At 34.9% G+C, this 72,089-nt stretch overlaps 3 protein-coding genes and 1 pseudogene across 7 annotated transcripts; 3 read left to right on the top strand and 1 right to left on the bottom strand.

Moving 5' to 3' along the window:
• Window positions 1-2,305, top strand: part of LOC145935639 (uncharacterized) — an 8,048-nt pseudogene extending 5,743 nt beyond the window's left edge.
• An 8,205-nt stretch (window positions 2,306-10,510) lies between these two features.
• On the bottom strand, window positions 10,511-11,173 carry LOC145935638 (uncharacterized). The gene has a single exon (XM_083037122.1). It carries the CDS (start codon window positions 11,171-11,173, stop codon window positions 10,511-10,513), a length of 663 nt encoding a protein of 220 aa, XP_082893248.1.
• A 26,786-nt stretch (window positions 11,174-37,959) lies between these two features.
• Window positions 37,960-54,460, top strand: LOC145935150 (uncharacterized). 3 transcript variants are annotated; one of them, XR_014425170.1, is made up of 4 exons: window positions 37,960-38,104; window positions 51,320-51,682; window positions 51,837-53,299; window positions 53,386-54,460. XR_014425170.1 is itself a non-coding variant. In XM_083036261.1 (3 exons), exons 1-3 carry the CDS (start codon window positions 38,050-38,052, stop codon window positions 52,142-52,144), a joined length of 726 nt encoding a protein of 241 aa, XP_082892387.1. In that variant the 5' UTR covers window positions 37,960-38,049; the 3' UTR covers window positions 52,145-54,460. The 3 variants fall into 3 exon arrangements, 1 of the variants encoding a protein (XP_082892387.1); XR_014425171.1 differs by having other exon boundaries at window positions 51,837-53,686; window positions 53,784-54,460; XM_083036261.1 differs by having other exon boundaries at window positions 51,837-54,460.
• An 8,187-nt stretch (window positions 54,461-62,647) lies between these two features.
• LOC145934873 (uncharacterized) lies at window positions 62,648-66,157 on the top strand. 3 transcript variants are annotated; one of them, XM_083035692.1, is made up of 9 exons: window positions 62,648-62,835; window positions 62,948-63,101; window positions 63,178-63,384; window positions 63,587-63,836; window positions 63,911-64,073; window positions 64,219-64,281; window positions 64,365-64,685; window positions 64,784-65,175; window positions 66,035-66,157. In XM_083035692.1, the coding sequence occupies exons 3-8, from the start codon at window positions 63,319-63,321 to the stop codon at window positions 64,848-64,850; spliced, it is 930 nt and encodes a 309-aa protein (XP_082891818.1). In that variant the 5' UTR covers window positions 62,648-62,835; window positions 62,948-63,101; window positions 63,178-63,318; the 3' UTR covers window positions 64,851-65,175; window positions 66,035-66,157. The 3 variants fall into 3 exon arrangements, with proteins under 3 accessions (XP_082891818.1, XP_082891820.1, XP_082891819.1); XM_083035694.1 differs by lacking the exons at window positions 62,648-62,835; window positions 62,948-63,101 and having other exon boundaries at window positions 63,306-63,384; window positions 63,581-63,836; XM_083035693.1 differs by lacking the exons at window positions 62,648-62,835; window positions 62,948-63,101; window positions 63,178-63,384 and adding an exon at window positions 63,436-63,475 and having other exon boundaries at window positions 63,581-63,836.
• Window positions 66,158-72,089: the final 5,932 nt, after the last annotated feature.

Genomic DNA, 72,089 nt, shown 5'->3' with positions numbered 1-72,089 from the left:
CCGCGTTTCCAACTTTTGTACATACGTTAATTATGTTGAATTATTGAAAGTGAAAATATCAATTTGTGGCCTAACGTTCGTTTCCAGGACATAAGCATATTATCGTAAATAATGTCATATTAAACACTAAAATGAACAACTAGTTTCAAAGTACATTTATCCTAAGCCCTTATCAAATAATTTCTGATTTTCTATTTAGGTGTCTCGTCTAGTTTTCCAGAAAGCAATCAAGGCGTTGCTCTAACCATTTCTATATATGTTATATATAAATTACGTCTTGTGCATTATTTGTTTTTACATTGTTATGAATTATGTATTCTTGCCGAAAGACTTGAGCTAATATCACATGATCGCGTTTCCAACTTTTGTACGTACGTTAATTGCGTTGAATTATTGAAAGTGAAAATATCGATTTGTGGCCTAACGTTCGTTTCCAGGACATAAGCATATTATCGTAAATAATGTTCTATTAAACGCTTAAATGAATACCTTGTTTCAAAGTACATTTATCCTAAGCTTCTTTCAAATAATTTCTGATTTTCTATTTAGATGTCTCGTCTAGTTTTCCAGAAAGCAATCAAGGCGTTGCTCTAACCATTTCTATATATGTTATACATATATAAATTACGTCTTGTGCGTTATTTGTTTTTACATGAATTATGTATCCTTGCCGAAAGACTTGAGCTAATATCACATGATCGCGTTTCCAACTTTTGTACGTACGTTAATTGCGTTAATTATTGAAAGTAAAAATACCGATTTGTGGCCCAACGTTTGTTTCCAGAACACAAGCACATTATCGTAAATAATGTCCTACATTAAACATTTAACAACTCACCTCGAAGTACATTTAAATCTTTTTCAAGTAATTTCTAATTTTCTATTTTGATGTCTCGTTTAGTTTTTTAGAAAACAATCAAGGCATTACTTTAACCATTTATATTAAGTTATATATGAATTACTTCTTTCACGTTGTTTTTAAATTGTTATGAATTATACGATTTTGAGGATAGATGTGAGCTGGCATTACTTGTCCGCGTTTCCAAATTTTGTACGTATGTTAATTGCGTTGAATTTTTGAAAGAAACAATTTGTGGTTTAACGTTTATTTCCAGGACATAAGCATATTTTCATAAATAATATTTTATTAAACACTTGATTGAACAACTATTTTCGAAGTACATTTTTATTAATTCTCTATAAAGTAATTTCTAATTTATTATTCAGATATCCTGTTTAATTTTCCAGTTAGCAATCAAGGTTATTTAGCTTTAAACATTTATATATATATATGTATTATATATGAGTTACGTCTTTTACATTATTGATTGTTGTTATAAATTACACACTTTTGCGGAAAGATGTGTGATGTGATTGCCTGACCGTTTCTAAATTTTGATGTGTACGTTAGGTGCATTAAAGAATTAAGAAAATGGAAATGGAATTTTGTAGCCTAATGTTCGTTTCCAGTACAATGTTTTTCTTACATAATGAAAATCATAGTGACTATCACTATTTTTACATTATATGCGGTATATTTTTAATCATGGTTTTTCAAGAATATTTGTACTTTAAATATATTAAATATTATTGTGTTTTTCAATTTCATATTTTTTGTATATGTTTATTATGTGTATTCTCTTATATACACGATTTTCTTAATTATATAAATATATTGACAGTTTTTGTGGTAGAAATACAATATTATATTGTTTATACTTCAATTTGCATTGACGAATAACATTTGTATACATCTTTTTTTTTATTTGGATTTCTTTTTATTTGGACATTTCTCATATGTATATACATTAATTTTCCAGGACTGTCTCGGAAACTGCCATTTGACATAAAATTTTTCCAGGTCAGTCCTCGAATCATACGAATGTCTCGGAATGCGTCAATAATTATCGGATAGTGTCTCGGAACAGACCATTTGACATATATATATATATATATACTTCACTATGCATTATTACAGATGTACTTCGCGATTCTCGTTCTCATTAACTCGATTCACGCTCTTATTGGATTCGATTGTGGCGGACAACATCTGAATATTACTTCGGTATCGTTGCTCGATGTTGGAGAATGCAATCTCGATATACGGAAACCCAATTCAACCGACGCCTACGTGCAACTCTTACAACTCTCGGACTACAATCATGCAGAAGTTATCCAGTGCAAGGTGGAAATATCACGGACAATCTATTACTGCGGAATGCACTCGCATGTCTCCGTAGTCCATAATGGAAAGATGATATATCCACGAAACCGGATATACAGTGTGCCGAAGAGCATTTCATGATGGAACATTCTCTCGGGGATGGCAACATCATTCATGGACTAAGGGCTAATCAGACTACTTATCATAGTCTCACCTTAGCCGGACGCACTAATAACGGAACCTGGGACAACGTTATCGTTCAAGCCGTCGTCAAGATCTCCTTGAGGACATCGCACGTTCCCGTACAATTAAATTCCGGAAAAATAATATTAAAATCCGGAACCATTTGTCCCTTGAGCGAAGGATTTTGCATCGATTCAGAAAACGGATACTCGTATTGGAAACCCGTGCCAACATCTGCTTGCAATTTCTATCAATATGACGTCCTTTACGAGGGTTTAGCAACTAAAATTACAGACGATACAACTAACCCTCCTTCTCCGATTATTTATAGCCTGACTACGCAGGACGTCACGTTCGCACTCACGAAGACAAAAGAACAACCCTTGTGCGGATATACCTTATTTCGCACAGAGCATCCTAAACTCTTTATCTTAGAAACAAAGAAGAGAGATACTTTCGCTAGCCGAGGCATCATCCCCGTGGACAACCTGCATATATTCGCGTATATGAATTCTAAATTCGTATACGTGAAAAAACACATCAGACAGCAAATGACTTCATTATATTATAATGTTATGCAACAAAAATGCGAATTAGAAAGACAGGTAATCACCAACGCTCTGTCTTTCGCTACTCTTCAACCAGATGAATTCGCATATCGCCTTATGAAAGGACCCGTCTATATGGCAGTTACCGGACCACACACATCGTCAAATGCATACCCGTAGATGTCGTAGTAAGAAAAACAAAGGAATGTTATACGGAATTACCTGTAACCGCCCGCAACACTTCCTTGTTTCTCACCCCGAAATCCCGAATAATTTCTAAATTCGGAAATCAAAGGAAATGCAGTTTTGAACTACCAACTATGTACCGTATCGAGGATACCTGGATTCAATTCGCACCTGAACATCAAATCAGACAGTTACCTCCGCAACAATTAAAACCAATGACAACATTAACCTGGGATTATTTGACGCCAGGACCCCTCGCTGTCAGCGGAATATACTCCGAAAAGGACAGAAAAGCTGAGGGATCACATTATGTTTCCCGCGGAGAAACCCGCTCTTCTAAATACAGTTGCAAGAGGAATTACGGGATACTCCATTAACTCGGATGCTGTCTCCATGTATAATTAATTGGACGAAGCCTCTCTTAATAAAATTGCCGAGAGTGCCGCCTCACGAGTATGGAGCGGATTTATTTCATTCGGATCCGCAACCGCTGGAAGCCTTGGCATTCTGATAATTATTAGCATCATAAAAATCTTCGTCGATACGGCTATTCACGGCTATGCCTTACATTCTGCCTATGGATGGAGCATGCATTTGCTTGGAGCCATTTGGAGCTCTCTCACTCATCTGCTACTTCATCTCGCACGATCCAGCAAACATACATATAACTGATACTTCCTGTTATATAACCAGAAAGTATCTAGAAAGTATCAATGATATGTAACTAATTTATGTATATGACACAAATGTGTTTCTGCTTAATACATTTCATATATGTAAAAATAGCATATAAAAGATACCCAGATAGCCAAATCTGTCAAGAGCATGTATTAAAACTGTGTGCTATATATTTTTGCCAGCAAAAAAACTGCAGATTTTATACAAAACTTGTTATATCAGATAATGATAGCAGAACGTTGGCAGAAATGTTATAAAATTTGCTGACATAATTTGGTAGCAAGTCAGTAGCAGAAATCAAGCAGGATTTGTATAGAATTATCATAGCAGATTGGTAGTAGAAACCGAGCAGGATTTGCGCAACGCAGTTTGGTGTCAGATTGACGGCAGAAATCGAGCAAGATTTGCGCGCGCACAATCTGATGGTAAATTGACAACAGGATCTGCATTTTGCAGTTATTTAATAGTTCCTTCACCTACCGCTATGTGATGTATTTTCTCGCAATCAAATTTCTGTTAAAAATAGATATAAAGTCTGCAAGTCGTGGCTATTAATAAAAGATCAAAAGTATATTTTTCTATCAGTTTAATTTTTGATATCTGACAAGTCTAACATGAGAATATTAAACTTATTAGAATCAATAGGATATACATGAAAAATTATCCATTTATTTTCTATTTAAAGCATAAAGCAGAATTTAATTCTCATATAAATTATATCTTAAATTTTATAAATTATAAATTTAATTATTTTTACAATTTATTTTATTAATTTAATTAATAGATTAAATTAAACATTTAATTGCTATGTGAGATATAACTACATACAATATAATACGTTATACATTAAATATCATAAAAATTATAAGTAGCGGATAACACGTCTTATGCATCTGTTATATTCATCGAAAAATATTGAATTTTATTATACTTATATGTTCAAATGGCAAGGAACTGCAGATCCTGCTCGATTTCTGCCGCCAATCTGCTATTAGATTGCGTTTGACAGATCTGCTCGGTTTCTGCCGCCAATCTGCCATCAAACTAAATGTGCAGATCTGCTCGGTTTCTGCCGCCAATCTGCTGTCAGATTTTACTTACTAACTATGCTAGCAGAATATCATCAATTGCGGACACAGTGGATAGGAATCTGCTGTAAAGTCATGATTAGATCTGCTGTCATACTGCCGACATGCTGCTAACATTTTGCTATCTGGGTACATATATGATATACGAGGGTTGTCTGAAAAGTTTCCGACCTCAACATGAAGATGGCAGCACTCGTAAACAAAAGTTGGGGAATGTGTTTGCGCATGCTTTGAAAGGTACTCACCAAAATTTCAGCCATTTTGGACGCGCAGTTGTTGTTTGACAATCATTTGAGTGAGTCGATGTGAGTGTTTTTGTGAAAATGGAAAAAATCGAGTATCGAGCTGTCATTAAATATTTGTTTTTGAAAGGCAATACGCCTACGCAAATCAAAGACGAGTTGGACGCTGTGTACGGGGACTCTGCACCATCATTTACCACCGTGAAATTTTGGGCTGCTGAATTTAAACGTGATCGTACCAGCTTGGGTGACGATGAACGTTTGGGACGTCCAAAAACTGCAACCACTGACAATAATATCGCTCAAGTTCACCAAATGGTGCTAGACAACCGTCGAATTAAAGTTAGAGAGATAGCAGAGGCTATGAACATGTCCAAAGAACGTGTCACATATTGAATCAAGATTTAGGCATGAGAAAGCTGTCCGCGCGTTGGGTGCCGCGTTGCTCACTTTGGACCAAAAACGTGTTCGAATGAACATTTCCAATGCTCTGTTGGCCCAGTTTAGGCGCAATAAATCAGAGTTTTGGCGCCGATTAATTACTGTAGATGAAACTTGGATACACCATTATACTCCAGAAACAAAAACACAGTCAAAACAGTGGACTGCGAAGGGGGAATCGGCTCCAAAAAAAGCAAAGGTTGTTCCTTCGGCTGGCAAAGTGATGGCAACTGTTTTTTGGGATAGTCATGGAGTTATCTTAATCGATTATCTTCAAAAAGGAAAAACCATTACAGGAGCATACTACGCATCAGTACTTGACAAGCTGAAGGCAGAAATGGCGGAAAAACGGCCACATTTGCAGAAAAAAAAAATTTTGTTTCACCAAGACAATGCGCCGTCTCACACCTCAGCGGTTGCCATGGCGAAAATCCACGAATTACGGTTTGAACTGCTTGACCACCCTCCTTACTCACCAGATCTAGCCCCAAGCGATTTTTTTTTGTTCCCTAAGCTAAAAGTTGCGTTCGGAGGACAGAGATTTTCGTCGAATGAGGAGGCCATCACCTTCGTAAACAACTATTTTGCAGAGAAAGACGCCGAGTACTATTTGGACGGGTTGAAGAGATGGGAGCATCGCTGGGAGAAGTGTATAGACTACAAGGAGACTATGTAGAAAAATAAAAATTAATTTGAAGAAAAAATGTCTTGTATCTTTGTTAGGTCGGAAACTTTTCAGACAACACTCGTAAGTGAACGATTACACGCGTTTTGAGAGAATTTACTCAGAGAATAACTTACAAATACGAGTGACTGGTCTTTTATAAGTAGTCGTCGCAGTTCTTACTGTCACTACGCGAACAAGACTATCGCTTCCTGGATGAGTTGCAACGATTCTCGCAAGTTCTCATTTCGATGGTGGCAAGTTTGGCTCTTTGATTAAAACTAAATCACCAATTTTAAGATTATCTTTTGGTATTCGCCATTTATTGAATTGCTGTAAAGAATTAATATAATCAGGAGACCAAATTCGCCAGAATCGTTCTTGTATTAGCTGTACGGTCTGCCATCGAGTAAGTCGGTTTTCGTTTATAAGCACGAACGGTTGTGGCAGAGCTTTTAAGTGGTCGTTTATTAAAAAATAACCGGGAGTCAATGCGTCACAAGAATCTAGATCATCGTGTAAAGGTACAATCAGTCTTGAATTAAGACAACATTCGATTTTGCAAAGCAATGTGTTTAATTCTTCGAAAGTCGGTTTAAAATCACCGATCACGCGCTTTAAATGGTATTTAATGCTCTTGACTCCAGCCTCCCAAATACCGCCGAACTGAGGTGCGTTGGGGGGAATGAATCGCCAACGAATTTCGTCGTTCGCGAAGAAATTTACTACCTCCGGGCATTCTAATATTTGAGTGAATCGTCGCGATAATTCTTTTTCCGCGCCTTAAAAGTTAGTGCCTCTGACTGAATAGATAGCTTGAAGTATGCCGCGTCTTGCTATAAAACGCTGGAAAGCTGCGATGAAGGTTTCAGTACGATAATCACTAACTAGCTTAATGTGAATCACACGCACGCACAGGCAAATAAAAACTGCAACATAACGTTTTTGTGTTGTATCGCTACGGCCTGGTTTGAGTTTTACTAACAAAGGACCAGCATAATCTACGCCTACGTGTGAAAAAATTTACGACTTTGTAAGTCTTTCACTCGGAAGATCGCCCATTAATTAGGTCAAAATTTTGGCGTTTTGACATATGCATTTCACGCATTTATGTATTACAGATTTGACAACCTTGCTCGCATTTAGAATCCAAAATTGTAAGCGAAGCACGCGCAGCGTAACCTGCGTCCCGCCGTGTAGCCTTTGTTTATGAGTTTGTTCTACAATAAGTCTCGCAAGTCTGCCTTTAAATAGAATGATAGGATGTTTTTTTACAAATGACAGGTTTTATTTTTCGATTCTGCCACCCCCTTTTTTTTCACGCAGGGGAAATACATTACGCATACCCTATCGCCTCGGGAAAGGCAAATATGTTTATGTGGAACTCTCTACCAGTGGCACCAGCCGTCTAGATTCCATCCCGACTCGCCGCCCCTCGCCGATCCTTTTCGGGGAGAGGGTCGCTTCCGTAGAGGCAGCCCCCTCACTCCACCATTGTGCGGGCTTCACAATTTTGGCGCGAGGGGAACACCTCCCCCACGCCACGCCCTCCCGATGTTATTCGGGGGGCAGGGTCGAGTTACCCGCTCGAGCTCCAGCCCCCCGGCCCCTCGACTGCGGCTCCCTCCGCCCCCCGTGGGGCAGCGGATTCCGCCTTCAGCCAAGGGGCCCTCCTCGAGGTTCAGGCGGCTTGTCCCGACTATTCGTTAGCGCAAACCGCCCTTGTCCCTCCTGCTAGGTTGTCGGGGGAGGAAACCAGGACTTAAGCGTCCCGGGTCCACCCCCGAAAACCTCATCCCGAGTCTATGTTGGTCACGGGAAGGCGGGTAAGTCTCCCTCTCCGGGGAGGAGGGGGCTCGTCTCCGCTGCTGCTCTCATCTTCTCCACCCTCTCGCTCCAAGGAGCGCCTCCTCTCTCCTGTTTGCTCCCTCTCTCTTTCCCTCTTCTCCTTCTGCGACATCACTATTTCGCAGGAGGAGATGGCTCTCCACCCCGTGTCACTCCCGACCGCTGCCGCAGTCACGACCGAGAGCGACAAGTCCGCTCCCACCGCGTCCACGAGATCCCTCCTTTCATTCTCCCATGTGACGCACAACTCCAACGTGTGTTGTGCGTCATCCTTCTCGTGGCCGCAGTGGGCGCAGCGAGTCGTGCGCTCTTTGCCTATTCGACACAGGTACTCCCCAAAGCACCCATGCCCGGTGAGCACCTGCGTCATCCTGTAGGAAACCCTCTTGGCCCCGTTTAGCCACTGCTGGAGGCAGGGCCGGATAGCTCCGACGGTCCTCTGGCCGGGCATCCTCGGATCTCCAAGGATGTCCGTCCATCTCTTGATCAAGGATCGCCGGGCGTGGACCTTCATTATACGCCGGTTCGCGAAGGCTATCCCCCCCGCCTGGAGTTCCCTGGTACGTCGATATACGTCGGCGTGCATTCTAGCCAGGAGCTCCATTTGGGGGACTCCCGCCAATACCCCCACGGCCGCCCAGCTCACCGTACAATACCCCCGGCATATACTGTTAGCCACCCGCCTTTGCACTTGGTGCATGCAGTTCTTAATGTTGCGGGTGGCTTCCATCTCGTTTACCAATACGGGGGCACCGTATAGAGCCATGGCGTGCACCGTACTGGCGTATAAGCGGCGAGCCCTCCCATCCGGTCCTCCGAGATTCGGCAGCAGCCTGCTCAAGGCCATAGCTGCCTTATCTACTCTCGGAGCCAGACGACGGAAGTGCTCGCCGAACTTCCACCTACCATCCAGGTAGAGGCTCAGATACTTTATCTGGGCTCCCACCAAGACGGGGGTTTCCTCCACCATTATCTCGGTTCTGGTAGGCGCCCTCTGAGAAGGCGTCGTGAAAGTACACGGCCTCGGTCTTTTGGGGCGCCACTTTTAACCCCATTCCTGAGATTGAGCGCACGACTTTTGCGATTGCGAGGTTTGCCCTCGCTTTCGCTTCCCCCTAATCATCCCCTGGCAAGCACGAGTGTATCGTCGGCGTAGCACACCGTGCTACAGCCAGGGGCGAGGGCAGTTCTAAGCACCATGTCATATGTGAGGTTCCACATTAAGGGGCCTAACACCGACCCCTGTGGAACCCCACAGGACATGTCCCTCTCGCACTTTCTGGCTTCTCTGTCCGTGTATGTTAGTTTCCTGTCCCAGAAATAATCCGTTATTATGGCGGCCAGATAGGGCGATACCCTGTGATAATTGAGGGCCTTCCCCACCTGACGCCAGGGCAGGGTGTTAAAAGCGTTTGAGATATCCAAGAATATCGCCAGCAACACCCCGCTCTCCTCCATCATGGCCTCCGCGATCAAGCGGACGCGAAAGATCGCGTCGATCGTCGACCGCCCGACGCGAAAGCCGTATTGATCCGGATGTAAATCCGGACCTTCCCGGGACAGGTGCCCGACGAGGCGATTAGCAATGATCTTCTCGAGGACCTTGCCCGCTTCGTCGAGCAGACAGATCGGCCTGTATGCGGAGGGCATTTCCTTAGGCTTGCCCTCTTTCGGAAGAAGGACGATGTTTGCCTTCTTCCAGACCGGGGGGAACGTTCCCTCCTTGAAGCAGTCATTGTATAGCTGCCTCATTTTCTCTCCTATTTCGCGATAGGCGAGGCCCCATACTCTCCCATGAGCCCCCCGGCCCTATCTGGCCATCCGGACCGGGTGCCTTTCCACTCTTAATCCGCTTGATGGCGTCCTTGAGCTCCCCTCCCGTGACCCCCATTTCGTATTCGTCCCACGCGAAAGTTCTATTCGGCATAGGATGTTGTTCGCCGTTGTCGTTCACCGTGGGAAAGAGAGTCCTGATAATCTCTGCTACGAAATGAGGGTCTAAAGACTCCGTCAGCGGGGACGCCTTATGTTTTAGCTTGTTTAACACTAGCTTATATAGACGTCCCCATGGGTCTTTATTTAAGGAAAGGAGCAGCTCCTCCCATGACCACGCCTTCGTTTTACCTATTTCGGCGTGAAGGGCGCCCCGTGCGGCTCGGTACGTCCTCCACGCCTTCTCATTTTCAGGGTCATCCCTGTTTCGTCGTTCTCGCCTTCTGGCCCGATCGGAGGACCGCCTTAATTCGGCTATGTCCTCCGACCACCAGTAGGCGCATTTGGGGGGGACGGGACTTGATCCTCGGCATGGCTGTGTCACAGGCCTGTTTGACGACTCCCATGACCCGGTCCAGTCTTTCTTGCAAGTCCCGTCCCTCCTTTTCATTCTCTAGGAGCATCGCCCCTATCACTGTGGCGGCCCATATGTCTACGTCCAGTTTCCTGAGGGCCTACCTCTGTTTTTGGGTTTCCTAGATTCGGTGGCGTTCCCGAACCTCCCGGGAGTAGGCGGCGACGGAGAAGACTATATGTATATCTGTGGTCAGATATCGTCTCTTTCTTCGTCTCCAGCTCCCAAAGAGCCTCTCCGCAGGAACATTGGCCCAGGTTAGATCGATGGACCTCCCCTGCGGTCTGACACAGGTGCTTCTCGCACCCGTGTTTATCACTGTTAATCCCAGTTCCGCCGCCCAATCCAGGACTTCCCTCCCTCTCTGATCTGTGTGCGGGAAACCCCAAACGCCAGCTTTGGCGTTGAAGTCCCTCGCCACGATTGTAGGTAGTGGTTGGTTTCTTCTGACACACCTCGCTATGATCTGGAGTTTTCTTCTGAATTCCTCGATCTGTAGGCTCGGTGGCAAATAGACCCCAACCACTAGTATTCTCCCCCAGGAGACTGCTATGAACCCTCTCCCCGCTTGTAGTGTTTCATACGGCGGGGAGTTCTTCGCGTTGCGCCAAATGATGGCCACAGTCCCATCAACGCTGGCCGTCCATTTCGGATTTCTATCCGGAATCCTATAGGGTTCCGACGCCACTCCAAACCCGCAATCCATCTCTGCCAAATGATGTACAAAGATGTCCTGTGCGGCCTTGGAATGGTTTAGATTAGCCTGTAGGACCGGACAGGCCATCTACAGGTCCTCATCGTCGTCCACCCCGTTTTCTCGAGCCACCTCCATGGCCGAGTCCTCCTCGGAGTCGCTGATTCTGGCTCTCAGCCTTCTCTTTTTGGTGTCTCCCTTTGCGGACTTTTCTCCCTCGTCGTCCGCCGTTTGTATCTTCTCCCTGCAAGTGTTGGGAGTTGGCTGGGAGTCGGTACTGCTTCCCGCTACGCTATAAGGGGTTTCCTCCGCAGTTTTTCCTTGTGTACTGGGGATTTCTTGCGTGGCCGTCTTATTTGGAGCTATTATTTTGCCTAGCCCAATTCCCCTTGTTCCCCTCTGCACCGGGATGCACGCCTTACTTCTCGCCCTATGGTTCGCGGGAAGTTTTCGGTCGCTGCACACCGGGCAGTTGACCTCCTCCTTGCAGACTCTGGTCGTATGCCCCTCCTTGCCGCATCTGTAACATTTTGTGCTACGGTCGGCTTGGTTGGGGCATCTCTGTCGTACATGGCCACCCTCCAGGCATTTATAGCACTGGAGGGGCCTGTTCTCCAACAGTTCGACTCTGGTTAGCGCCCATCCTATTCTGATCTTTGCTCTTTCCATTATCGTGTTGGCCGCGGTTAGTGGGCACCTAATCCATACGGCCCCCATGCCATTGGGAGTTGTTTTGATCTCCCCCACTTTTACTTTTTCCTTTTTGCATTTTCTCTCCTTAGCCACTGTTTCTGTGATTTCCCGAATCGTTATAGACTCGTCCAGTCCGCGTATCCTCATCTCGGCCATCTTAGATGGCCGATCTATCCACACTCCCTCTCTTCCAGAGAGAGCGTTCCTCAGCCTTGCTGCCAGTTTATCCGCCAGCTCGTTTCCTTTTTCTCCGGAAATCTCGAAAACCAAAGCCCCGGTTATGGCCCTTCTTATTCTGGTATCCGAGGTCCAAGAGGCTAACTTTATTACGTGCCTCCCTCATCACCTCCTCATATTTCCCAGGAAGACAAGTCACGGTGACGGCCGCGGATTTAGGTTCCTTCCTTCGGGTTGGTGCCTGTGCCTTACTCCTTGCCTGCTGATTTGGCTTACCATCCCCGGATCTTTGCTCCGGCTGCGACTTGGTCGCGGATTGCGGTTTAGCCGCAGGTTTCGGTTTGGCCGCGTGATCATCCTTGGCCTTTCCCCTCCTTACCACAGTCGCCCAGCCCTCCGCTTTTTTATTCACTGCGGGAGTTGCATTCTGTGGTATTCTTTCCTTTCCAGCCTTTTGTTTTGGTACGTCCGGTTTTCTAGATCCCTCCTGTTGGTTTTTTCCGCTTCCCGGGCCAATTTTCTGTGCGCCTTTCTTGGCGTTGCTGGCCGGTCTGGCCGGAGGGTTTAATGTTGTCGATTCTGCCCCCTACTCTAATAACGCCGCTGGGATCTATAAAGAAATTGAGTTGGTAAAATGGGCTTTGTCTTAACACGGTGTTTCCCTTCTGAAGAGCACGAATTTCCGTTGCGAATGCATTAGCTTGTTCCATCTTTATCAAACTAAATTTTGCATTTGTGATTTCGTCTGTTGATAAAACCGCTCCGACAATTCGTTTTCTTCTGGGCTTTTTACAATTGTTCATAAATCGAAAAATATAGGAAATTACTCGAGTGAGCCGAGAAGAAAATTGAGTGGGAATATTTGATTTGCTTGTTCGCGTATGGTTGCATGAATTGTTGAAGACCACGCTTCTAATTCAATGTCGGCAGAGATACTTGTTGGTTTTCGTAGAGGCCATGCACTGGGCGATTCGCGAAGCCACGCAGGGCCCTTTCACCAAAGTTTTTCTTCTTTTAGTTTGGTTACAGTGAGACTTCGCGAGGTGCAATCCGCCGAGTTTTGCGTACTTGGCATATACCGCCATTGCGCTTCAGGAAGTTCCGTCTCAATTTCTAAAATTCTATTTGCAATAAATGGTTTCCAACAAACTGGTTGTTTTTGAAGCCAATCTAACTTTACATAAGAGTGACCAGCAAACTGGTTTTACTGAAACGAAATTCATTGCTTTTTTAACAAATTGAATACATCGCGTTAACAACACCGCCACGCAAAGTTCAAGCCGCGGGATGCTTTGAACTTTGAGCGGTGCGACCTTGGCCTTTTCCATTATTAGAGAAGGTTCAACGTGATTTGACATTGATCCGTAAGTAAACTACAGCCGCGTATACTTTTGTAGAAGCATCACAAAACGCATGAATTTCTACCGATTTCGCATTTTTAGTGTAGCCCGTCCATCTCGGAAGACTTATAGATGTCAGTTTCTCTAGCTGTTCATAATGTTCTAGACATTAAGTAACAATGTAGGCTCCCTGCATTGATAAATTACAAATTCAAAAGGAGGCTATATGGAGCCACGCGTAGGGTGTAGGTACGCAAATATTAAAAACAAACTTGTTGGAACAACAAATTTATTGAATCTAAACGTTTCGGTCCTTTCTTTGGACCTTCTTCAGTAAATTTAATACAATAAATAATAATGGGGAATCTACATACTACCGCACGTAGCGCAAAAGCCGTGAGCCCCCCCTATCGATATCCCATTAGATAGACAAAGTGACATAATATGTCAGGTACTCAAAAGTGGACTCTAATGACGGGTATAGTGAGGAATTTCCGAAAGGGGGCTCACTCTTATTCACACACTCATCCATCGCACGTTCACACGACCGTACGCGGACGCGCCCGACGCACGAGTGAAGAAGATATTCGTTTTGATGCTATTTATAAGGCGCCCTACCACGGCTCATAGCCTGTTATCGAAGTCAATGTCAAACAATGTGTGGAATTTATTTCTCCTTCTCTCTCTCTCCCTCTCCTCCTCCCTCTCTCTCTCTCCACTCTCTCCCTCTCCACTCTCTCCCTCTCCCCCTCTTCCCCACCCCCCTCCGTCTCTCTCCCTCTATCCCTGTCCCCCCTTCCTCTCGCTTCCCCCCCTTTCTCTATCTCCCTCTCTCAAACATACGATGTATGGAGATTAATGTTACAAATGATTTATGGCTCTCTAAAGGAATTCGATAACAACTAAACGAAGACCGTCTTTCAAGAAATTTGAGGCATATTTGTCACAACAGATATATATGCTTGACTTAGACACTCTGTGTCTTCTTGTCGGTTTAGGCCATTTATCTGGCGCCTGATAAACAGCATCTCTGAAACAAGTCTCTTCCTTAGAAACGGTTCCTCATCCAAGATCTCAACGTTATCCCAATCAAATTCGTGGTTATTCAGCCTGTGATCCGTGATCACGGATTTTTGCGCGGTGTTTCTTTTTATGTGATTTCTGTGCTCCCTAATGCGTGTTCTCAACTGCCTGCTAGTCTGACCGACATAAGAGGCATTACAATTTTGACATGAAATTTTGTATACAACGTTATTATGCCAGTCTTTCTGCAGTGTGTCTTTATGCACGCGGATAAACGAGCGTAACTTATTCAAACCTGTGTAGAACATTTTTACATCTAGATCACGGACCACATGGCTAAACCGCTCGGACCATTTGGGTATGTATGGGACATTAAAATAGGCAACGCGAGCCGAATTAGTATCAGGTGTTCTGTTAGCGTCATCTGAATTATTATTTTTATTTCTCGCAAACAAAGTCCTAAGCCTTTCGTGAAATGTTTCAAAAATCAGTTGTAATGGATACCCATTATCACGTAACACCCCAATGACCAATTCGAGGTTCTTTTGGTGATATCTTGGATGTGATAACCAGAAAGCCCTATCTATTAGGCCAAATATTGTGCCTCTCTTGTGGCAGAGAGGGTGACAGGAGTAATAATTCAGATATCTTCCCGAAAATGTTGGTTTATGATACCAATCGAATTCAACGTGTCCCCGGTTTAGAATGAATGTAACATCCAAAAAATCGAGTCTATTGCCCCCCTTTTCCAACGTAAACTGTAATCTATTATGACACGCGTTAAACTGTCTTAGTATCTCCTGGCTCGTCCCGGGAGGGACGGCCAACGCGATATCATCAACATAGCGTACGTAGATCGGGAGTTCAAAAGGAAGGTCTCCTATCACCCTGCTCTCCAAATCGCGCATGGTTAAATCGGCTACTATGGGAGACAGCGGAGAACCCATGGGCGCTCCGAAGGTTTGTTGATAGATTATGCCATCAAAGGTGAAAAAAGTTGAGTGAAGAACAAACCGGATTGCCCCCAAAAATTCCACGCGCGGTATCGTACAGTTATTTTCTATGAAATTCCACCTCGCGGCTATGCCGTCGACTGCCAAATCCAATGGAACGTTAGTGAATAGAGAGACCACATCCAGTGAAATAAGTTCACAATTGTCACCAACGTAAGTTCCATCGAGTTTGTTGACCAGTCGAAAGCTATTCTCCACATGACTGTCCGCCGCCGGGACCGACTTGTATATGATTTTGTGGAGAAACGTCGCAAGACGGTGCAGCGGCGTGTTCAGTGAGGAGACGATGATTCGCAGGGGGCAGCCCGATTTGTGAATCTTAGGGAGTTCTAGACATTGTTTTGCAAGATTTTTTGGCAATGATTCGTCCCAGTCAATTTTTTGTAGCCATAAGCAGGGTGGCCAGGTTATTTGACAGCAATGTCGCCAATATGCGGCGCTGAGGTAGCCAATATAGCCTAAAGTATAGACTTATACAGATAAAGATAGAATATATTTACTAGATTTATTACGCGCACGAAATTTGAATATTGCAAACTAGTTATAATTATAATTATATATTATATATTAAATTTAAATCACTTTTATTTATTTTTTTTCATAATTAACAATGTTTGTTATTGAAAAATTTTATTTTACATACAAAATAAAATTATTAAAAATTTTAGTAGATAAATCATATTTATTTTTGTCGAATACAAATAATACATAAAGCAGTCTTACACTAACATAACACTAACATAAAAGTCTTATATAAACAATATATGAAGGTATGAACAAGATATAATAGTTTTAATTATTTTCTATGAGATCCATTGCTTCTGTTAAGTTGAGATCATCAAGTTCTTCAGTTAAGTAAGGAGACTTTTCATAAGGCCGGGTCTACAATAGGTAATTAAAGCCCTAACCTTAAGAAATTGACCAATCACAGTCAAGTATGAGGAAAAAATTCGACTGTGATTTGTCAATTTCTTAAGGCTTAGGGCTTAAATCACCTATTGTGGACCTAGCCTAAATGTTACTGTTTATTAATGCTAACATTTGTTCAGTAATCTCATATTTTGTGCAACATACATTAAATACACGCATATGAATGCGAATGCGCATTATAGCCACAAGCATTGGTAATAACATTCTGTTACGTGTTTTAGTTTTTACTATAGACATGGTACTAAAAACTCTTTCCACGTCAGCATTACTAATAGGCAGAGATAACGCACGAAATGGCAAACAAAGCTAAATCACCAAATCTTCTATTTCCATTTGCATTTCAAATATTCCAAACAGCAATCCAAAATTTTAATATATCAACGTTTTCATCAAAATCTGGAGAAATATCATGTAATCTAAGTGTTCCTAATTTTCGCCATTGCTCTTCAATTGCGTCCATATTTACAGTCGTAGCTATAAATTGAAAGTATATACAATATTTATTAAAAACAATTTAAAATCATATATATAATAAAAAATATGTACCTGCTAAATCCCATGGTAGTTTTTTAATAGAGATAGTAGAAAATTGAGATAAACACTTTTCCGGTGAAAAATAACGTAGTTTATTAGTAACAGCCAGATTAAGCGGCAATCTTTGGATTAATTCTTTACAGAGTCGGATAATAAAAGCTAGTATTCTTTCCATAACAACATTTAAGTCATTTCGAGAAATAGTTTTCTTAGCAGCAAATGATAAAAATTTTGTACCAAAATCTATAGAATCCAAAGGAAGTAGAGAATTTCCAAAATCTGAGCCAGCTTTTTCTAAAGCATTTTTTACAGCTTCTATATCAATCTGATGAAGCATTGTAGGTATTTGAAAATTGTAAGTATTTGAAAATTCAAGAGGTCTTAAGCAATTTGGTTTAAAAATGCGTTTCGCTATAGATAATAAAAATATTCGTAAATCAGAATACAATTTTGTTATGTCCGCATTAGTCTTTTGAAATGCTAGATTAATATTAGTGATTTCTTTAAGAATCCCATCAAGAAAAAGAAGATATAATAAATTTGAATCATCGGCATACATTTCTGCCAAAGTTCTTGCAATATAACATTTATCTGTTGATGATTTTGCAACTAATTGGAAAAATTCTTTTAGTTCATTCTATTGCTTCACATTTACTGACACGGCATCTGACCATGCTAACCAGCGAGTGGTAAGATAATTGAATTAGCTTTAGTAGTTGTTTGCCATTGTTTATTTCTGCATACATTTTTGAATATTTAAGCTAACGAAGAGGACTGTTAGCAAACCAATTTCTTGTTTCTCTTAATAAAAATTCTAGATTTGATGGTAACTCTGTGCAAGCCTTCGCAGCACATAAATTCAATGAATGACAAGAACATCTAATAAGCTGTAAATTTGGAATTTTCTCTTTTAATAATGTATATAAACTGTGATTAACTCCACAGAGATTACTTGCACCATCAGTTCCAATAGCTATAAGATGTTCTAAATTAAGTCCAACTTGAGCAATAAATGTTATGAAATTATTATAGAAGTCATTTGCTGTCGCTGTAGCAACTTCATTAAATCCAAGAAAATTAGTGACTATATTATTCAGTCTTTTACTGAAATATCTAACACAATAAGCCATATATTTAACTGTAGATATATCTGTAGATTCATCTAATATTATAGAAAAATCTTCAGAACCTATATCATCAATGAGTTCTTTTAACATTCCTGGTGCAATAACATGTAATATTATTTTCGAACATTTCGTTCTGTGTATTCGAAGTTTTTCCAATTTTGTACCTTTACCGATCAATTGCAACATTTCACTTAAGTGATCAATATTTCGTATACAACTATGAGATGCAACATGTAAAGCTAGTTTTATATCAATTTATTACTTTCCTTTGATTTGATTGAAATACCTGTAAAAATATAGTTACATAAATAATAAATAATAACATACAATCAATAATATACAAGAATCACATTGTTCACAAGTGTATATAATAATTATATAATAATTTCAAATTGCTTACCTGAATCCATTAAGCATTTTAGCTTTGTTAAATTGAAAGCTGATGCTTTCTCTTTATGAGTTTTTGTGGCACAATGTTTTTTAAGGTCATGTTTCTGTGCTCTTAAAGCAACCCGACATAATTTACAATACGCTTCTCCATGGCCAAATAAATCCTTTGATGTTCGACAAAGCCATCCTATCAATACATATTTAATATATGATGTAAATAAATCAAAGGTAATTATTTAGAATACGGGCCTCACCTCAACAATCAATAAAATTATCTATAGGTTAAGAAACCTGTCAACTTTAACAATTAATATTTCGCTTCGCGAGGCAGACTACCACTTTTTTCTGCCAGATTCTTCTTTTTTGTGCAAAAACACGTCGAATAAGCATAATTTTATTGATTGTGACGCCCGTATTCTAAATAATTACCGAATAATATAATTATTAAAAATAATTTTTTTTCATAACGAAATATTTGTAAATTTTATTTACCTTTAAAAATGTTTTCTTCTTCCCATTCTTGACGATAACGTTTCTCATATTTTGCATATTTACCCATTGCACTTGTTTATAATACTTATAATTAAAAATATTTCCTTTTTTCGCACTATGACCGGTATTCATATATTTAAGAACGAGTCGGTTCTTATATTTAAGACTGTCTTAAGTACAATCTTAAGATGTGATTAACCAATCACAGAGCTGTATTTGCATCTTAAGACATTACTTAAGACGGTCTTGAAATAAGAACGGACTATGAATACCGGCCTATGACTCTGATGACTGAATATGGACGGATAAACGGATAAACTAAGATAAACGGGAAGTGTATGTTATAGGTTCTTGTTCTTTAGCGCATGTTTTCATTGCCCAATGGCCTTCTACAATTTGGCCCGTTCTACTGTTCGAAAATTGATTTTGTTGGTGTTGGGAAAAAAGATAAAGTTGGTATAGTAATTTTCAATACTGCCAACTTTATCTTTTTTCCCAACACCAACAAAATCAATTTTCGAATACACCCAATATGTCGTTTGTCGAAACGCAGCTGATGGTCCAATGAGAGAATTTCTTTTTCGAAAACGAGATCTCATTGGACCATCACCTGCGTAGTAGAGTAGCCCAATGGCTCTCGTAGATATAAGTAAAATAGCCCAATCGACTATCAGTCGCCACAAGTTAAAATTCAGTCGCCAAGTCCGTACGTAAATAGCCCATTTGGCGACATGTAGCCCAATCTGGCCACCCTGTCTTGATGCGCTAGAGTACGATGCTTCTTGTTGCACACATGATAAGAATGATTTAAATTACAATTTTGTGCTTGAGGCCCCTTATTCATACAATTGAAACAAAGTTTATTACTTGCTAAAAAGCCTCGACGCTCCGAGATTGAAAGTGCGCGAAATTTTTTACATTGATAAATAAAATGTGCTTTTTTACAATAATTACATAGAATTTTAGTCGCGACTGCTTGACAAGATTTTACTCTCTGGAAAACTTCTCGCTTTTATTAGATTTATTCTTTTCTTTTGATTTATTGTGGGGCCACGATAATTCAACGGCCTCGAGAGCTCTAATGCGTGTTGAGAAAAATTCGTTCAATTGTTTGAACGTCGTCATATCAGTTTGCCCGCCGAGTTTTAATTCCCATTCGCGAATCGTTACTTTGTCAAGTTTCGAGATTATTATAAAAACGTATAAATCCTCCCATTCCTCAATGCGTCTCTCAAGATTCATCAAAGCCACTCGAGCTTGTTTTGTCGCATAGTAACTTTAAATCTTTGGCGCAATTTGCAGTTACGCTCAGGATGTGCATAAAGTCATGTAAATATGAATTCACGATTGCGCGTTTATTATCTTAGCGATCTCTTAAAAATTTCCACGCTTTATCATAATTTGCTTCCGATACAATTATGTTTTTTACAATAAGAGCTGCGTCGCCATCTAAATTCTCGCGTAAGTATTGCAGTTTTAAGACTTTTAGTACATTACTATTCTTATTAACTAACGAAGAAAAGAGATCGCGAAAATGCTCCAAGTCGCGAAAATAACCCGAGAATTTCGGAAGTTTAATTTCCGGTAATTTTATTGGTAAATGACAACTTGAGCCGAAGTGTATAATATCCGTGTACTGTTGTGTCAAGCCTTGCTTATTGGTTGTCAACTTTGCTAGATGTTTGTGTAGACGATCGCTGGCTGCTTCGAAGGCGTCAAGAGTCGCAGTGAATGGATCGGCAGTGAAGTATTCATCCTCTTTGTCTCCTTCAGTCGCCAGGAATATTATCTTCTGGTGTTGTTATTGATATTTCAGCCAATTGCCTTGAAGAACCTCCAATCGAGATTTCGTCCATGGTATAAATACAAGGGTATGCTCTTGCGCACGCTACCAATCAGAATTGTCAAAGTGTGACGTCACAGATAAGCGGTAAATTTAAAACTGCTGTTTCCAAATAGCTTATGTTAGCAGCATTCTCGTCAGATATATTATTTTGATTTCAAGTTTGCAGGGAAAAATTTGTTGTGAAGTAATAGTTTATGAATTAATAAATATAAATAAATAACATTAAAAACTCAATAAATATAGAAAAGTATAAAAAACGAATATATAAAAATGTTAATATCAATCGTAAAATTTTTTGGAAACGAAAAATATTTTATACTGTTCCCATCAAGCAATTTTGTCTTTCGATAATAATTGCCACAACCTTTCACACACAGAACAGGACATTGTAATATTCACAATCACGTTTCTCCGGATATAAACAGCACCGGGGGGCCGCCATGTTTAATTATAGTGCAATCAGAGTTACCCGAGTGTGACGTCACACTTTGACTGCGCAGTGGGTGAACACGGAATGAGCATACCCTTGTACTTATACCATGATTTCGTCACGGCCGCAATCTGATTCATCTTTCCCAATTTATCAAAATTGATAATAGTTCGTTGAATCAAGCCTTGTTGCGTTTTTTAGCCGATTACCAACTCCTTGAAGGACACCATTTTTTTTGTTATCTCGAGCTCACTGAGAAAGTTTCTGGATTTCGATCTCAATTTAGCTGTCGTTTTTCATGCGATCGCTCGCTGTAAGCGCAACTCCTCGTCACAATTATTGACCGTTTCACTTGACACTTGCACGATTAAAGTCTTGCCCAAATCTTCTCTCAATCTCTGCTCTTATCATCCGGGTTGAAGGACCAGTTTTCTTGTGTTTAAGAATGGAATATATGTAGTTGTTCTTTATACGCTGGGTTGATCGCAGAAAAGAAATTATGTACAAGGATGAAAGAGTTCAATTTAATATATATTTGACTTAGTAATTCACAAAGCTTTTATATATGATTCGCTGATTGTTCTGATAAACGGCTGTTTCTCTTGATGGTGATTTCAAGATTTCGTTAGGCGTTTGTTTGAGTGTTAAGTAGTTACGTCCTCCCTCTGACTCTTCCTTACCTCAGTCCGGACGTAACACCTTTTTTATTATTACGATTCTACATAGGTTTGCAACTTTCATCGTGAAGGGAAGTCTATAATTATATATGATTCTACATGGGTTTGCAACTTTAATTTTTTATTGGTACAAGTTTCTACTTTCACATGACGCAATTTTTTGATATCATTATTTTTGTAGTATGATTTTACATAGGTTTGCACTACGTACATGGGTTTGCAATGGATTATAATAACACTATTTTATAAAATATGACAGTTTTTCAGAACTGGCGCATGCACTTGGTCCTTTTTTAAACTTTTTTTAAAAGTAATTTTTTGAGATTAATCTGACGTTCGAGCGCGAGCGTGCACCCATTGCTCGTCGGTGACGCGCTCGGTCTTAAAACGGACTATCTTAAAAACTAAAAGCCTGCCCATCTTGATCTTGGACTCGTTTTAAAGGGGAAAATTTCTACTTTTTTAAAAGATTTATTTGAAGAAAATCGAAGATGTCTAAATTTGAGAAAAAAGTAATTTTTATTTTGTTTTTTAAAAATCTTATAAATAAATTTTTACTTTTTTAAAGAACTGATTTGACAAGATTAAAGTACGTAAAAAGATCTTTCAATACCACATCTTATTTTTTTAAATCGGAGTAGTCTACTGAAATTTATCAGCGTTTGTGAAGTTGGACGCGACGGCCCAAATAATAAAAATTCAAGCCTCTGTTAATAAAGAGCCCGTTGGGCGTGGGCTAAAAGATTTGAGCGACAATTTTACTTTTGATAGAACTACAATTTCTACAAATTTTAGCGTGATTGGAAAACTTTGAAAATTTTGAGGTGATTACTTCACAAATAATGCCCCATATACTTTTATATGTCTTTTAACCGAGTTAGTAGCCAGTTTTTTTCTTTCTTCTTATGACCATTATTCATTTCTTCTAAGTCCACAGTCATATTCGTTTATAGCAGAATTAGATAAATCCTACGAATAATGAATAAGAAATAAAGATGTTTTTTGAAAAAAAATTCTTTAATTGAACTGATAATAAGATATTTTTTGTTCGGATAAAAACTTATTCGATACGTAACAGTAGATACGATCTCTAAATCGATATATTTTTTTTATTATACAGTCGAACCTCACTAATTCGGAATTGAAGGGAAGAGAAAAATTCTTCGAATTTTAGAGGTTTTTACTTATAGAGTTTTTCGAATTATTGAGGTGTATAAGAATAAAGTTGGAATTATAGAGGTTTAGCTATTTCGTTTATTTAGCTACAACATAAAATTAATCTATGAAAATGATTGCAAATGTACATTAAATTTAAAGTCGATTGATTTCACAACTCCGCTATTAAATTTAAGGATACTTTTTACAGTGTATATAATGTCAGATAAGTTCAAACAAACATTTAACATGCAAAACATTAACAATTTGTTTCGAATTACCAGAAGCTGTGTTTCTGAGGATTCGAGAATTACAAAGGCTTTGTTTTCGAAAATTCGAATTACAGAGGTCAAACGGCGCTCCAAAAATTTCGAGTTAATCTTGTATTTTTTTCGAATTACAAAGGTTTTCTTAAGAGAAACGAACATTGTTTCGATTTGTAGAGGTTTTCGAATTAGCGAGGTTCGAATTAACGAGGTTTGATTATATTTATTTATTTCATATAAACAAAAACTTATTCAAATGTCACGAGTACATATATGTACGACCGAATGTGTCTGTAAAATGAATGTTCTATTCGAGAAGTGTCTCTATTGAAAAGTGCAAAAATAAATAAATGATTTTAATTTAATCTTTGAAGTTAAAAATGTGCAACTTTATGTAACCAAAAAGAACAACAAAGACAAATGACAAAGAAGATATAATAGCAATATATTACATCGTATATACAAATTTGTAAGTAATGCAATTGCGTCGTAAAAAAAATGCGACTTATCTTTTTCTTTAATCAGATTTTTCAAGACTTATAGATTAATCTCAGTAATTAAGACTCTAATTTAATCATTACTAATAATTTACACTAATAATTACTAGTAATTAAGAGATGTATGTAGATAAACATAATTTTTTCAAATGTACACATCGTATATACAAATGCATGTAAGTACATTTGTGTTGAAAAATCTTTATTAAAATATTTGGATATATAAGATTTCAAAGATATCGGTGATATCTCGTCATCTTGTCCGCATGTTTTCCTTTTCCATATAATGCTATAAATGGAATTTTGTGCCATTGAACAAAAAGTATCTTAAATTAATTTAAATGATAAATTAAAATGAAAAATCTATGTTGTTTTCTAAATGTATATCTGTGATATAATTTCTAGGAACATATTAGATTTTTTTTCACAAATGTGCAAACATGCGCAAGATTTCATAAATAATGTATGACATTAATAAGACTACTGCATCCTGCATATGCGCAAAGCTTATCATTTTGCAATGATTAATTAAAACAACTTTTTTTTGCTTCTCATGCTCGCAATAATCGACTGATTATTTACACTATATACGCACATTACTCTATCAAATGAACATTTAGTTGTCGGTGCAAATATAAATTTGATCTTTTTTGACATAAAGAGAATGTAAGATTTCTTTGTTCCATTTTCACGTCGTAATGCTAAAAAATAAAATAAAATAAAAATTCATATTAGTTAAGCTGTGAGAATTGATAATACGAGTAGATAAATCAATTGATATTATTGACTCATAGTGAGATAAAGAGCAAATTTTTAATGATAGCAATGTGTGGTCAGCTTCAATCGCGCTTATAATTCTGAAATTTAAAAATTCTGAAATTCGATGAACTTGACATTTTACCTAAGGTATACGACTCCAATTAAACTTCAGGATATGCTATTACATATATATATATATATATATATATATGTGTGTGTGTGTGTGTGTGTATATATGTATATATTACCATACTATATATGTATATATTACCATACTATGTATATATTACTATACTTTTGCTAGAAAAATTCGTACAAAGATATATTTGACATATAATGTCAAATTTTTTTATATACTTGGCGTGTTTTTTTCTTTTGCGAAGATTTTGTTGTGATATATATTGTTGCTTTTATCGTATTTTAAATGTAAAATTAAAAATATAAGTTGTAATAAAATTTAACTTTCTACATATGCAAGATAATTGTCGAAAAAAATGTAATAGACTGTACTTTCATGTAATATATTTTTTATTATATATATTGTTAATTTTTTAAATTTATTTATTAAATATAAATAATATGAAATAAATAGGCTATTAGAGCCGTACGCGGATGTTGGTGCGTTGATTCCAACGAAATTAATTTTTCGTTGAAAATCGATACTTGTGCGCGGGGCACGAATTTTTCTTGGTACACTGCCAAGACTTATTCGAAATAATCTCAATTTGAGATTTTTTTAATTCCGCTGATCCCCTCTGACCCCCCTAAAGAGATGTAGGCGAGAAAAATATCGGTCCGAAAGTCGCCGAATCGGGAAACGAATTTATTTATTTATTAATTTTAATTATAAGTTATTATAATTATAAATTTCTTTTTCTTTGTAATAATTCTTTTTTTCCTTTTTGGTTAATATTTTTCTTATTTATTTTCTTCTATATTAATCAGACAAAATAATACCAGAACGGCGTTTCATTAGCTCTTTCATTAGAGCTCATAATACGGGCCAAAATGATTGATTTTAGATGTACATTTATCTGCGCCTATAGATGCGTCTCTAACTTTAGAGGTACAGCTAGAGATAGATGCGAATATTCATAATATGGGCCATTAAATTTAATTCAATTTCGCGAGTTTGTGACGTACGCATGAGAACAAGTAGCAAAATAGAGGACGAATAAGAGAGGAGGAGAAAATTCGAGCTGGCATCAGATAAGCAGCAACACTGAAAGTAAAAAGTAATTTACAATTTATTTAATTTATTTGATTTTCTTTTACTTACAAAAATATTTTTAAATATTTTTATGATACTTTGATGGAAAAGTTATTAGATTTTAAATTTTGCTTGATTTTTTTATATATTATATTTGCTAAACAAAATAATAACGAAGCTGCGTTTTCAGTTTGCGATTAAATATAATGCATAAAATTGAAGTGCAAATCAAGCCAAAGAAAAATTTTATCTCTAGTCGACTTAGAATATACAGCGTATCTGGTAATTAACTGACCAACCGTAAGGTGATGGTAGATTGGGTCAAACTGAAAAGAAAAGTCCTGTATCATTTTGCTAAATTCGCAATAGTTATGCGTTATTAATTTAAAAATTTGAGCAAATGAGCACGTGGCAAGTAATAGGCCGGGATCGGTAAGTCTGTATAAGATGGCTTATCTCTTTAACATACATTACGTAACATTACTCGCCGCTCGCTGAATAACTCCACCTCTCGTTCAGATAATACTTCTGATAATAAGAGACGTAAACAAGTAAATCTTATATGCCTACCAATCCCTATTACTTGCCACGTGCTCATTTGCTCAGATATTTTAATTAACAACACAATAATTATTGCAAATTTAGCAAAATGGTATAGGACATTTGTTTTCAATTTGGCCCAATTACCATCACCTTTCGGTCAGTTGAATACCACCCTGTATGTTGAACATTTAATAATTTGTTTATCTGATGATATGTTGATGTTAAAATTCGAATAGTATTAAATTGATAAACAAATATGTAAATCATATGCGCAAATGTATATTTGTATTTTTAATTCTTATGTGTTCACAATAATTGTAGGTAATTGTTTTGCAAAAATGTCGGCAAACAAAACCTCTCTTTTGCGAATTTAACATTTATATATCATTGTGTACATACCCAGTCAGAAATGTATAGTTGACTCGATGTCGAATCAACGTTGAAAATCTGATGTCGAAGTATAGTCGAAATTTTGATCGATTCGACGTCGATGTCGTACCAAATATCAACCAATTTTCAATTATTATTTCAACGTCGTTTCAACGTCGAAGCATAGTCGAAATTCGATTGTATATATATATACAAAATAGTATACTTTATTATTTATTATTTTTAAGGTAAAAATACTAAAAAACAAAAAGTGCAAATCTTATTTTTCTTTCATTTATTATTATACAAAGTTGAATATAATTTAAACTACATTGCATTATAAAATATATACTTATTAACAATGCGTTATATTTTTAAACTATTTCAAATTTTAACATATTATAAGAATAAAGCGTTTAGTATACCGTTTAACAAAAAATCACAAATAATTGCAGAACAGCTGCGTGTTTTACTAAATTTTACACGTATATAATATTATAAGTACTGAAAACTTATAAATTTGACAACGAAAGTAATATTGCACACACAAATTCCGATGCTTGTAAATAAAAAAAATGTATAAAATAAGTCTTATACTATATTAATATAGCGACAAAATAAAATTCCATATGTGTGTTTTTCAAAACGATCGAAAGTATGAATAATTTTTCGCAATCGCATAAAATTAGAAAAAAAATAAAACTGAAATTGATTTAACGTTATGCATAAAAAATAGATATTTTTGTCGCAGACATTTTGTTGTTTTAAATAAAGAGTAGAGCATAGTTCAGCGATAAATATGCTATAAAAATCGTCAAATTTCAAAACAAAAGAAACAAAAATAATCTTATTTTTTTATTATTCTTTTCCCCATACTGCCGTCATCTTGGCGACGCCAAGGAGCTTGCTTTAGCCACAGTGAAGTAGCTGCATCAATCTCTGGGATTTCTGTTTCTGGCCTTTTGTCTAAAATGGCACCTAAAAATGCAATAATTTTTATATTTTATTAAATTTTTTTAATTATTTTATTATATTAAATTTTTATTTAATTTTTGATTAATTTATATTTATATTATTGCTCTTATTTGAAATGATTCTTAGTGTTGGAAATAAATATAAGTTTACTTACCTTGAACAACTTCATACAGCATCAGCTTTTCGAAACATTTTTTGGATAAATGTTTACCACCTTTTAAAGTAAAGTCTGCTGCCAATGTGTTTGAAATAAGTTTCTTTAGTACTTTATATGTAGCTTCCTTAATATTGTCTTTAGGACCAATAATTTGACTCATGTAACAAATCTGAAAAAAATCAAAATTTGAGCGAAGAAAATTAAATATTAAATAAATATTAAAAACAAATATATATATATATATATATATATATATATAATAAAAGGGATAAATATTTATTTACAGTTGCACCAGCATTATCATCTTTCGATAAATATTTTTCAAATTTTTCTAATTCTTCCTCTGTTGTCAATGGGAGTGCTGGAAGATCTGCTGGCCTTATTATTCTTTTCTCATGTGGTATAATAGAAGAAAGCGATTTAATCTGCATAAATTCATAATAATCATATCTAATTTGCTACTAATTTCTTGATTTAACGAATACATCTTTTTTTCAAAAGCTTTCATATCAAAGGTCGCTTCAGGCACATTTAATACACTACCTGTAAGAAAATCAAAACGTAATATTATTTGATGCTTTAGAAAAAATTAAAAAGTACAAAGTCATATATGTTACTTGATCTACAAGATGAACTCGTTGTAGGAGCAGCTGTCACATGAGAAGTAACTGGACTCTTTTGACGTAATTCTGGTGGAGAATTGCACATTGAAGATGATGATGATTTTTCATCAGATGTATTTGCTTCATAAATACAGTAATCTTTTGATGTACCTGGTGTCTCTATATTTATCGATCTTGCACTTGTACTTGGAGATACATCTTTATTTGATGACATATCCTGAACTTTCATTGAAAAATCGTCCTCTCGTGGAATATTAGGATCAATATTTTCTTCTGTAGCATCATCAGAATCCATCTTTACACATGAAAACATTTCAAGATTTAAATTTATATTAATAAAATTATGACTTACATCACGTTGCATGTGCGACATATAGAAATACTTACATTATCTTCTATCAAACATTTCTGTTTTTGTCTTGCAGTCTCTATGATTTTCGATTTGTTATCCGTAACTGAAGTTACCTTCCTTGCTTGACATATTTTTGTAAGTAGGAGATCCTTTTTAGATTTATGATTTTTAGAAAATGTCAACATTGCGTCATTTTTTTTCTAATTGTTTATTATTTTTCTGTAATCTTTCAAATTTTTTTGTTTTGCTATCTGTGGTAATATTGTTTTGGTATTGTTTTACTTTATTATTTTCTGATCGAAACATGATAAGTGGCGGAGAAGGAGCATGTTTAAATTTAAATGTTTTTGTAGCACTATCATCTCTATCAAAATCTGAATCATCAGAAGTAGAAATATTTTTTAATTTCTTCTTTTTTGTCACTTCTGTCGAGAGAGATTCATCATATGAAAACTGCCGCTTAATTTTTTTACGTTTACCACGACCAAATTCACACTCTGTTTCATAATTAGACGACATAATATATCCATTTCGTGCATTTCGTGCAGCCAAAAGTGTATCTAGGAAATACAATTAAAAAGACAATTAACTTTACAAGCAAAAAATACGCAATGAGAAACAACATACCATAACATTTTAAAACAGTAACATTATATATCGGCCATGAAGGAAGTGCATCTACTTCTTTTTTAATTGCAGTACTCTGCTCAGATTTAGGAGGCCAAGAAATTTTTGTATTTGTCTCTTCATCTAATTGTTTTAGCCATTTAGTAAGACCAACTTCAAATAAAGAATCGTCTTCCTCGTCGCAATCAACATCTTCATTTATAAATTTCAAAACGACAAACTGAAAAAATAATAATGATTTTGATATGTAATGATTAAAAATTTTTCTAACAATAAAATATATAAAAGAATTAACTTTACATACACTTTTACAATTAGATACACAATATAGACGACATAATATATCAAAATTCTATTTGTAAAAGGACATAGTATGAAGTAAGGTAAATGCAAACATATTCATCTCTTATAGGAATGAGCCAACATTTGGCAATAATATTATTTTTAAAAAATACCAATCTTTCTTCACTTAAATCAGATACTTTGACAATGCCAAGTTCAGACGAATGCAAAGGATATGTATAAAAATCTGTAATATTTTTAAAAATATTGCCAACAAAAATTATATTATCCTGATTGCGAATGACATTTCTCAGGACTCCAATTTTACCTTCACTTGTTTTGAAGCATGAATCTCTATTATTTACTTCAAAAATAACATTATTTACTGAAATTTTTTAAAACTGTTCACCATAAATATTTTCATTGATATCTCTATGTTCTTTTGAAAAAATAATTTTATTTATATCAGAATCTAAAAGTACGACGTTTTTCTTACTTTGTTCTAGCTCACGTTTTGCTGCTTGTTGAATGGGTTTAAAACCAGATTTGAGGTTACTTTTAATCATTTTTAATTTGTTTTCATAACGAAAGGCACTAAATGTATCTAAACAACCATGATCAATACATTCCTGTGCCAAATGGCAAAGAGAGTGAACATTATATACAACAAATAATTTTCCAAATAATGTGATAGAATGTTGGATAAAAGTTCTGAGTAGAGTATTTGCACAATCGTTAAAACTTCTATAAAGAATAGGACTTGTAAGAATATAAATTCCACAATGCAATAATAGAAAGTGCTTATAAATATTTATATCAGGATGTGAAGCAAAAACTACTATGCCATCATATAAACATAAACGACGGAATTCCGTTGCTTTGTAAAATGATAATTCATGTAAAGATCTGGGTTTTCGAGCAAAGTCCTGAGGACAAGAAGGAGCTAATAGAATCAGCCTATCAGGTATTCTGTTTACAACAGTCCAGTGTAGTTTCCATGGACTTATCCAATTCTTCCATGCTTCTAATAATCTCTTAAACACACCTTCATATACCAAATGCATAGGCTCTAATCGAAACTGAGAGACCATTTTGGTATTAAGTTGAAGAAGAGGTGATACTCCTTTATGATGGCGAGGTTGCATTTGATTTTTAAAACTTTCGTCAGTTCTTAAAGGAGCATGTAAATCAATATACGTTTGCCTATAATCTAATCGTTCTCCCCATACTGTACATTTTTCACATGAAGCATATCCATTATGTCCTATACAACATTTTATTAATTCTCTAGCTGGAGCATCAAGAATATAATGTCTAATTAAAAAAGTAAAAGTTTTTCCATACATAATCGTACATAACCATTAGAAATTAGATTATCAAAAATAAAAGTTTTTCCATACATATCGTACATAACCATTAGAAATTAGATTATCAACTTCAGTTACAAAATCTTGTAAAAACTCTTTCACATTATTTGGATCAGAATTCCCAAAATAAATAGCAATAATGAATGGATAATTTTTAGTTCCTACGAGATGTCCTAATATTGGCCAAAATTTTTTCTTTGAACTTCGAAAAAGAGGGAGTCCGTCAGTATTAATATCTATTTCAATTTTTTGTTTTACTTGCAAGTACTTTTTTAAATTAAGCCCATCCAAATAATTTTTGATTCCTCGATACCAAAATTGTCCTCCATTTTCAAAGTGAGTAATATGTATATCGTCATCAATTTTCAATAAAGTTTTATAACTTTTAGGCAGATTATTAAATACAGGTTGAAGTTTTGCAAGTAATTCATCTATTTTGGACATGGAAATAACACCACCTGATAAAGCCCATTGACGTAAAGCTAATATTGCATAATTTTCCTTTTGCTGATCATTTTCAAAAACTATATTAACATTTTCATCTCTATTTTCACTTTCATCCGTATTTTCACTTTCATATATACTTTCATCCGTATTTTCACTTTCATATATACTTTCATCTGTATTTTCACTCTCATCTATACCTTCGCTCTCATTTATATTTTCATTTTCATCTCTATTTTCACTCTCATCTATACATTCACTTTCATCTATATTTTCATCAAAACTCATGACACTAGAAAGTCTTTCGAAAGCTATATCTTCTTGAATCTCAAGTTCACTTTGAAAATGATGATTTAAATCTATTAATTCATTAAGTTGCAAATTTTCTTCTTTTTCAGAATCTATTGAAATTGACAAATTGGTGTTGCTCGAACTATTGCACTTGAGTCTACATTTTGGTTCTAATAATTTATGAACTCTTTTTAAAATATAATCTTGTCGTTCTTTAACTTTCAACCTTTTTATAACTCTGCTTTCAGCTCTTTTCTTCCAACTACGTTTATAACGCTATATATAGACAAAAAATGAAATAATTGACATGTGATAAAAAAATGTAAAAAACTATTTTCTTTGTTTATAGAAACAATATAATAGAACTGATTATATATATCCAACTGCTACCTTTTATTATTCAAAGCAAAAATACTTTTTTACATACTTTACCTGACAAATACGTGGAAAGCAACGTACAGAATTAAAAAATTTAAATATAAAAAACTCTAAATCAAAATACACAGAAAATGTTTGTTATAAGTTACGTTGTCACAGACGCTTAATAACCGCCTATATTTTGTAACCTATTATTATTTTATATAAAAATAATAACAATCAAGTGTAAGAAAAATAGTACTTACCCGCTTAGTAACGTCAATATCCATTGTGATAATTAAAAACGCGATAATACACTTGTAACATAAAAGCAATATCCGCAACGTGCGCATTCACTCTAACGGATGATCATATATATATATATATATGACTACGTTTACACGGCCCGATTTAAGCCGAAGTTTTAACATCGATGTTATAACTACCGACGGTAGATGCCGTGTAAACGCTCTTTTATGACGAAGTTATTACATCGATGTAGTAACTCAAAGTCATTTGATGAAGAGGCTTAGGGTTATTACATCGACGTAAAAAGGACGTGTAAACGGTCGCAGTGTAACGATGGCAATAATGCCAACCATAAAAATTAAACATTTTAATTCTCCATTGTTTGCAGAGTTGGTTATTCTGTATTCCATACCATAGTACGTACAGAACGAAAGTTATTAAGCTATTTCAGCTTGATGGCAATAAGATAAGTCTGAACGTGTAAACGCAACTCATCTTAAGTAGGAGTTATAACATCAGCGTTATTAAGTCGAAGTTAGAAGCCGTGTAAACGTAGTCTATCATACATTCCCCCCGATCTACGATCGTAGCGACGCAACTTAAGGATAGAACACACACATCGAAAGATTTGACCAATTGCCGAATCAACCAATGTGAAAGGTGTGTTATAGCTTTTCTGACGCGCTGTTCAATCACGGGCCCGCAAGAATTTTTTAAGCGATTATAAATTGAATCATTTAATGTTGCAGTATATATATATATATATATATATATATATATATATGCAAAAAGCGCTTATTAATGCTTTGACGTTGAATCAACGTTGAATCAACGCTGCACTTCATCTGATTGGATGATTGATATTGCAGTAATATTAACTTTCTTATCGACTCAACTAGCTGTCAACCATATCGACATTGAATCAACTTTGAATCAAGGTTACATTTCTGACTGGGTATGTATTTAAATAATGTTTACAAAATTTATAAAATTGTTAATTGCACAGTGGGGTAATATAATAAATAAAATTAAGTGTTTCTCTCTCAAATATATGTAACCATGCGATGTCTTTAACTTTATTTTAATTTTGCTATAATATTACTGCCAAAGATAAATAATAGCATTAAAATTTATTTTTGCGATAATTATTTCTAAATCCTCTATTTTCATTTGGTACTCTCCATATGTCACACATTAATAGAATCGATTATAGAATTTTTACTCTTTTTTTTTATTTGCCGCACGCTACACACACACACGGAAAATTTTAAGAGATGATTCTTTGTCAAAAATTAAAAGAAATTTTTTATATATAAACTCTTATATCCTTCTCTGAGAAGTTACACTTCAAAAAGGGAAATAAAAATTAGGTTTTTATTTTTTTTTTTTTGAAAACTATTGATTTACAAAAAAATAAAAAAGTTTCTAAAGAAATCAAGCTTTCTAACGCATATTTTTAGATGATCATATTTCGGTCGGTTAAAAAGTTCTAATAAAAAATAGTGGTTGTTAGTTTCACGCCCTTATAATGAGATGGGAAGATCAATAAAATATTAATAAATATCCTTTTTACTAGTGGAAAATACCCACCAAATTTCATTTTTCTATCTCGTCAAAAAAATTTGAGAAAAAAATTAAAAACCTCATTTTTACCTCCCCCTTTAGAGGAGTGTACTCTTCAGGAAAGAGTATATGTTTATATTAAAAAACCCCCCTTATATATATATATATATATATATATATAACTTTAAAAAAAAATCATTTCTTAAAGTTTTTCGCACACTGAAAAAAAAGATTATTTAATTCAACTAATATTTAGTTGAATACGTTCAAATAAATCATTTATTTGAAAGTAAATAATATTGATTTGATATGACAAATATTTATTTGATATAAGAAAATCCTTTTCAAAGCAAATAAATATTTATTTGTTTCAAATAAATGATTTATTTGAACGTATTCAACTAAATATTAGTTGAATTAAATAATCTTTTTTTTCAGTGCACTTATTTAGAAACAACTTGTATATGAATGTGTATCTATTTTCTTATATTTTCATAATTGTATCATGATGTATAAGAGAACGTATAGTTATATAATTATAAATAAATTCTGAATTTTTAGATTAAAATCAAATGATATGTTTTGATGTTTTTCATGTGTATCTGTGTGTGTTATCGCGTGTGTTTATTTGCGCATATTATGATCTTGACAGTAATGCTTTCCTTCGTCAAGGATGAAATATAAAGCGAGAGAACGGCTTCAGATCTGAAAATTGTTGAATAAAATCTCAGACAAAGGTATATCAAGAGAATAAAATTATTTTACACTTAATTCAACTAGCAGCAAAGACATAACATTCAAAAGTAACAATAATTAATAATACGTGAGAGAGAATACATTTGCTAAATAATATTACGATCAAAATTATTAAATAATAGAATTGTGCGTGTTTTTATAATAGAATTTCACGTGTTTATCTCTGTTTTTGCTATTTTATAAAAAGAATGGAATGGAATCAGAAATGGATTCAGGAAAGGCTCTTTCTCATAAGTAAGTCCAAAGATTCTTGTATAAAATTATATAATTTATATAACCGATTTATAAAATACATAATAATTTAAAATATACGTTGAGATGTTAATGTTTCTTTGTGTTATTATCTTATATATTGTCGTCAAGTAAAAGACCCCGCCATTTCCTTATGGAAATTGGGTTTCGGTGAAATTAGCTGAAACTTTGCAGAAATATTGTTCATGTGATGCTGATCAAAAGTCAACATTGGCACGACCCCCAAAAATCAATCGTTTGACCTCTACGAGCCGTTCTTCTTAATAACTGATACAGCGGTAACAGCACCATCAGGCCTATTGTGCAACTGAATATACTTGAATAAGTGCGTGTATGTGTATGTTGTATGTGTATCTGTGTCAATAATGAACATATGCACGAGTGCATTTTACACCATCGTTCGAAAAGACAAAAAATTCAAAATATTTTTATAAGAACAGATTAAAAGTTCTATTGTTTAAGTTTTAGAACTAGTATACAGGGAATCTTTAGAAATTCAAAAGCATTTTAACAACCTAAACAAAGATAACGGCCAAAAATTCAGTCCAATTTGGCAATCCATACTCCCAGTTCCTTAAAAAACGCCATGATTGGCTAACTAAGTTCCCCACCTCTCCCCTTTCCCCCCTATCAACACACCCCACTCCCCCCGATCGTTCATTATAAAAGGAAAGACTCGACAAGGAACAGCTCAGTATCAGGTTGTTCCTCCCTGATGAAATAAGCTGAAATGTTCACGAAACATCAAAATCAAACAAAATGTCTACGCGTTCAAACACGAGATCAATGCTAAAATTTAATTTATTTATGTATCCAGATAATTGTCGAATAGATTTCAATACATTATATTTTGCATTTAACGTATTTTTCATTACATGCATTGTTAATTGCATATAATTTATTTATTTATTTATTTTAATTGTAAGTTATTATAATTATATTACTTTCTTTATGTAATACTTTTTCTTCTCGTTTTTTATTAAGTTTTCTTATTTATCTTTTATTCGTTAGGAAGTTTTCTATAAACGAAGAGCGTTTCGCATTCGCAATCAAATGTCTGCATGAAGTTATGTAGATCAAAACGAAGAAAAATATTGTCTTTTGTCCTTGTCTTTAACATGTATAATGGACTTTTAATAATTTATTTAATAGTTACTGGTACCACACACACACAGGAGCACCTAGAAGATATCCTTAATTTAGCAGATTCCAAATCAACAAAGTTGAGTTGACAGAATATGTTCGCCATGGGACATCTAAGAAGATAAATAATTCTTTTATAACACATTTTTGCATCAAATGATAATGGAAAAAGATTCATAATATGCTAGATAGTATAAAATTAAATGAAAAACAATTTTATCAAACGCAAATTTTGTATCTATAAAAGAGTGGTTTATTAAGTCGTAAAAGCGGTAACAAAAAATACAGATACATTTTTCAACAAAATAAAAATTGTCGAAGTCTGTGACACATGTTAAATTTGTCGTTGAGCAAACTTTTAATGCGTCGATCTGTTAATAAAATACAGAATATTTGCTTATCAAAATATCTTTAAATTTAAATTTTTGTTAATATGTGTATACAGGGTAAGGCACCTAAAACAGGCCACCCGAATAACTCCCACAGTTTTGGAGATAGGAAAAAATGTTTGAAGTAAAAGTTGGTATGGTTGTATTGAGGGGGAAATCTTGTGAAGGTGAACATTTTTTTCTAGGTGGAGATGTTTAGGAGATGTAAAGGTCATTTTCATTTTTTAAATGGGACCACCATACTTTTTTATATAAATTGATTCCTTACAATATTCTATCAATAAAAAAAAATTATAAGGGTAGTATAGTCAAAAAATTAATACTTTACAAGATATTTTATACCTTAGTTTAACATAATTTTACATAAACTATGAAATATTTTGTCAAATATTTATTTTTCAATAATCTTACCTCAATATTTTTATGCACAAAATTACGAGAGGAATCAGTTGGTGTAAAGAAAACACATAATTATTTTTAAAAAGAAGTATGTAATTTACAACTAGCAATTACATATATTTTATTTATAATAGTATTTGATATAGCCAAAAATGACTCCATATGTGCATTGTGTACATGGATTTCTAATACATGTTTGACCTGAGATGATTGATAGTGTGGAATTCAAAATGTCAGTAATTACTCTTCGATAGTCAGTCGGTATAATTACCGATATTTTTAATTCCAAAATGAGGGCCTTATTATTTCGTTGGAGTTCGCTATTCGCTGAAGGATTTTGAAAAAGGGATTATTTTTTTATAATGTAGTCCATGTAGTTACATATTTCTCGCTATGTATGCTGGGTATCTTTTTTATAATCTATAATTATTTGTAATTATCTATTATTATCTGTTATTATCTGTAATCATTGAAATTAAAAAAAATTTTAATGCGGAAATAAAGTTGCAGCGTAAATGTGCAAACACAAATCTATTTATATATGTAATTTAAAAAAAGTAAACTTAGTATTTTATTAACTTAATTTTTTAAATTAAACATTCAAATCTCATTAATTCAATACGGATATAACATTTATTTGCGTTGATATATTGGAGTAAATAAGATACTTATTTGTGCTTTATACGTATCGAATAATTTTTGTTTAATGGAAAGTTTATATTTTATTACGTAAAAAAACTCTATACTTCAATTCATTTATTAATTCTAAAACCTGTTGAACTCTGTTAATGAGCGTGAATATGCAAGCGGATTTAGAAAAAAAATTTATGATTACAAGAAAATAGATCAAATGTATACGCAAGAAAATATGTAAATCTTTTTTCTGAATTCTTCTGCATCCTCTTCTATTATAGACCAATTGTTCTTCTCAAATCTAGAATTCTTTTCTTATAATATCTTCCCACAGTACATTTGCTATGTAATTATATAATCAGACACAGAGTGAGAACACATAGATAAAAAACAAAGTGCATATAAAACTTGTTCTGCACATGTGTGCGATTTTAATAAAAAGTTAAAGATCTCAGGCAGAAGTGATTCACTTTTAATGATTTCAGAATAGAGAGGGAGTTTATATAAGCTTATATATAAGGTTGATTGTATTGACTTGATCAGTCTTGATTCGTACTTGTCATTACATCTGCTAAAAATCTTTCTCCTTACGATTTTAAAAAGTGTCTCTTTGTATAAGAAACTTTGGTTTTGAAAATGTTTGCTGCAATCTTTGCATTTGCACTTGTAACTGCATATGCAGCCGAAATTCGTAAGTAAACAAGAATATTTAACATATACAGATGTGATCAAAATTTTAAAAAATGTAGAACAATAATATTTGAAATAGAAAATTAAAATACATAAGCTGTTTTGCTTATATTGAAGTGTTAATTAAAAAATATTATTTAAAATATTTAATTAATTTTATATGAATGAACATTTTCAATATGTATTTCTTATTAGAAACTTCAAGTAAACAATTAAAATAATTATTATAATTATTATTTGGTTATAAAATATTGGAGTACTATATATATTTTCGAACGAATTTATATTTATTCAATTTTTCTTTCATCTTCGTCTTTAAGATTTGTTCTCATTTATGTTTTTTATTAACTTACAATAATTATTTTTAAAAATTAATATTAAATAAACAAGAAAATATAAGTATATTTGGCTTTGCATAATTAAAAAAATTTTTTTAGTAAATAAGAAAATCTAAATATTATTTCAAATAAAAAAAATTATTTGTAAAAATAAATTTTCCGCTACAACTAGATAATTGTGCACGGGGCACAAATTTTTGCTTGGTACACTGCCAAAATTTCTTTAGGAATTGTATCTCAATTCGAGATTACTTAATTCCTGTGTTTTCTTTTGACCTTCCTATAGAGATGTAGGCGAGAAAAATATCGCTCCCAAAAGTCGCTGAAATTCCCGATATAGTAAATAAATACTTTGATCATAATTGAAAAGTTTATCAGTTAAAAATTAATAATTAAATTAATCAATTAAATATTATAATTAAAATACTTTTGAGTCGCTAGTCGAAGAAAAAATATAAGGTAAGAAAATTAGTCGACCAAACTAGCCAAAAATGTATTTATTTAAAAATCACGACGTTTCGACCATGTGGTTGTGGTCCTTTTCAAGTGACAATAAATTTCGTGTAGATTATAAAGCTCACAAATCAATAATCATAAATACTGAAAGTATTGACGAATATGTTGAAACAATATGACAGTTTTTTCTCTTTCAATTTTGACAAATTAAGTCTTTTAATAATGGACATTTATGATTATTGATTTGTGAGCTTTATATTCTACACGAAATTTATTGTCACTTGAAAAGGACCACAACCACATGGTCGAAACGTCGTGATTTTTAAATAAATACATTTTTTGCTAGTTTGGTCGACTAATTTTCTTACCTTACAATTAAATATTATTATATATACATATATATTAACATATTCTAATATAATATAATATATTTATTATATAATATATGTATTTTATTAATATAATATAATATATATTATATTTTATATATATTATTATTATGTGTTATTAAATAAGGTTTCAGCGGGAATTATAACAATTATTTCATTTGTTTATTAAGCAATTATAGCAACTTTAATTTATTTTATTATATAAATTGCAATATTGAATTATATAATAATATTGAATTATAACACAATGGCAATCAATGACAATGCATATGCATTGCGCAGATAGCGATGTTAATGTTTTGAAAAAATTTCTTTAATTATAATCTTGGCGCGCTTAAGGAAGACGGTAGGCAGGTAATGTTCGGCTTTAAAAAAAGTGCTCATAAATTTATTACTCGCGTGTTTTATACATATTTTGATACTTTCATCTAAAAAAAGGTCTTATAAAGAATTATTGAAATAACAATTATATATTTCGTAAAAACTTTATAATAAACTTGATTTGCTGCATTAGCATTCGTGTATTTTAAAAACATATAGTTTTATATTCTAATACGCAAATTTTATACATATAGATAAAACAATAGAACTGTTGAAATAAATTTTATTATCAATTTAAATTATGTTTTACATGTATATTTAGAGAGTGTCTTAAATCTTTCAAATGATTTGATATTAATATCCCGCGTTTAATATAATTTGTAATAAACTAATGTTTGTAAGTATTCTTTCTTTTGCAGAAGACAAAATCGAATCTCTCAAGTTTCATTGTTTTTTATTTTCCGCGATGTTAATTGATTCTCACATTGTGTCTACTTTGTACTTGTAAACTGCTGTCATCGCAGAATAGTATGTGTTTTGACAGTTCAAAAAATTAAAAAATTATGAATGAATAATTTTATTCGTTATCTGATTCTGATATGATTCTGATTGAATCAATGGCACAATAATACGCAGCGTTTTATTCGTTTTGTGTACACATATTCTACTGTGGCGTACTTTACATTTCTCATCAAGAATAATATTTGCAAATAGGATCAGATTTCAAAGTTTTAAATTTTTCACATATAATATTCAAGTTGTATATGAGTACAAAGAAAAAATCTCATTTTAATTTATGTATAATGATTTATAAATCCATACATATATATAAACAAGTTGCAGATATTAGTTGAGCAATAGAAATCGATAAACTGCTGTGAACTGTGAGAGTTAATGGAGTGATTGGCATGCAATATATGGCACATATAATTAGCATAAATTCTACTAGTTAATGTTTATAAGTTTGTATCGCTTAAGGGGATCACTCAGCGAACGGCAAACTCTGACAAAATAGTAGCGCTCTCATTTTGGACTCAAAAATATCGGTAATTACCGACTAATTATCGAAGAGTGATTACTGATATTTTGAATTTCACATCATCAATCATCCCAGGTCAAACATGTATTAGAAATTCATGTATACATTGCACACATGAAATCACTTTTTAATACGTCCATACTATTATAGGTTTGAACATAAATATGTACTGCTGTTTTTTGCTTTACTATACCTACAACGCACACACATGCATAAATCGTAATACAAACTACACTTTTATATTAAACTTCTAATCTAGATTTAGAGGATAACAGTGTTTTTTTCGTGTACTTTAACTTCAGGAAACTTGTTTTTACGTTCACTGTAAAAGTTACAATGTAAACTTTTTATATGAAGCACATATTATGATGCGTTGATATCTCGTCTGCAATTCAAGACGCCATATTGAGATAAAAAGAGATAAAGAAAACTGTATAATTTCGTAATTTTTTCTTGTTTTTCATGTAAAATTGGAGTTTCCTGAGATCATTGATGTATGTATTGCAATCATGGAGAAGCATTTTTAATTTTGTCAAATTAATGTGACGAAAGACTAGAAATATGAAAATAATAATTTTGTTAGTAATATAAACAGTTGAGAAATCCCCTTAAACTGTGAATTGAGACTATGTTATACAGGGTGAGTCACATAACAATTTGACAAACTTGAATAACTCGAAAATAAATAATTTTAGAAAAAAATGTTTCAAACAAAAGTTGTATGGCTTTAAAGAGGACATAAGATAGTGGTAAAAATTTGACCTTGCATAGTCGTTTGAAGGTCACGTAAAGGTTATCTTCAATTTCTTAAATGGAACCCCCTATTATTCATTGCATATTCTTGTAGCTTACCTCGAGAGCTTTCCAAAACCCTATAATAAAATGTTCTTCCGTTAAGTATTTTTCGAATTATGAGGCTTGAAAGATACAGTATTTTGACATAAAATACAAAATATTTTATGAAACATTCAGTTTTCGGTAATCTTACTTTAATACTTTTATGCACAGAATAATGAGACCAATCAATTGGTGTAAAGAAAACACCAGAGCCCTATAATTTTTTTGTATAAAACATTTCACAAAAATGCGTAGTTTTCTCAAAAAACTGCTGATACGGTCTCTCCGATACACCCTGTATATATACATATGCATATATATATACCTATATACACTCGTCAAAAAAATTATCGCAACACGTAATTAATATCAAAATTTAGCATAAATTCAAATAAGCGTATCTCCGCGAAAAATTGTCGTATTTCAAAAAATTTTTTTTTGTTTTAAAGGGTAAAGTCTCTACTTTAAGGAACTTTCGTTCGATTTTGATTTTATTCTCTCCCCCTTTCTCCATCCCTTTAAAAGGAGGGACGTGTTTTTTTTTTCAAAAAATTGCATAGTTTGACGAACTCTATGGAGTGTACTAAATTTTTTTCGCAAATATCATCATAACTATCGTAAAATATGGACTTTTCTCTACAAATTAAAAAAAAAATTGAATACCGTACGATTTTTGTTCGCGAAGTTACAACATATCAAAGTTACCTATGTATTTTTGCCTATATATTTAATTACCGCCAATATTAGCATTACTCGATGGGCACTACGGGAAGGTTGCTGGTCGGATTTTGCCCATCGTGTGTGTGTGTGTGTGTGTGTGTGTGTGTGTGTGTGTGTGTGTGTGTGTGTGTGTGTGTGTGTGGGTGGGTGTGGGTGGGTGGGTGTTGGGGCAGGGGTATATGTGTTCGTATTTAAAATTGTATATTTCTGCCTCGTCTTCGGATGACCTCTTGTAGGCGCTCACGCATATTAATGCAGGCTCTAATTGTGGCTTGCAGAATTTCGAACCATATTCGATGTAGGGCTGCTTCCAATTGCTGGAAATTGATTGGTAGTCTTTCAAAATCATACAGCCATCTTCCCATAAAAGGTCATCCAAAGACGAGGCAAAAATACACAATTTTAAATACGAACATTATCCCTGCCCCAACACACACACACACACACACACACACACACACACACACACACACACACACACACACACACACACGCACACATACACACACACACACACGATGGGCAAAATCCGACCAGCAACTTCCCCGTAGTGCCCATCGGATAATGCTAATGTTGGCGGTAATTGAATACATAATCAAAAATGCATAGGTAACTTTGATATGCTGTAACTTCGCGAAAAAAAATCGTACGGTATTCATTTTTTTTTAATTTGTAGAGAAAAGTCCATATTTTACGATAGTTATGATGATATTTGCGAAAAAAATTTAGTACACTCCGTAGGATTCGTCAAACTATGCAGTTTTTGGAAAAAGAAACACGTCCCTCCTTTTAAAGGGATGGTGAAAGGGGGAGAGAATAAAATCAAAATCGAATGAAAGTTCCTTAAAGTAGAGACTTTACTCTTTAAAACAAAAAAAAAATTTTTGAAATACGACAATTTTTCGCGGAGATACGCTTATTTGAATTTATGCTAAATTTTGATATTAATTACGTGTTGCGATAATTTTTTTGACGAGTATATACAGGATGTCCAGTAACAGTCACGCCAACCGTCGTGTGTAGATTCCTGGGATCATTTGGAGACGATTTTTCCTCAGCGATAATGTCGAGGGAGGTCATTATTTTTTGCATGTTTTCAATTTTTGCCATCATGTATCTTTGTAACTAAGCCTTAAATTAAAATTCTATTAAAGTAAACTCTACCTAAAATTAATTGAAGAATGTGAATTTATTATTATTTTATTTCCACAAGACTTAGTTTGCGAAAAACCCTTTATTTTCAATCGCTTATAACTCGAAAATTATTGGTGTCTCGACATTTTTGCTGAGGAAAAATCGTCTCCAAATGATCCCAGGAATCTGCACACGACGGTTGGCGTGACTATTACCGGACACCCTGTATATACACGGTGGACCATTTTAATCAATACACGCAAATATCTCGTAAAATAAGCAAGATAGAAAAAAATGTTTTATACAAAAGTTGTAGAGTTCAGAGGGGGACACCTGATGGTGACCTTGACCCTGACCTAGAAGTCAAATTTAGAGGTCATTTTAAGGTCAACTTGATTTTCTTAAATGAAAACCCCCATTTTTGACCCCGGATTCGGAAAGAGCGGGAAATTTTACGTTCAGAATGGTACTTAAGTTTTAAATTAAGATGACCTTTAGGGGTCATTTAGGGGTCAAATCGTATAGGACAGAAGAATCTATCAATAACTAACTTTAATCATGTTCTAGGGGGAAAACACCCCAAACAAAAGTTGTAGGGATAAAAAAAAGGGACTTGATGATGACTTAGAGCTTAACCTTGAGGTCAAGTTTAGAAGTCATTTGAAGGTCAACTCGATTTTTTAAAATGGAAACCCCCATTTTTGACCCCGGATTCGGAAAGAGCGGGAAATTTTACGTTCAGAATAGTGCTTAAGTCTTGAATTAAGATGACCTTTAGGGTCATACTAGCTGATACTTTAAAATCAGAATAACCAGCATACCCTTGTTTTCTTCTGTCTTCTGTCCTATACGATTTGACCCCTAAATGAACCCTAAAGGTCATCTTAATTCAGCGCAAATCCAATCGTACAACCTCTACATGGTGAACTTTTGGTGAAGCTGATATCGGTAGTAATTTTGGAAATGATATGCAATTTTAAATTTTCTAAATTTTATGTTGAGACAAATTAAAAAATTATGTTAGAAAGTGGAGAAAAGATTTTTCTGCCATAGATTTTAGTTTTTTACATTTTTTATCAAAGCAAATCAAGTTTTTTAAATATATTGTACGCATCGATCATTTTGAACATACGGATCACTATAAAAAAATTATCACAGCAAGTCTATGATTTTTCGTCTTTGGGGTACCAAGAGACACAAAAATTTAAGTCGATAAAATTTTTTAGTTACCTTGCGTAATTTTTTTCAAAATTTAAACAAAAAAGAGGAAACTCGCAAATTTTTTCGTTATTTTCACCTATTTGTAAAAAAATTCACGAATTAAAAAGAAATTCGGCCACTATATCATACTATAAAGCAAAGATTTAGCTTTAAGAATCCAGTTTTAAAATTGCTGAATGATGATTTTTAACGGAGTTATGAATGATCAAAGTGAAAATGACTACTTTCTCTTCAATTCTCGATAACTTGATAAGGAAAAATCGAAATTAAAATTTTAAAAAACAATTTTGCAGGGAAAACTTCAGACTTTAACGTGAAAAAGTAAAAAAATTTTTTCAAATTATTTTATGCATACGACACGTCTACAAAGTGAGAAGAAAATTTTCCATTTCGTTAAATTCGTTGTATTCTGTATATAAAAAAATACCAGAATTTAAGAAAATGAAAAACAGCTGTGACCTTTTGGAAGTAAAGATTTGAAGCTTTGAAACCCTTTTTTAGAATTTAAATTCTCTTGTTTTGAAACAAAGTTATAGCTATTTAAAATTTGCCTATTTTTTAGACAATTTTCTTTGATTCCTTAATTATTTTGCGGAGTGTATATTATAGGTAATATTATTAATAATAGATAAAAATATATTAATATTTTAAATAATCGATTTATATTGACTACAATTATTAAAGATTTGTTTTATTTATAAGATATATAAATAAAAAGAAATGTATAAATTTTAAAGAATGTTTTGTCTCCCCATAAATACTATATCTGTACTATTATTGTAACTGTAGTTAATCAATTGTGTTGTTGAATATATTTAATAATCTTATTATAATCTTATTATTATCATATATGTATATATATATTATTACGTCCTCAGGACAGCTTTTGCGGTTCTCGCAAAAATGTCACACTCACTCACGCACTCACTCGCGCGCGAAATGAATCCACTCTCGTAAGGAAGCAATGACCTTTAATATAACGACCCAATACGCGAAAGCGACGAGATACAATATTATTTGCATGTACAATGTAAGAAAGCTTGTTTGATCCACATGCGTCCGCTCGATGCGTCAGCCAGACCAAATCTGTCATGGAGCCGAAAAACAATGACAGGGCAGTTGTCAATAAACAACCCCCTTTACGATGAAGCTCCACGATGACACTCAAGGGATGATATTCAGGGGAAGAAAGACCAGGGACGTAACACTGCCCCCCTCCGTCAAGATTGTCGCCCCGATAATCGATAACAAGGGGCATCCATTGTTAATCCAAAATTCTGTGCTCCGATGTCGACTTCATGACTCCAGCGAATATCCCTGTTCTACTCTGGGCTCCTGCCACAGGTTACCGAACAATCCGCGATTCTGGATCCCGTCGCACATCCGCACAAGTTATCTCCGTGCTCCGACGTCCAACTTAGGATTCCGACGAATTCTCGTTCTACCGTAGGCTCCCGCCGCAGGTCGTTGAACTATCCGCCAATCTAAATCCACAGTACATCTGCACCAATTGTTAATTCCAGGGCGCCGACGAGTCTTCTTGCCCTACCCTGGGCTGCTGCTGCAGGTTACCGAGCGACTCCGTCAATTTGGTCCCAATCGACTTTCAGAGTTCCTTGAAGACAAGTCCCGGTCTCCCTACGTCCTCCGGTTCAGACAAGGGGGGGGGTATCTTCCCATCGTCCCTCATGGACTCCCCAAGTCCCTGTCTCGGCATTTGCCCAAAGTCCCGCGGGAAAACCACGGATCAAAAACCGCGGGCGAGACAGTCTTCTTAGAGTAGAACAAAGACAAATGAAGATTTTCTTCCTGGAAGACTAAGCTGGAAGATCAACTTTTCCGCCATTCAGGAAACTCTTTCCAAATTGAAGACTCGATTGAAAAAGCCGTTTTCTCTTTGTCCTCGGGACGGATCTTAATTTGCCAATATCCACTTTTAAGATCAAGTGTAGAAAACCAAGAATTACCTGCTAGCTCGTTTAATTTTCGATAATCAACACAGAATCTTATAGAACCGTCCTTCTTTTTAACCATGACAGCAGGGGAAACCCATGGACTCTGTGATTCCTCAATTACTCCACGTGAACTCATATCTTCCAAAATTTTATCGACTTCTTCCCTCATTTGAATCGGAATCCTACGAGGAACCTGTTTTATGGGAGGAGAATCTCGCACATTTACAATATGTTCTACAACATTACAATTCCCTGCAATAATGTTGTCAGAAAATAAATCATCAAATTCATCAAGAAAATCGACAAAACTTTCTTTTTCTACTTCAGTTAAATGTTGAGAATTCGTTTCATAGAGTTCTTTCAAGGGGATCGGAACTTTTTTAAAAGAATCTTCAATTCTAGCTATTTCTTTTTCAAATATCGGAATTCCAAAAGCCGATTCAAAGACTTTATCCAAATTAACCATTTTTAGAAAATCTATTCCCAAAAGACATTCATCATTTATGTCTGCAATAAACATTGGAATTTCTAGAGAATATTTTCCTAATTCAACTTTAATTTCTGCCCAAAACTTTACACGAACTTTTTCTCCGGTGGGATATCTCAAATTAACGAACTTCTTATAAATCTTTCTTTTCTCTTTATCAACAAATTTGCTATTTATTATGGAAACATCGGAGCCCGTGTCGACCTTGAAAGAACATACTTTATTATCTACTTTTCCCCTGTAAATGAAATAATCATTATTCTTAATCCTATTAACATTTAATACAATTTCCGAGGAATTTTTCACGGAAGCCAAACTCTCTCCGGAAAGCTCGGCTAAATCGAGTTTCCCTTCTCAATAGGACATTCGTACCAGAAATGTCCGATTTTCCCACACGTCCAACATTCCCTTCGGCCGGCGCTAAATTTGCTGCCTGGCCAATTTCCTTTTCCATTGTTTTCCTTCTTATCTTTTTCATCCCGTTCGCCTTCTAATTTATTACCCTGCGCGCTCTTTTTTTCAACACCCGAAAAATTTTTATTAAAATTTAAATTTCCTCTCTTTTTCTCATAACCCTCCCCTTGAATTATTTTTATTGCTTTTGCCCTTTCAATTGCCAAACTCAAAGAGGTTATATTTTCCAATTGTAAAGTTCGTTTGACAAAACTATCATATATCGCCGAAATGAATTGCGCGCAGGCGATCTTATCTCGGATTTCGTGTGGGCACTCGGGATACGCAAGGCGAACCAATCTATCGAGTTCTGAACCTAATGTTGCCAAATCTTCCCCAAACTTTTGTTTCCGATTTGTAAATTGTACGTAATAATTTTGTGATAAGTGTCCTTCTCCAAAACGTAATTCAAGCTTTGATTTTAATTCATTAAATTCTAAATTGGACACGTCTTCTACCGTCTCTAATACCGAACGCGCTTTTCCTCTCAAACTCGAAGCAAGTGCAACAGTCTTTGTCGCATCATCCCAACTATTTGCTCGTGCAATTAAATTAAACTGCGAGAAAAATTCACGAAGTGATACTGTCCCGTCATAAGTATCAGGTTTTAATTTGAATCCTAATATCGCGCGAAAATCATTCTCTCTCTCATTTGAAAAGTGCGCACCCGAATTTCCACACGTTCTATTAATAGAAGGACTTAGCTGTAGATTTTGTGGTCGGGAATGAATCTCTTTTAAGGCTTGAAGTTCCTCGTCGTGACGACGCAGCATCGCCGCAATTTCGTCCTCTCGACGTGTTTGCTCCTGTCGCATCTCTCGCATTTCAAGAAGGAGAGCCCGAAGAGCTGTAGATTCTGTCGCTGCTGGTTCTCCTGCGTCTTCCGGTAACGAGCCCGTTTGCTCTCTCGATTCCTCGCTGTCAGTTGCTCGAGACAGAGCTTGTGAACGGGTAATCCTCGGGGAATGTAACATTTTCGATGTTCTGTTCCGCTGCGGTGAGATGTTCCTTCTATCCCGGACGAGCCCCCAAAATGTTACGTCCTCGGGACGGCTTTTGCGGTTCTCGCAAAAATGTCACACTCACTCACGCACTCACTCGCGCGCGAAATGAATCCACTCTCGTAAGGAAGCAATGACCTTTAATATAACGACCCAATACGCGAAAGCGACGAGATACAATATTATTTGCATGTACAATGTAAGAAAGCTTGTTTGATCCACATGCGTCCGGTCGATGCGTCAGCCAGACCAAATCTGTCATGGAGCCGAAAAACAATTACAGGGCGGTTGTCAATAAACAACCCCCTTTACGATGAAGCTCCACGATGACACTCAAGGGATGATATTCAGGGGAAGAAAGACCAGGGACGTAACAATATATATATATAGTATCCTCAATAAGAATGCATGTACATTGCCGATGTATATTTACGTTCAAATCTATATGGACGTAGCATAAAGTGACTCCATGTATGCAATGTATACATGAATTTTTAATACATGTTTGACCTGAGATAATTGATAATGTGGAATTCAAAATGTCAGTAATTACCATTCGATAATCAGTCGGTAATTACCAATATTTTTAATTCCAAAATAGTGGCGCTGCTATTTTGTCGGAGTTCGCAGTTCGCTCGGGGATCCCCGTAAAAATCATCAAATTTTGGAAGTTTTAAAGCGCTCCCTTAATTTTTTTGCGTAGTGTATATACAGGGTGTTGATAAAGTATGGAAACCCTGCAAAATCTCGAAAAATATAAGTTTTACAGAAAAATGTTTCCTATAAAAATTGTAGGGTATAAGAAAATCTATTTACTGATTTTACAAGTCTGACGTTGGATGGCATTACCAAGGTCAGGGCAAGGTCATCTTGAATTTTTTAAATGGAAACCCCCATTTTTTATTACATACTCTTGTAGTTTATCTCGAGAGCTTTCCAAAACACTATATATGAGTTATTTTTGGTTAAGAATTTCCTGAGATATTTTAAAATTTGTCATGATACTTTTTAATTATAAAATATAAAATATCTTAAAATAAAAGAAGATCCTTCTCCAATCTTGACTGAGTTTCGTATTTGGATATTTTGGATATTTAAACGTGAAACCGTGAAAACAATTGATTTAGAATAGCCGTGAAAACAACTGATTTAGAGTAACTTTCTAATTATTAAAGTATTTATATTGTTCGTTTTATTTTGAACTCAAAGTTTACGTCATGCTCGCTAGATTTTCAGTACTGGCAGTGAATACGAAACTCAGCCAAGATTGGAGAAGGATCTTCTTTTTACTTTACGAGATATTTTATATTTTATAATTAAAAAGTATCATGTGTGTGTGATAAATTTTAAAATATCTCAGGAAATTCTTAACCAAAAATAACTCATATAGTGTTTTGGAAAGCTCTTGAGATAAGCTACAAGAGTATGTAATAAAAAATGGGGGGTTCTATTTAAAAAATTCAAGATGACCTTGTCCTGACCTTGGCAACGCCATCCTAGGTCAGACTTGTAAGATCAGTAAATAAATTTTCCTAAGCCCTACAATTTTTAAAGGAAACATTTTTCTGTAAAACTTATATTTTTCGAGATTTTGCAGGGTTTCCATACTTTTTCGACACCCTGTATATATGTGTGTGTGTTGTGTGTGTGTGTGTGTGTGTGCACATATATACATACAGTATATAGTATTGATATAAAAATAATGTACAGAATGTTTCTAAAACTATGTCAGAGATTTTAAGGGTTTATTCTAGAGATCAAAATAAGAAAAGAAGTTCCTATAAACATCGGTCCAAAAATGCTTTCCCTCCGAGTTATAGCCCTCGGGTTTGGGGAAATTTGGGGAAAAGAATCGAAAAATGTATTATAGCTCTCGGAGACTTTCACAGATTGTTAAAATTTTGCACAGTGTAATAATTAATAGTGACATTCATTTTTATGTGGTTTTGACAATTTGATCCGATTTTGAAAAGGAAATAAAAGGGGGTGCTAATTTTCATTTTTGGATCCTTGTTTATTGGAACTTTTTTCTTATTTTAACCCCTAGAATACGCCCTTAAAATTTTTGACATAGTTTTAGAAACACCCACATATGTGTGTGTGTGTGTGTATTTAATGGCAAATTTTAACCTGTTATTCCATTAAAAATATATAATGTAATATTCGATGTTTTTCTCTCATATACATTCTCTCTTTTTCTCTTTTTCTTTTTTTCTTTTTTTTCTCTTTCTAATAGTAAATTTTTTTTCAAATATTAGAAAAATTTAACATATAAATTAATGATAAATTGCATGCGTATCATTATGTCAGAGCATGCATTATTATATTATAATAACATTCTAACAATTACATATTATTTTAAAATATTATTTGTAATATTAAAGTTATCTGCTAACAGTTTTTTATTCAATATTATAAGTTAAGGCTCCTGGATGTTTGCCGCAACCATGTTGGATTGTGACGTCAGAGGCGAGAAAATACACGCTGAAAATTCTTGCGTGCCATTTTTAAATAAAAAGATATTTTGATGAAACAACACTACAAATCTCTTTGGCACACATAAAATTGTCCGAAAACTATGTTTTTCCCTTGACAGTTAATAAGCAACCGTAAAATGAGTGTGATATCGGACTTTGTCATGTGGAATGACTGCACATGCGCAAAGACCAGACGGCTTAGACTTCATATTACAGTCATTTTTACAGTTGTTGATTGATTATAAAAGGAAAAGTTTTCGGACAATTTTACAAATGTGCCAAAGAATTTTGTAGTGTTGTTTTATTGAAATATCTTTTTATTTAAAAATGGCACGCAAGAATTTTTAGCATATGCTTTCTCACCTCTGACGTTTTAAACTCTTTACAGCCTCCTACGTCAACGTGTGTGGCCGCAAGAATCCAAATCTCAATCAATGCATGATAGACAATATAGACAATTTGAAAGATAGAATTTGTAATGGACTTGCGGATTTGGGCATTCCACAGCTTGAGCCCCTCAATATTGAAAGATTAGTCATTTCGGACACTTCCAACAGCAAAATATACATAAATGATGTACAGATAACGGGACTTTGTGATTTTACCATCAAATCTTTCGAAGCAGATCTCGACAAGCTTCATTTTGCCATTAATATTTCAATGAACCGAATTTATGTGAATGGCACATATGATATCAACATACATTTACTCGTGCCCCTTGTTCATAAGGCACCTATTCATATTACTTCAGGTATCTAAAATATCAGTTTTGTATTAAATAAGATAGAAGCTCAGAGGCACTTGTTTGCGTGCGAGTGTGTACGTGTGTAAAATATTTAATGTGTATAAAAAATTAAAAATTCAACAATATTTTAATGATAATCAAATTGTATGTTTCTTTACAGATTCCATAAGCGTTAGGCAATTTATACACGCGGAAATGGCAAATAAAGGGAGCAAAAAACATATATATGTATCGAAAGTGAAAGCAAACATCCATTTCAACGGATATGAAGCTAAATACGGTTTCAATGAAAATGATCTTGGCCAATTAGGCCAAGTTCTTGACGGTTTCATAGGCAGCAATCAAGAAGAATTTATTCAAAAATTGGAACCGTCGTTAGAGGAGGAGATCGCCAAATGGAGTATTAATATTTTTAACAATTTATTTAAAATGTTCTCTTACGATGAGCTTTTCCCGGATCGAGAATAAATCATTTAGTGCTGTAACTTGCAAAATTGCTGTGTGCACTGCGTCCAATTAAAGAGTAATCGAAACAAAATCTATTATAATATTTTGAAAAAAATCAGCAAATTTTATTTTCGCTAGATTAATGAAAAAGCATATATGGTCATATAAACATTAGTTAATAAATAATAGCGCAACAATGACTCTAAGAAATAATTAGCGAATCGAAAATTGTTCGTCTCTATATTTCTTTGCATATAAAAATTTTGCACCAATATTTAATACAATAAATTTAATTCAATAAATTATTGAAAAGTAAAATGTGCAAGAAAATTGCAACGTTATATTTTATTATATGTACATACACATGCATTTGTATAGGTTATTCTTTACACAAAATAAATGCATTATTATAATAATATACTAAATAATTTATAATATTATAATATTTAAATTCAATATTAAATATTGTGTATTAAGCGACGCGGTAGCGACGTGCCGCCAAGTATATAAAATGAGACTAACGTCAGAGGTATCGCGCTGCTACCAAGTAGTTTATCCAGAATTTTTCTGTTAAATATTTTTCTGTCAAGATATTTCTAGAACTAAAACTTTAATCGAAAATCTGGATATTGTTTCAAAAGGAATACTTCTAGTTGACGGCAGCCCTTTTGCGTACTGAAAACGGTCACAACGGTGTCTTGTTATTCCATTTAACGTTTGCCGACTTTACTTTTAGGTAAAAACTTTGGAAAAAATTATTTGCCGCGGCTGAAATTTTGTATATTACATTATTTTGGTATCTATTTTCAGTGCGCAAAAGGGCTGCCATAAACTCGAAGGCCCGTATTTATAGTCATGATTCTGCTGAGAAATTCAATAACTAAAACCAGTCTTGAGACATGATATATAGATGAATCTTGAAAATCAATTTGATATTCGTTTGTAATTTCGACTCAGTAAAGATACTCAGAAAACATTTGTCTTGAAATGCAGCTTGAGTTATACTTATCGCATTTCAATAATCGATACTTGAGAGAAGATCGTACGTGTACATATTAATAGTCTTTGAATTTCGTATCAGCTAAAATTTGAGTCAGGAAAAATTATGTATCATTCAAGTGTGGTTTGAAGATGACTTGAGGAAAGATTAATCATCAATTATTTATACATATAAAAGTACGTTTTAATTGCAAATTAATACTAAAAATGTTCATAATAAAAAAAAAATAAATCATGTAATTACAATTTTTAACAATTTATAGGTTAATTAAAATGAATTGGATTGATAATTATGATTAATATGATATTTATGATCAATATGATATATATAATAAATTGCTCGTACGTTTACCAAAACGTTATATTAGAGATGCACGAAATCTCTTTGAATGGTCTGAGAATGAATTTTTCAATCGATACAGATTTCGAAAAGAATCTATAATGCATTACATTCTTCTTCGAATTATAGAGCCTCTTTGCAAAGCATCAAGAAGAGGTCTTCCAATATCACCAGTTAAACAGCTCCTTTTATGTTTTCGATTTTGTGCTACAGCATCCTTCCAAGTTAGCTTAATTAATTTTTGAAAGAAAAATATTTCTATATCCAGATCTAAATGCTGTTTATATATTCTTACATATATATAAATTTGTATTTTTATAGATAGTATGTGGTGATTTTTAGAAGAAATTTTTAAAGCTGGCGCTTTGAATATTGTTCGTAATGTATCAAGTCTTCTTGCCGATATGCGTCGGACTTTCATTACATTTCCAAATACACGTGAAGAAATCGAAAGAAATTGACATATGTACCAAGAATTGGGCAGACAAGAAGGTTGAAATAGAACACCAAGAATCTCGATGGGTCCATTGATTGTACATACATCAAATTAGTTAATATACTAGGCCAACAATTTCATGAAGCTTTCCGAAATAGAAAATTGTTTTTTTCAATAAATGTACAAGCTGTAGCTGGACCTCGAGGAGAATTTTTAGATATCGTAGCCCGATGGGCTGGTAGCACACATAATAGTCGCATATTTAATATGTCTCGTGTAAATATGAAATACATGCAAAAGGAATTAAAAGGTGCATTACTTGATGGTAATGGTTATTCCAGCCTACCATATCTTTATACTCCCATACTGAATTCTCAGACAATTCCAGAAATACGATTTAATTGCGCTCATGTTAAAGCTCGCAATGTTGTAGAGCGTATGTTTGGAATTTGGAAAAGCAGATTTCCATACTTGAGCTGAGGAATAAGTAATAAATTGGAAACAATTTGCAACATAATAGTTGCTTGTGCAGTTTTACACAATTGCTTTCATACTTAAAGACGTTTTAATAATTAATAATAATTTGCCTCCTGAATTGCCTATACCAATAGATCCGATATCACCGCGTCTAGGAGAAGGAATGGTTGTCCGCCAAGCATTAATTAAAACACATTTTACTTACGATATTATTATTAAATATTATATATTATAATCATATATATATATTGTTACGTCTCCCAGACGCCTCTTGAAATATCTCGTAAGATATCTCCTCACAAACACTCACAGTCACTCGCGCGCGAAATAAATAAGACAAGGATTACACAGAATTGAGTTTAATGGAATGAACGTCCCTTGAGAGAAAACAAAGAAGAATACAATTTAGGAATATTTTGGGATATAATCTGTAGTCGCGTAGCACGTCAATATCGTTTGACAGCCAGACTAAGACTGACATGGCGTCGGCAACAAAAGTAACGCGGGAATTGTTGATAAACAACTCTCTTGACGACGATCTCCCGGAAACGAACACGGGATAATCCCGAGGATGAGGATGCAGATCCGAGGGGGCGCAACACTATCCCCCTCCTTTAAGATTGTCGTCCCGACAATCCAACATGGAGACTACTGAAGACCCAGGACTGACGCTGATTCCAGGGCACCGACGATTCTCCTGCTCTTCCCAAGCTGCTGCTGTGGGTGGTCGAGCGAAACGTCTGGTCCCAATCTTGCGTCTTCTTCGTCCGGACGAATCCTGCCCCCCCTGAGCTGCTGCTACAGGTTACCGGGCTTCGCCCTCTTCCTCTCCATATTCGAACGGTGTCTTCGAAGAAAAGTTGGCCAGACTCTTCTTCACACCCGCCGAGGTGAAAATTTCTGCTCTCTTCGCTGTTGTTCTGTTGTTCTCGCTTAAGCGTCTTCCGGAGAAAATCGAAGAACGTTGAATCTTCAGACAAGGGGGGGGGGTAACATCCGTGGACCCATCGTCCCTCGAGGACTCCCCAAGTCCCTGCCTCGGCATTTGCCCTTCGTCCCACGGGAAAAACCACGGATCAAAAAAAACCGTGGGCGAAACAGTCTTAATTGAAGAATCAAACGACCTTTAGAATACAACGAATTGGAAATCTCCTTTTGAAAGATGTCAGCTGTTTCCGATGAGTCTCAGCCACAGGAACTTCCTTGGAGAATCCTCCCGTACTGAAGACTCAGACAAATCTTGAAGATCTTGAAGATCTTCAATTAGAAAAGAAAAACATTTTTCGCAGTAAGAATTCTAAAATGAAAATATACATACACACACACACAAACTCATACACACATCTCTTCACTACATACACACACACACAAACTCATACACACACATCTCCCTACTCCCTAACAATTTTATTCAGGCTCTGACCTAACTAACAATTAACAACATTTCTATCTATAAATGGAGCTATTCTATCCGCGTGAACCACTTTTTTCCGATGTCTGGGTGTCTTCTGAATACAATACACCACATCGTTGAATTTCTTCACTATAAAGAAAAGTCCCTCCCAATTGCTTTGCAATTTGGGAGCTTTTCCTTTAATTCTTCGGGGGTTGTAAAACCAGACTCTCTCTCCCTCCTGAAATAGAATCTTCCTAACTCCCCTATCATACCAACTCTTTACTCGAGAAGATTTTGTATCCATCTTTCCTTTAACTTCGAAATGAATTTCATCTAATTTTTCTCTAAGAATACTGGCGAAATTCTCAATTGAAGAAGAAGATTCTCCCTCCTCTGTCCTAGGAAGGTTCCCTCGTAACAAATCCACTGGAAGTCTTAAATCTCGAGCGAAATATAATTCCGCAGGAGTCATTCCAGTAGTTTCGTGCTTCGAAGATCTGTAGGCCAGAAGAAACATGGGGATCCATCGATCCCAATCCTTTTGATTTTGTGAAATATACTTCGCTAAATAGTTTATTATAGTTTGATGTTGTCGTTCGACTTGACCATCAGACTGAGGATGTAACGGGGTAGTCCGTGTTTTCCTAATTCCAAGAAGTTCCATTAATTCGGCAAAAAGTTTGGATTCAAAATTCTTCCCTTGGTCGGTATGTACCTCTAAAGGTACTCCATGTCTTGAAATAAATTCATTGACGAAGATTTCTGCAACCGTTTTTGCTCTAATATTCTTCAGGGGAAAAGCTTCTACCCATTTGGTGAAGCAATCAATGATGACAATCACATATTTATTTTTTGAAGAAGTGATAGGAAGTGGGCCTAAAATATCCATCTGAATCCTCTCGAATGGATTTCCGACATTATATATCTGCATGGGAGATTTTCCTTTTCCTGTGGGGCCTTTTTTTGAAACGCAAACTTTGCAAGACTTGCACCAATTTTCTATGTCTTGCTTATAAGTTGCCCAATAAAAACGTTTTCGAACCTTTTCTAAGGTTTTGTTTATTCCGAAATGACCTCCGGATGGAGAGTCATGTACTTCTTCGAGAATCTCTTTCACTCGTTTCCGAGGAACAATTAACTGAAGAAAACTAGACTTCAAATTCGGGGCTTCCCACTTCTTGTAAAGGATTCCATTTTGAAGAACTAACGCATCCCAATATGCCCAATAAATTTGAGCTGAAATATCGTGAGTCACCAATTCAGAACGAGGCGGACGTCTTCCTTCTCTTTTTCCTTGAATGATAATGGCAATATTAGGATCTTCCTCTTGATCCTTTTGCCATACTTCCAGATCCTCTCCTTGGAGTATGAGTCGGGCAACTATTTTCTCGTTTTCTGAATTGTTCCTTCCTTCGACTTTAGCACAATATTCGCAGCCAAAAGTCTCACAAAGTCGTCTGGATAATCCATCGGCATTCTTGTGAGACTCCCCCTTACGGTGTTGCACTTCAAAGTCGAATTCTTGGAGTCTTTCCAACCAACGAGCCAGTTGCCCCTCAAGATCCTTAAAAGACATAAGCCATTTTGATGAAATGTGATCGGTTCGAATTAAGAATCTTCGACCTAAAAGATAATGTCGAAAAAATTTGATAGCGTCAATAATCGCTAATAACTCGCGACGAGTCACACAATAATTCCTTTCGGTTTTACTAAGGACTCGACTGAAATACGCGATGACCATCTCTTTTTCGCCTTGAATTTGAGATAACACTGCACCAATTCCGATATTGGAAGCGTCAGTATCTAAAATGAATTGACCTTTTCCTTTTGGAAAAGATAACACTGGGGAAGAAGATAACATTAATTTCAATTTCTCGAAAGCACTATTACAATCGTCGTTCCAAATAAATTTTATTTGGTTTTCTGTTAAGGCGAAAAGAGGTTTAGCTATTGAAGAAAAACCTCTAACAAACTTCCTATAGTAAGAGCAAAATCCTAAGAAATTACGCAATTGCTTTTTAGTATGTGGTATTGGCCAATCTTTTACAGCTGTTATTTTTTCTGGATCTGTGGTAACACCCTGTTTGGAAACTACGTGTCCAAGATATTTAACATTTTTTTGTAAAAGTAAACATTTCTTTGGATTGATTTTAAGATTCGCTTTTTGCAATCGTAAAAATACTTCTTCAAGGTTTTTGAACATTTGAGTAAAATCTTTCCCGAAAATAATAATGTCATCTAAATATACCAAACATTTTTTCGAAATAATTCCATGTAAAACTTTTTCCATAAGTCTTTGAAAAGTCGCGGGGGCGTTACACAATCCAAAAGGCATTATTGTAAATTGCCAAAGTCCCTTTCCGATAGAAAAGGCTGTTTTTTCTTTGTCAGAAGGACGTATTTTCAACTGCCAATAACCACTCTTCAAGTCAAGCGTAGAAAACCAAGAATTACCTGATAGTTGGTCTAATACGTCGTCGATTCGAGGGAGGGGATAGGAATCTTTTACCGTGATAGCATTTAGTCTCTGGTAGTCAATGCAAAATCTCAGGGTTCCATCTTTTTTTTTTTACCATGACAGCTGGCGAAACCCAAGGACTCTGAGATTCCTCAATGATTCCTTCAGTTTTCATTTCCTCCATTATTTTATCCACTTCCTCCCTCATCTGAAAAGGAATCCTACGGGGTGCCTGTTTTATGGGGAGAGAGTCTTTCACATTTATAAAATGTTCGATAACATCGCAATTCCCGGCAACAATATCGCAGGAGAATAGATCTTGAAACTTATTTAGAAAATTAATAAAAATTTCTTTTTGGGATTCTTGTAACTCAATTGAACTCTTTTCAAAAAGATCATTTAAGATAGATGGAATTTTTTTAGAAAAATCTTTAATTCTTGAACATTGATAATTCTTAGTTCTTCATTATTCGTGAATTCATCAAAAACTTTATTAAATATATTATCCAAATTAATTATTTTAAGGAAGTCAACTCCAAGAATGCATTGATCATTGATGTCAGCAATAAATAAGGGAATTTCAATTGAATAATTTCCAATTTCAATTTTTACTTTCACTAAAAAATCAATTAAAATTTTTCCTCCATTTGGACACTTTAAATTAATATTTTTTACTGGAATCTTTTCAAGATCTTCTCCCACAAGTTTACTATTTAATAAAGAGACGTCAGAGCCTGTATCTATTTTAAAGAGACAACTTTTTTTGTTTAATTTTCCAAAATATGAAAAATATTCTTTCTTTTGGATCCTTCTAACCCTACATTCAACAAAATCTGAAGTCGGGGAATCATCCGAAAAAGTCGAATCTTCCCCGAAAAGTTCAACCAATTTCAGTTTCCCTTCGCGTCAGGGCACTGGAATCGTAAATGTCCGATCTTTCCGCAAGACCAACATTCTTTTGAAGAAGAATTGTTTGCTTGCGCTTTCCTTTTCGAGTCAAATTCCTTCTTTTCATCGGGGTTCATTCGCGCATGGTTCCTCTCTCCTTTTTGATAATTTTGTCTTTCATAATTTTTGTGAAATCCCGCATTATTTTCACTATTCCCATTATTACTCCCGTAATCTTTCTTATTCCCGTTATTCGCGAATTCTTTCTTATTTCCGTAAAAATCTCTTTTATTCCCGTTATTCCCGTTATTTCCGTAATCTCTCTTTTTGTCAAAATTCTCGTCCCGAATTATTTTAATAGCTTTTCCTCTCTCAATAGCCAAATTTAGTGAAGTCACTCCTTCTAATTGGAGGGTTCTTTTTACAAAATTGTCGGATAACGCGGAAATGAATTGCGTGCATGCAATCTTATCACGGACTTCGTAAGGACATTCGGGGTAAGCAAGCCGCGAAAGTCTTTCCAATTCGGTCCCGAATGAAGCGAAATCTTCCCCGTATATTTGTTTCCTATTGGTAAAGAGTGAGTAATAGTTTTGAGTCAAATTTCCGTCTCCAAAAAGTAATTCTAGTTTTGATTTTAATTCTGCGAAAGTTAATTCCTCAAAATTCTCGACGTTTTCTAGAACGGTACGCGCTTTTCCCCTAAGGTTCGCGGCGAGAGAGATTGTCTTTGTTTTGTCGTCCCATTTATTCGCGACCGCGATTAGGAGAAATTGGAAGAGGAACTCCCGCAGCGGAACTTTCCCGTCGTACGTGTCGGGCTTTAATTTCAAACCCGTTTTCGTGCGAAAGTCGGCGGTCACTTCACTCGCGTTTATCGCGTTTATCGCGGCACTCGCGTTTGTCGCGGATCTCGCAGTACTCGCGCAAGCCCCAAAATCGTTTTGCGTATCGCCGCAAGCCCTATCTCTATTATTGGAAGGACTTAGCTGATTGGGTGTTTGATGTGAAGAAACTCTTTGAATCCTTTGCTCTAGTCGACGTAGCTGGTCGTCCTTCTCTCTCAGGAGAGACTCGAAACGAGCCTGCTGTCGATCTCGCTCTTCGCGCATCTCTCTGAGCTCCTGAAGCGCGGCTTGTAGAGGATCCGTCTCGGCGTCTTTCGCAGCCGTTCGAGATCGCGTCGCTTTCGGAGAATTCTGTGCCATCGTTGGAATTTCTTTCGGGCGATCCTTTCGGTTGATCCCGGACGAGCCCCCAAAATGTTACGGTATATATTATACCAGACGCCTCTTGAAATATCTCGTAAGATATCTCCTCACAAACACTCACAGTCACTCGCGCGCGAAATAAATAAGACAAGGATTACACAGAATTGAGTTTAATGGAATGAACGTCCCTTGAGAGAAAACGAAGAATACAATTTAGGAATATTTTGGGATATAATCTGTAGTCGCGTAGCACGTCAATATCGTTTGACAGCCAGACTAAGACTGACATGGCGTCGGCAACAAAAGTAACGCGGGAGTTGTTGATAAACAACTCTCTTGACGACGATCTCCCAGAAACGAACACGGGATAATCCCGAGGATGAGGATGCAGATCCGAGGGGGCGCAACACTATATATATATATTGTGACGTTGCCGTCACGACGCGCGTCCCTCCTGCCGTAATCGCGGGGCAAGGGCAGAGCGGCCGCGCCACGCGAGAGAGAGAGCACGAGAGCCACCGATTTTCCCCGGAGAGACGGCTTGCGATATCATAAGTATAATTATTAATTCGCGTTTATTTTATTTTTTTTATCGATTGGGAGTTTTGCCGAGAGAAAGTAAAAGGTTGACATAGGAGAGGTATCGAAGCCGAAAACATTGCCGACAACCTTGGCGGAATATAAAAACAGTCCGGAGCAAAGTTGTTTATCAGATATGGGAATTCGGCAGATCCAAGGACGCGGCCGTTACAGCGCGAAACGCGCAAACCCTCGAGATCGGGCAGTAACGCACCCTGCAGGAGCGAAAAAAGGACCCCGCATCAACGAGGGCAGAAGTTACCCCGCTGCAGTTCGGCGGAGCCGAAAACCGATCTCAGCCACACCTCTGGATATTACGAAGCCCAAGAACCGGCGAAACTACTGAAAACATGGCGTAATTAGCGCCTAAAATAATTGTCACAAAGTCCCGATAAGGGCGCCGTCGCCCTAAGTACGGCCGTGCGTAAGCCGCGCGACAGCGATAAGCTACGCGACGCTGTAATTGGGTGGGCGTCCGCGCACTCCCTTTCGCGCAGGATTGAGTCCCGATATCGACCCGGGGCAATAGATTCTACACTCTTGTGCTGCCTGTCTTGCGTGTCGCGTGCCCGCTCCAGAACATCAGCTGTTAACGATTACAGAGAGGACGAATACGGGCCTCCGAGAACTTTAGAGTCCTGCTTGGGAAATTAGCGAGGGACGCCGAGGGAGAGAAGTTTTATCGGTGAAGCTACCCGTGTCGTAAGAGGCGAATTACGTTTTCTGTACGTCCGAGCCTTGGCCGCTCTAACGCCGTCGCGAGTAGTTTTGGTGATTTCGATAGTTGAGAGGTCCTTGCCCGACCTTTACAATTTAGCGTTTGCGAACGATCGGCGTTAAGCGGCGGGAGCCTTCGAGACCGTTAAGGTGAAAACCCATGGACTGATATTTTCCGCGTAACGCGTATCGCGTAACCAATCAGAACATTCAATTCCGCGTAAAGGAAACGTGGAACGGCTCTGATTGGTTACGCGGTACGCGTTACGCGGAAAATATCAGTCCATGGGTTTTCACCCTCAGGGTGCAAACCCATGCAGCAGAACGGCGTACGCAGAAAATCGCGGAAGCCTTGACTAATCACGGGCGTTCCGCGCTTTTCATTACGCGAATTTCAAGTCCCTACATCTCCATGGAGCAGAATTAGCGTAAGCGGAACGAACAACACGTCCCTTAAATGACTATTTAATATTGTTTTTATCACTCGTTTTTATTATTATTTATTTTATTATTACGTAAATGTGGAATTGAATGAGTTTCTTATTCTAAATATTTGCTAAAAATGTTAAATAAATTTTAAACGGTTTTAATCCTTTTAAAATAATGACTCGTGATTGGTTGCGCAAAGTCCGCGATGCGCTCATTAAGCTCCATGGGTACTAAGAACCCGCGTTTTCGCGTAACAAGAATGACGGAATTGTTTTGTATGTGCACACATACTGTGTTAAATTTGACAGGGTGATATAACGGCGTGGAATAAACGGCGTGGAGTCAACAGAGTTACAAAGAGATAAGTTATTAATATAAATTATTGCTAATTTTTATTGCTAACTGTTGAAAAATAAAGGAAAATTGAACCTTAAAGGCCAGAGCACAGACTTTTGCATAACGCATAACGCATAAGAGAATCAACCAATCAGAGTCCTTCATTTCTATCCCCACTTTTCATTCTGCAGATCTTACATAGTGCATAAAGCATAACGCATAAGGGGTCGAAAAATCCGTAAGAACGAATTCCTTATGCGTTATGCAAGCAAATGTTGCGTGAAAATAAGGTGCGTTCAATTCCCTAACCTATATTTTCTCTCGTAGATTGACATGTTTTAATATTCGACACGTTAATATTCACATTTGGTGCTTGCTGCTACTTAAATCCAAAGAAGAAATATTTGATTAATGTTATAAAGAGCGTAAAAGAAAGTTATATCATGGTAATTAATATAAAATCTATTTTTTCAAGTTTTATATACAGAGATATATTTATATTTAAAAAATTACATTACTATTATATTTATAAAAAATAATATTTTAATATTTTAACAGATATCTGTTATCAGTTGCATAAATTGCAAATAATTAATAGTTCCTATGATATGAAATTTGGAAGGCTGAAGAAAAAGTATCAACAGGCTTTCTTTCAGTTGATAAACATCGCACACTGCGCAAATGGGAATAAAAGTCCTATACATATACCTACGTATGTATAATTTCAAATTTTATAATATATATATATATATATTTTTTGTAACGCAACATTAATATTATTTGTGAAGGAGCGTTTGGCGAAGTTTATAAAGCACAGCATTGTCTCGATGGTATACATTATGCAATTAAAAAGATATGCGTAACATCGAATCGCACACAGACTGTAAAGCAATATCTGAACGAAGTAAAGACATTGGCTAAATTAAATCATGCAAATATTGTTGCCTACAAAGCAGCTTGGATTGAAACTAGATCATTTATTTCCTCGCCAGATCGTAAGTCATCTCAGAGCTCAGATAATGAGCTCACATTTGGTACTTGCTGCTACTTAAATCCAAAGAAGAAATATTTGATTAATGTTATAAGGTGTAGATTTTTATATATTTTCTATATCGTAGATATATATTTTTTTATATTTATATTTAACTATATTATATATAATTATTATTATTATATATGAGTATTTTATAGTTATAGGATATCAAAATGGATCACAATTCATATTCTTTCTATTCTCAATATGATGAAAATGAAAATTCCTGTGAATTGGAGAATCTATATGAGACTGAAAATGAAGTAGATCAAAATGAAACAGATGGAGATGCTTTACTCATCTATTTAGTAAGAGATCATCCTTATTTATATAATAAGGAATTAACTGATTTTAGAGACATTATTAAAAAGCAAAATGCCTGGACAGAAATAGGAATAATATTAAACATGACAGGTAAATATTTTTTTAAATTTGTTTTATTTTTATAAATTTTTAAGGCAGCAATACATGTCACTTTTTATTTCTAGGGGATGAATGTCAGTCTAGATGGATAAGATTAAGAGAACGATATACGCTTGAAAAAAAACAGAGACAAAGAGAAACAACCACTGGAAGTGGTGCTTCAAAAAGGAAAAGTTTCGAATTTTTCGAAAATATGACATTTTTGGAACCATTTGTAAAAAGAAGAAGGTAATGAAAATAAAATTGTATATATTATGTTATATATTGTATATACATATATATAATATAATATAAATATATATGTATATACTCTTTTTTTATTCCTTTTAGCACTTTTTGTATAATATAGGCAATTTTTTTTAACTTTTTTTAGAACATTGTCCAATGTGCGCACAAAAAACGTACTTCCGTCGACAAAATTTTCCAATCTTCAAAAGTATGTAAAACAGTAACTAATATTTATGTAAAATGAAAAGTGCTTCTATCAGTATATTAATAATTTTCAATTTTATATTATAGAAACTTTGATTCACGTGGCGGAAAAAACTCTTCTTCAATGATCGCATCTACTTCATGCCAACAATCTCCAAATGACAATGTAGAGAGAGATTTAGAAAGAAATTTATATTGTAGAAACTTTGATTCACGTGGCGGAAAAAACTCTTCTTCAATGATCGCATCTATTTCATGCCAACAATCTCCAAATGACAATGTAGAGAGAGATTCAGAAAGAAATATATTAAAAATAGGCTCAAATGATAGACAACAAATGGACATATTTCCTACGTCTATTCCGGTTGAGCAGTCTTTTACAAATGAAACAAATCCGACACATCTTAAGTAATCTTTTTACTTTACAATATTATTTAGCACAAATTATGATATGTATGTACACACACAGGTTTATAACACGTTTAAAATGCTTCACATTTTTTTAGAAACTCATCAACATTAAGTGCCTCTAATTATATAGAAAAAAATAAATTAAGTGGACAACGAAAATAAAAAAAAAACTCACCAGATATAGAAAATGCCATTTGTAAGGTTACATCTCCATTAGAGAACAGATACAACAGCTCTTCAATAGCTTCATCGTCATCATCATTATCATCATTAAAGCCAGAAGCAACAGAAGATATGTCTTTTTGCCAATTAGTACTGTCTTCACTTACAAACATGCCTGAAGATAAAAACAGAGAGAAAAAAAAACAAATATTGCGTATTATTTTCGATATGTAGTCAAGAGCTATTAAAATTAAAATTTTTGAGTGTGACAAACACGCAAAAAACATCATTTGACGTTTGAAGGATGATGACTGAAAGTAATAGAGTAAGTTTTATTTTATTAATTTTATTATTATACCTGTTATTGTGTTTTTATTATTATTCTCTAACAGCACCATGTTCTAAAGACGTCCAGAGAACATCCAGAGAATGTTTTACATCCTCTAGAGGTCCTCTGGATATTCCTCAAACATGTGTGTTGCTGTTAGGATTATTGAAAGTGCAATGGAAATAGTCACCCTTAAATGGTATCCTTAGTTACACATAGTCCACGATGCACGACTGATAATTTTTTTATATGCTACATGAGTTCCTGAAATACTTCATATGTCATTGTAATTGTATTTTATTATTATATTACATGTTATTGTATTTTTAATTATTGTTATAATATTTAAAATACAAAATAAATTTATACAACAAAAAGAATAGATATATTTTGTCGATCCCAACTTTGAATACGAAATACTTAAATTGTTTGCTGAAGGAGGTCAATATTACTACATAAAAATCAATTTTATAGATTGATGTAGTTTTTTAATATATTTAAAGCAATTTAATATATTTTAGCAATTAAAAATCTAAATGTGATTTTAAAAATAATGAGCTAATTCTATTTAGATAATTCAAGTATTTGAATAAATGAAAACAAGAAGAAATAAAAATCATAAAATGTATATTTTTCAGTCAATTTTAATAATATGGCATACATTACATATTATTGAAATAATAACATAAATTTAATTTCTCCCATATTTTTATGTATTATTTTATAGATACATATATGGTTGATAACGACAATTTATAAATTAAATCAATTTCTACTTGCCATATGTTCATCATTCATAAATCATCGTGATGCAGCCCTCTTCTAACGTATTCATATTGCCACGCTATTTCACCAGGTGGTGTCAAAAAATAATCAGCCAATTGGTCCCGTTGCTTATATGCACTAGTAGTCGCACGATGCATTGCAGTGGGAGGAATATCTCTGAATGCATCTTGAATATTTCGCCGCCACTCTCCAGGAATGATATTACCAGCATTATCTTCTGTGTCGATAAAATTGGCAGGACAGTATATTCTATTATTTTCTGGTATACAATTTTCCTCATGCTTTATAAAGTTATGTAGACATATTGTTGCCATAACAATCGTATCTACATATTTAGGATGCATATTAATTGGCTTTCTATAGATCCTCCACCGTGAGGATAAAATTCCAAAAGTATTTTCTATTGTACGTCTTGCTCTAGATAATCTGAAAATTAATAAAACACGTATTAAGTAACACATACATCATTATTATCATAATTATTATCTTATAATAATATTATTAATAATAAGTACATATTAATTGCTAACCTGTAATTAAATATTTTCTTTCTTTCATCCAGTAATTTTCCAGAGTAAGGCCGCATCATATTAACACTGATTGGAAAACCACTATCTCCAAGAAAACACAATGGTAATTTAATGTTGCTTCCAGGAAGATTAAGAGTCCCTTTTGGAAGATTTAATGTTTCTTCTTGCAGTGCCAAATGAATATCAGATAAGGTAAAAACACCACCATCACTATTACCACCATACGAGCCTACATCGACTAGTGTGAACATATATTTGTGGTCACACGCAGCCATCAGTACAATGCTAAATGTCTTTTTGTAGTTAAAAAACAAGCTTCCGGAATTTGGCGGTGCTTGTATCTGCACATGCTTTCCATCGAAAGCTCCTACACAGTGAGGAAAATTCCAACTGTCCAGAAAACCAGTGCAAATATCGATCCATTCTTCTTCCATTGGTAAACGGAGACAAATCGGTTGCAATACCTTTACTATGACTGAACAAGTTTCATGTATTATTTTCCTTACAGTTGATTCTCCACATCTAAAAGCCAGTGCAATGGATAATATTTGGTCTCCAGTTGATAAATATCTACAAAAAAATACTCTTGATATATAGATAAAACAAGACACTATGAAACAAACGTGTGTAGTATGTTATTTGTAAAAATAACATACTACACACGTTTGTTTCATTCTTATATTTAATACTACATGACAACATAAATAAGTACCTCAGAGTTATGATTAATCGTTGTTCTGGACTAAAAGCTCGTTTGCTTAATTTAGTTAGAAAAGGCTTAGTCATTTCTAGTAAGAGATTGAAAGTTTCCTCATTCATTCTTACAAAGCAGAAAAAAATATCAGGATCATTATATTTCAATTCGTGGAACAGGTGTTCATAATCCCCATACATAGGACGTGCCATATTTATAGGTCTCACCCACCATCTCCGTCTTAATCATCTTTTCCTCCGATTTCTTTGTTGTAACAATGCCAATAAGCATAATTGTAAAAAAGACAAAATAAGAAAATCATCATTTACATCCATGCTCTGTCTCTTATTAAAGAGTTAAAAACCTAGAAATACAAAAATACGTAAATAACAGATAAATAACAAATAAATAACAAATAACTATTCGCATATTCTTTTGTCATATTATTTTATCAATTTGTCATATTCAGGAATATATGTTGGCAGCTTATCCCAATAAGGACTATCCAATATGGATAATTAATGCTTTGGAGGCTGTCAATGTTACTCTATTGTAAATGTTTTTTTCATTAATTATGTATAATTACTTCTCATAATTTATTCATTTAATTATACTAAGATGTGATACAATAATATGTATAAATATTTGCCACCCTATGTATATATAGAATAATATTATTTGTTATCAATGTACTATCATGAATTAACTAGTGCTTTTTTTTTAATTTATAAATAAAATCTCTAATCATAAACAAGCATAATCTACATTGATTCAGAGATCTTTTATAACAAATATTTGGAAAAGAGCTCTTATAAATCAGTTAAATAATCATACCTGAATATTTTTTTTTTTAAATTCAATTTTCTTCTTTTGCACACTTTTTGTTATAGATGGAGGATGAGGCACAAATGTTACAAATGCTAATATTAATTTCATCACATGAAATCATCCGAATCGTATCCACTGTTTTCCGTGTTTTAAGTCATATTATATGTATTAAATAGAAAATTATAACTCCTAAAAAATATAAAATTATTCTTATATTAAAGTTACAACTTATTAGCTTAATTAAATTATACAATTTAAAAATAGTGTATTGTATATGCATCAAATAATTATGACTAAAATTAAAATATTAATATAAAATCTCAATGATAGGCAGTATTTGCTATTATCTAAATATAATTATATAGATGATCATCTAGATGAAATTTTGGTACCATCTTATTAAATTATCTAGAATAATGTTCAGATAATATTTCTTAGACGACCAAACCAGCTAATGATGTAAAATCTATTTATTCAGCTACGTTTTTATTAATTTGATTTTATTGTATAATATTATAACGTTGAACACTTTGTCAGAATTAATTTTGTTTATGTAATTATATCACTCTGTCTTTGTTATGTAACTTGAAGAGGACCCAATTCGGGGTCGAAACGTAGCTAAATAAATAGATTTTACATCATTAGCTGGTTTGGTCGTCTAAGAAATATCTACCTTGATTTTAATTCTTCACCAGCAAATAATCCTTGTTATTTGATTAAATTAATATCTTAATTAAATTAATATTTTACTTACGAATATACACAGATATATCAATGCCACTACACTTTATATTTTATCCGTATATTCGATAAAAACCAAAAAAAATTTTTTTTGGAGACAAGACGTCTGAACACGCCAAAGTCGTTATTGACTGCGTATTTAGGTTAAGGTAATGTCTTATGCACAAGTCTGTGCGTTGCCATGCATTACGTTATGCACTATGCCTTATGCGTTATGCGTTATGCAAAAGTCTGTGCTCGGGCCTTAATAATTGACACATGTATGTACAGAATTGCGCATTGCGCAGTTCCGCCGCGGAAGAAAGTTAACTGTCCGCTGAAAACCACGGAAAGTCGCTGAAAATCACGGAACGCCCGTGATTAGTCGAGGCTCTTGTTCCGCGATTTTCTGCGTACGCCGTTCCGCTGTATGGGTTTGCACCCTGTCTGTTAATTTGATTACGCGGTATTATCGTCTCTCCGGGATTCGATCGGATTTGCGTATCGCGACTGTGCATTGTCGCGTCTTTGTATAATTGCGTAGTGTGTTTGAGAGAATGTCGTCGTAGTGTGAGAATCTTGTCGCGGGACGTATATCCGATCGCAGGGCGTTCGAAAATAGAGTTCGCGTGAAGTATCTATTGTAGCGAAAACATGTGATACTCGCGACCATCGGCGAGAGAGCGGGAACGTGAGAGAGATCGCGAGAGCGAGAGAAAGAGCGAAGTCTCAGGCACGTGCCGTCGGGAATCGATCGCGCCGTATTAGATTGCGCCGAGAAAGAATATCTTGTAATTCCTCGTTTTCGAAAACTTCTGATCTACTCTCATAGCGCGCGCTAATTCTATTAGTAGTCTCGTGACTATTGTGTCTTGTATTCCGTGATCGCGAAATCGTGCGATACGGGATATTGCGTCCGTCTTGTCTCATAGCCGATTGTCGTTTTTGGCAATTAATGTAATTATCACTCTCGGATTTTTTTTTGCATTTTGTATTGTTTATTATTATTATTTTTTTATAAGATTATTCCTGTTATTCGCTTTATATTCCGTTTTTTTAAATATTTTTTTTGTCATAATAAATTTATGTTAATTTTTTGTTAATAATCCGAGTTTTTTATTTGGAGTTTTGTCTCGTCCCGGCAACTTGTAGATCTTGAGTTCGATTCCCTTCGCGATTTTGATATCCTGCAGTCTATTAGTTTCGCGGCAACAGCACCCTGCCTCTCTACCGTTAGGAGAGCTGATCGGCCAAGATTTAGCGTCGGATTATCTCGCGAAGTGACGCGTGAAAGACCGTGTCTGGCGCCCAATATTAATTAACGTTTCGCGAATATTGCGGCCTTTTCCTCCGCTGCGGTACGCGCGGAGCGCCCTACATCCGAGTTCCATACGCGCGGGTTAAAATCATTCCTTTTTGTTGACGGCCCCGCTCCGTTCTTCCGACTTTTCGCGAGTCGGAAGAAAAAGTCGTCGCAATATATATATATATATATACAGAGTGTTTCATTTTAATTTCCCTAAGCAAATATTTGGAAAAATAAGATACGAAAATTTATACTATGTAACACTGTGTAACACAGTGTCTCACTGTGTTCTGTAGTTGGAAAGCACCATATATATATATATATATATATATATATATATGTACAGGGTGTCCCATTTTAATCTATCACTCCTCGTAACTTTGCAGGAAACGATCGTAGAAAAAAATGTTTCATATAAAAGTTTTTTTACTTCGAGGGGGACATTAGATGATGTCATTGGTTTGACCTTGAATAGTCATTTGAAGGTCACGTGAAGATCATCGATGTTTTCTTAAATGGAACCCCCTATTTTTTATTGTATATTCTTGTAACCCTTGTCGAGACGTTTTCAAAACATTACCTATGTTGGTCTTTTGCGCAAGCCGTTCCCAAAATACGAAGTTTCAAAGTTGACATATCATCGGCATTCGCATTATCCGATGTACACCGCGGGGAGGTTGTTCAGTCGAATTTATACATCAAGCGATACGTATCATATCAACGATTTCCTGTGGCGGATAGTCTGCCATATTTCAGAATTGATGAAAAGAACTTTCCAAGCACCGAAAACAATGCTATGGCATCAAAATGAATCAATGTGATCTGCTTGGTCACACAAAAGGAATAAAATTACTCGACTAGCGAAGTTTAGAAAAGTATTCCAGAATTATTGTATTTCAAAATTGATGAAAATGAGTTACAAAGAGTAACAGTCGTAAAATTGCTTTTGCGACGTATACAAAATATTTTCGAAAAAAGTTAAAGTATTTAAAAGTTTTTACAAGTTTTTAAAAAGTTTTCGAACACCTTTAATAAAATATTTTATCATTCTTAGGTATCCACACTGACCCGCAAGCACAATCACACACACACACACACAGTCTGCTTTTTTTTCGAGCCACTTGATGTACAAATTCGACTGAACAACCTCCCCGCTGTGTACATCGGATAATGTGAATGCCGATGATATGTCAACTTTGAAGCTTCGTATATTGGGAACGGCTTGCGCAAAAGACCCACATAGGTAGTGTTTTGAAAACGTCTCGACAAGGGTTACAAAAATATACAATAAAAAATAGGGGGTTCCATTTAAGAAAACATCGATGATCGTCACGTGACCTTCAAATGACTATTCAAGATCAAACCAATGACATCATCTTATGTCCCCCTCGAAGTCAAAAAACTTTTGTATAAAACATTTTTCTCTACGATCGTTTCCTGCAAAGTTACGAGGGGTGATAGATTAAAATGGGATATCCAGTATATATGTATATATGTTTTGCGTAGTATATATACAGGGTGTCCCGTAAAGACCGGATCAACTCTTCAGGGTAGATTCCTGAGATCATTTTAAGACGAAAATCCTAATACCAAAATGTCGAGGCTATAATAGTTTTCGAATTATAAGCATTTATAGTTAACGAATCAGACCGCCTAAAGTTGGCGCGCTCAGGGATGACACAACGCAAAGCGCTAAAGGCGAAAACTGACTATCGTCCCTCTTAATTAATTTATTATTTATTGTTTTTGTTAAATTAATGTATTAAAATAATTATTTAATGTATTAATTTAATGTATGAAATGTTTTTAGTTTCTCCGAATTGTTTTAATAAAACGATTAAAGTATATTTGAATGAGTTTTATTTGGATATTAGCAATAATAGCTGCTTATTTTATTAAATAATTGTAAATACATTTGCTAACTACATATCTACTTATTTGATAACTACAGTTTTGTCTGTAAGATATGAAATTAATACCAAATTTCTGAAAGAAATATCATGTGATAGCTTGCGTTTTATGTATCACGTAAAAGTAAAAAATGTCC

This window comes from Prenolepis imparis, unplaced genomic scaffold (assembly GCF_030444845.1).
Source record: "Prenolepis imparis isolate NDT839.2.m4 unplaced genomic scaffold, iyPreImpa1.0 SCAF_4, whole genome shotgun sequence".
NCBI lineage: Eukaryota > Metazoa > Arthropoda > Insecta > Hymenoptera > Formicidae > Prenolepis > Prenolepis imparis.
This window is presented reverse-complemented; position numbering and strand designations above follow the sequence as displayed.

What these genes read in the sequence shown, in the direction of transcription:
- LOC145935638 (XM_083037122.1), bottom strand. Translation starts at nt 11,173, where the DNA reads ATGGCCTGTCCGGTCCTACAGGCTAATCTAAACCATTCCAAGGCCGCA.
- LOC145934873 (XM_083035692.1), top strand. Translation starts at nt 63,319, where the DNA reads ATGCAAATATTGTTGCCTACAAAGCAGCTTGGATTGAAACTAGATCAT. An exon ending in CCATTTGTAAAAAGAAGAAG is followed by an intron (nt 64,074 to 64,218) that starts GTAATGAAAATA and finishes AACTTTTTTTAG; the next exon opens with AACATTGTCCAATGTGCGCA. An exon ending in AAATTTTCCAATCTTCAAAA is followed by an intron (nt 64,282 to 64,364) that starts GTATGTAAAACA and finishes TTTATATTATAG; the next exon opens with AAACTTTGATTCACGTGGCG.
- LOC145935150 (XM_083036261.1), top strand. Translation starts at nt 38,050, where the DNA reads ATGTTTGCTGCAATCTTTGCATTTGCACTTGTAACTGCATATGCAGCC. An exon ending in TGCATATGCAGCCGAAATTC is followed by an intron (nt 38,105 to 51,319) that starts GTAAGTAAACAA and finishes AACTCTTTACAG; the next exon opens with CCTCCTACGTCAACGTGTGT. An exon ending in ACCTATTCATATTACTTCAG is followed by an intron (nt 51,683 to 51,836) that starts GTATCTAAAATA and finishes GTTTCTTTACAG; the next exon opens with ATTCCATAAGCGTTAGGCAA.